The sequence below is a fragment of the Notolepis coatsorum genome (genome assembly GCF_963971535.1).
Source record: "Notolepis coatsorum genome assembly, chromosome: 5".
Taxonomy (NCBI): Eukaryota; Metazoa; Chordata; class Actinopteri; order Aulopiformes; family Paralepididae; genus Notolepis; species Notolepis coatsorum.
Window position 1 is genome coordinate 122,488,357 of NC_140169.1, and position 72,089 is coordinate 122,560,445.

General features: G+C 43.7%; 1 protein-coding gene across 2 annotated transcripts; it reads right to left on the minus strand.

Moving 5' to 3' along the window:
• Positions 1–13,660: 13,660 nt before the first annotated feature.
• On the minus strand, positions 13,661–58,679 carry map3k7 (mitogen-activated protein kinase kinase kinase 7). 2 transcript variants are annotated; one of them, XM_084315003.1, is made up of 18 exons: positions 58,459–58,679; positions 57,849–57,967; positions 56,801–56,911; positions 56,522–56,587; positions 56,139–56,184; positions 54,679–54,817; positions 48,017–48,145; positions 39,200–39,324; positions 34,437–34,567; positions 33,352–33,433; positions 33,111–33,241; positions 32,807–32,954; positions 31,611–31,691; positions 28,042–28,109; positions 22,366–22,462; positions 21,051–21,112; positions 17,263–17,378; positions 13,661–15,938 (listed from the first exon to the last, which is right to left on the minus strand). In XM_084315003.1, the coding sequence occupies exons 2-18, from the start codon at positions 57,942–57,944 to the stop codon at positions 15,758–15,760; spliced, it is 1,809 nt and encodes a 602-aa protein (XP_084171129.1). In that variant the 5' UTR covers positions 57,945–57,967; positions 58,459–58,679; the 3' UTR covers positions 13,661–15,757. The 2 variants fall into 2 exon arrangements, with proteins under 2 accessions (XP_084171129.1, XP_084171130.1); XM_084315004.1 differs by lacking the exon at positions 31,611–31,691.
• Between the last annotated feature and the right edge of the window lie 13,410 nt (positions 58,680–72,089).

Here is a 72,089-nt window from a genome sequence, read left to right on the forward strand (position 1 = left end):
GATCGCCCGCTTACATCACTACAAGATTAAGGAGGCTATTATCCTGGAAGCTCGCAAAAGGAGAGGGAATCTGACATACAGAGGGAAACCAGTCTCGATCTTCGAAGACTACTGCCCCGAGGTGGTCGAGCAATGATCATAATATCGAGATGTCATGGGGCCCCTGTACAAACGTGGATTTAAACCGTCGCTCCAATTCCCTGCAAAGCTGATCATCCGAGCCAAGGATGGCACGAGGATGCATCTACCGTCGCCCAAGGACGCCGTGGACTTCCTGAGGACCCGGCCCAGAGAGACCCCGACACCGGCTTGACCAGAGCCGGACGTGGACCCGATGCCGGCTCCACCGAGGCCGGACACGGACCCGACACCGGCTTCACCAGGGCCGGACGCGGACCCAATACCGGCCTCATCAGATCCAGATGCGGTAGTAGCTCTGGGCCGTTAGCATCCTGCTACGGCTATCACACAGAGAGGGGTTGCATTTAATATTTTATTACATATGTGATTATGGATGAATACTTGATGTTAGGCTTCGCCTGGAAGTTTAACTTTTTCTTTTCTCTCGCTATCTGACATAAGGGGAGGAGGGGGACAATTCTGTTGTATATGACTCTTGTACTGTTGCACGACTATAGCCACGGCTGGGATGCTAGGATGCTAAGTGCTAACGTTCCGTTTCGGAAGGAGCGGGACCTATTTTATTTTTTTGTTTCGGATATTTCTGCCATGCTTATAACTTTTACGCGCTATACCAGCGCCCAGCCGTGTTTTGGTTCATAGCCACTGGGATGCGTTTACTGTTGCTTGCACATTGAACGAACTGGGGTCTCGTGGCTGCGCCAACCGGGCCGCGGCTATTCGAATCCCAACCAGTTCATGCGACCCGCATGGCTCCCATCAATATTTGCTGCTGACAATGTGCTCGCTGGAGCGGCAGATGACCCCCTGCACAGCGCCCTCCTCTGGCGGGGAGGCCTAATTGTATAGGGTCAAACCAGCGTCAGGGGAGATAACAGACCCACGGACAAGGTATCGCCCCCTCCAGGCCTGGTGGATGTACTGCACGCCTGTTCTATCGCAACATGCCTGGAAGATACACCCCCCCCCCTTTTACCAATAGTTCTGGGCTCCAGCCGTTGACCTTACTAATGGCTTATGGTTCAATTTGCATTTTCTTGTTTACTTTACACTTTGAGGCACTTTTATATACAGGGGAATGTGGCAGTTAGCCACTGAGATGGTTCTACGAATGGTAGGTTTGAAGTCTCTGGGAATGTTGGTGAGTCCCTGTGATGTTGGGGAAAGACCCACTGGTTCCACACCTTTATATGTTTTTAATAGTGCTGTCAGGCGATTAAAAAAATGTATCTAATTAATTACAGGATTTGTAATTAATTAATCTAATTAATCGCATTTTAATCGCATAACCATTTTATGCCTGATATTCTATATTATATAATCATATTTCAAATTGCATGTGTCCGGATGGCAGAATTCAGTACTGTATCTACAAAACCTTCTGTTTAATCATCTTCCATCTATTAATTTGCTTAAGATTTTTCAGGTCTGGTCAATTTGAGCATGGTGTTATTCACAGTCAAAGATACAAAAAAATGTATTGATATTCTCATTTGGTTCATTACAATTTACTCAAAATAAAATTTTCATTCATCAATCAATCACCGCGCAGATTGATTGATTGAATGAAAATGTTATTAACAGATTGCAGAATGGGTACAATACAGTACGGCACACAATTGTTAAGGGGATGCAGACCAGGGTGCAACTTGCACCGTGCAATCCATTCTTTGTGGATCTAGCCCACAGTATTTCTGACACTGGGAATACATTCCCTGAGATTCATAGATGTCCCTAGAATCAGATACCAAGAACATGCAAATGGACCATATTAAAAAATTAAAAGTCTGTAAATGTGTATTCTACATTCTTATGGAATGAATGAGATACAAAAAAAATATTATATAAAAAAGAAAAAAAAAGAAAAAACTTTTTTTTTGTAATAATTTTGAGTTAATTTTCATAACGCGATAATTTGCTGTGTAATTAATTAATCTAATTAACGCGATAAACTGACAGCTCTAGTTTTTAATGTCATTTATATTTGTTTTATGTATGGCTCAAAGTACGTGTGCATAGTATTTAAGATAAGTGAATTCTGCATGCCCACAGGCTTGTCCAGGTCTGCCCCGCCTACACACCCCTCAATATTCTATGGCTACGGCTAACTCTGAGAGCTTTAAGCTCTGCTCCTGGAATGTTCGAGGTCTTCAGAAATTAGCTAAGAGGAAGGCGATTCTGACCCTTTTAAAGAGGGAGAATGTCTCTATTGCTTTTTTTTTACAAGAAACCCATATGGGGCCCAACGACACTGCTAAACTCCAAAAGAGTTGGGTGGGACAGGTCTTCGCCACAAACTATTCTACATTCAGTAGGGGAGTGGCCATATTGATCAATAAAAATCTCCCCTTTAGACCAAGGTCGCTATGTGATTATCAAAGGGGTTCTTAAGGGTAAAGAAATGACATTTATGAATGTATACTGTCCCCCAGGCTACTCCCCTGACTTTCTATCCAAAATATTTACTGAATTTAATGGCCTGGCCTCTGAGAATGCTTTTGTGGGCGGAGACTTTAACTGTCACCTTATACCGTCTCTTGACAAACTCCCACCCAGTCTGGCTCCCCCCTCTAGGCAAGCAAAGATGCTCACCTCCCTATGCAAAGACACTGGATTCTCAGATGTCTGGAGAACCCTTTGCCCATCCGAACTGAAGTTCACCTTTTTTAGCGGCCCACACAAGAGCAACAGTAGAATAGACTATTTCTTCATCCCTTCCTCTAAGCTCTTTCTAGTATCGTCCTGCACAATCGGAAGTATCGTTTTATCGGATCACGCGCCTATATATCTGGTCTACTCCCTGTCAGAAGAGAGGGCGCTGTCGAGGCGTTGGCGCCTCAACCCATACCTCCTCAAAGATGATATGTTTGTCTCCTATTTCGAATCGGAATAAAAAAATTTCTACTCAATTAACTCGCATTCTATGGATAACCCGTCTCTGCTCTGGGAAACATCTAAGGTCTTTTCTCGCGGACTGATTATGTCTTACGTATCATCCAAGAAACGCAAGAAAAATGAACAATGCAAACTTCTTGAATCCAAACTAAGCGACCTTGAAAATCAACATGTTTCAAACCCAGCCCCGGCTGTGCTTATAGAGCTTACGGCCACCAGAACTGCGTTAAACACTCTTCTGATCCAGGACGCCGAATACTCTCTTAAATTTGCCAGACAGAGAATGTACGAACACGGTGACAAGCCTGGTAGGTGCCTGGCTAACTTGGCAAAAAAAAGGGCTGACACCCAAGTAATAGCCTCAATCTAGGACTCCAACGGGCCCGGGTCAGGTCCTTTGACACCAAAACTATTAATAAAGAGTTTGCCTCTTTCTATAGGACCCAACTCTACTCTATAGGACCGAACGACCCGACGGTGCTCTCTCTGACATGCAAGCTTTTTTCGCTGACTTGCACCTCCCTAAGGTATCGAAAGATCAGAACTTGCTCCTTAACGCCCCAATTATGAAGGAAGAAGCTCTGGGCGCCCTTAAGGCTATGCCATCTGGTTAGGCTCCGGGCCTGGACGGTTTCGGATGCGAGTTCTATAAGGAATTCGGTCATATTATTTTGGATCCCCTGCTGGCAATGCTTAATCACTCCTCTGAGGTGGGGATATTACCCCAGTCCCTACGGGAGGCTAATATTTGCCTTCTCCTTAAGAAGGGTAAATGCCCTGAAAAGTGCGCCTCCTATAGGCCTATAGCCCTACTTAATTTGGACCAAAAGTTGCTCTCCAAGATCCTGTCCATGCGCCTGGAAAAAGTACTCCCTTTTATTATTAACGAAGATCAGACTGGTTTTATTAAGGGTAGGAACTCTACCGACAACATGAGACGGCTCCTTAATATCATCCAAATGACTCGTGAGACAGACCACCCCGTGGTGGTTCTGTCTCTCGACGCGGAGAAGGCATTCGACCATGTAGAATGGCCGTATTTGTTTCTAACCCTAGCTGAATTTGGCTTAGGAGACACTTTTATTGACTGGGTCAAGGTTCTTTACAACTCGCGGATGTCGGCGGTCCTGACTAACGGACTTAGGTCTAACAACTTTCCTCTACAACGGGGGAACCCCCAGGGGGATCCTCTTAGCCCTTTACTATTTTACATGGCCATAGAACCACTCGCGCAGGCCATAAGGCAGTCGGCCGAGATCTCAGGTATTAGAGTGGGCGAGAGGGAACACAAAATCACTCTTTACACGGACGACATACTGATCTTTATATCTAAACCTGACTCTTCAATTCCATGTCTAACCCGCATGATTTCCACATTTGGAACCTTCTCGGGGTACATAATTAACTTTTCCAAATCAGAAGCAATGCCACTTGGGACACTTAAATCCATCCCGATCCTGCCCGAGCCCTTCCCATTTCGCTGGTCGCCCTCCGGCTTTGTTTACCTAGGAGTATTTGTGACACCCACCTATGATACATTGTTTAAGGCCAACTTTCCCCCCCTTTTAGAAACCATAAGGGCAGACTTAGTTAGATGGGCCCCTTTACCGATCTCCTGGCTGGGTAGGATAGCCCTTGTCAAAATGAACGTACTCCCCAGACTAGTATACCCTCTCCAAATGATCCCAGTGCTGCTGACAAACAAGGTTATCAAGGTGCTAGAAGGCTGGCTAAGCTCATTCATTTGGAATGGGAAGAAACCACGCCTGAAAATGGCCTAATTACAGATGGATAGTGAAGATGGGGGTCTAGACCTACCTAATATTAGACATTACCAACTAGCAGCACACCTTAGGGTACTGGTCGGCTGGTTCAGATCAGACCCACTGTCAATCTGGCTGGACATTGAATCCTCGCAATCTAAGTCCCCCCTATGGAACCTACTATTTATCAAAGACTTTAAGTCTGCTCTAGGTATCTAAAAAATTCCGCTTTCAATAGGCCATACCGCTGCTGCAGCTGTGTAAAGGACATTAGGGTCTGGCCATCCAACCCCATCACACTATGTTCCGTCAAGGCCTGGAAGACTGTCCGTAAGGTGGAGTGTAGCTAAGGGGCTACACAACCCTGACTGTATTTAGATTGTTTAGATTAAACCACTACGAAAGAATATTAATTTAGCCAGACAGTACAGTTACTCAAAATGGCGGACACTCCATTAACTGCGCGGGGACAGGGATACAAGTTGAACAAGCATCAGTTTAATGTTAATAGTAAACATACATATTATTTAACACAGCTCTCCTTTAATACTTTAATATCAGTGTCACAATGTCCGCGGTAACGATAGTTCCTATGCTACGGGTACCCGAACCGGTGGAGCTCTGAATGGAGTGGATTGAGACGAAGCACGCAGAACAGGGAAAGCAAGATGGTGGCTGGAAACTGAGGAACCACACGTTGATGCAGTAGGTGAGGATGCTTTCCACGGAGCAGCGGTAAAAGGACACAAGCAGGTCTTGTCTGAGGTGGTAATTCCTGAGTATTCTCAGGAAGTAGAGTCTCTGTTGTGCCTTCTTCACGATTGCCTTGGTGTTGGTTCTCCAGGTCAGGTCATCCTCCAGGTGGACGCCCAGGAATTTGATGACCGAGACTCTCTCCACGCATCCCCCATCGATGTACAGGGGCTGTATGTCGGTCTTCTTCCTCCTGTAGTCCACGATCATCTCCTGGGTTTTTAGCTTATTCAACTGCAGGTTGTTGATTTTGCACAGGGCTGACAGCTGCTCTACCTCATCGCGGTACGCGGTCTCGTCACCTTTTGAGATACAGCCCACCACGTGGTGTCGTCAGCGAACTTGATGATGGTGTTGCTGGGGTGGACTGCGGTGAAGTCGTGGGTGTAAATAGAGTAAAATAGGGGACTCAGTACGCAGCCCTGGGGTGATCCGGTGCTGAGGCTGATGGCTGTGGAGGTGTAGGGGCCTATCCTGACCCTCTGGGGGCGGTCAGACAGGAAGTCCTTGGACCACCGGCAGAGGGGATGGTTTAGTCCAAGATCCATGAGTTTGGGCACTAGTCTGTCAAGCAGGATGGTATTGAATGCAGAGCTAAAGTCCATGAAGAGCAGCCGTGCGTAGCCCCCCCTCTCTCCAGATGGGACAGGGTAGAGTATACAACAAGATACAAGATATACAAGAGTTTTATTTGTCACGGCATACAGGTATATAGTGAAATGCGGGGGGTCTCGCCCGCAACGATGTGCATAATACAAGTAATAATAATAAGTAATAATAATAAGAGTCCAACCAATAGAGCGACATAGTGCAATAATCAGTAAACAAGTAGGCATATCGGTATCTGAGCTACGGATGAGGCCTTGGGTCTTTATGTACACTGCTATACAATGCAATATTATACAATCTCAAGCTATACTATTCTTAAAGTGACCTTTCCTTCTGTAAAGTGTCCATAGTGTGAGCGTGTGCAGCATGAGTGTGTGTGTGCTCATGTTAAAGTGGCTGCTAGTGTGTGAGCGTGTACATGTACAGTGTGTGTGTTGTGTGTGTGCTCATGTGTGCTTGTGCGTGGAGAGTTCAGTGTTCAAGGCTCTGATGGCCTGGGGGAAGAAGCTGAGCCTAAGTCTCTCTGTCCTCGTTACTGGTGCTCGCAGGCGTTTGCGTGACCGCAGCAGCATGAACAGGCTGTTGTTGGGGTGGTGAGGGTCTTTCATTATCCTGCAGGCTCTGGATTTGCACCTCTTGTTGTATAGGACCTGCAGGGTTGGTAGTGCAATACCCGTGATACGCTCGGCTGAGCGCACCACTCTCTGTAGGGCCTTCTTGTCCTGTGCCGTGCTGTTGCCATACCAGGCAGTGATGTTTCCAGTCAAGATGCTCTCTACAGCTCCAGAGTAGAAGGACTGGAGTATCTTCCCAGATACTCTGAACTTCCTTAACTGTCTCAGGTGGTAGAGGTGCTGCTTCACCTTTTTTAAGACTGAGTCTATGTGTGTTGTCCATGTCAGGTCCTCTGAGATGTGGACCCCCAGGTACTTGAAGCTGCTCACCCTGTCCACGGTAGCCCTGTTTATCCTCAGTGGTGTGTTTGTCTCCTGCTGTCTCCTCCTAAAATCCACGATCAGCTCCTTGGTTTTACCAATGTTCAGGAGCAGGCTGTTGTCCTGGCACCAGCGTTCCAGGAGAGTTGTGGCGATGGCGAGTTGTGGCGATGGCATCCTCCGTGGACCTGTTGGCTCTGTAGGCGAACTGGTGGGGGTCTAGTCCGGGTGGGAGGCTAGAGATGATGTGGGGCTTGAGTGTCTTTTCAAAGACCTTCATGGGTAGGGAGGTGAGTGCGACTGGACGGCAACTGATGGAGTTCTTCTTTGGGACCGGATGATTATAGAGGTTTTCAGGCAGGGTGGGACGATGGCTTGGGACAGGGACTGGTTGAAGATCTTAGTGAAGACCCCTGTCAGCTGGTCAGCGCAGTCTTTCAGCACCCGTCCCACGACACCGTCCGGCCCCGCCGCTTTCCTTGGGTTCACTCCCTTCAGTGTGCGTCTCACCTCGTGCTCCGTGAGGATGATGCTGCTGAGGGCTGGTGAGTGTGGTGAGGCTGCTTCTGTCGGCACCGCCTCAGGGGTGGCGTTGATGTGCAGTGTGGCTGTTTCCGTCGGCCTTGCTTCAAATCGTGCGAAGAAGGAGTTCAGCTCCTCTGCCAGCTGAGGGTCACCCTCGTTGGCTGAGGAGTGGCTGGGTTTGTAGTTGGTCATCTGTTGGACCCCCTGCCATACCTGTCTGGTGTTGTTGCTCTGGAAGCAGTCCTCAATCTTCCCCATGTAGTCGGCCTTGGACCTCTTGATACCTCGCTTCAGGTTGGATCTGGCAGTGCTGTATAGCTCCTTATCACCAGACCTGAAGGCGGTGTCCCTCTCTCTGAGCAGACGCTGCACCTCTCCCGTCATCCACGGCTTCGTATTGGGATGGACCCGGATACGTTTGTCCACAGTGACAGAGTCTATGCAGTGCTTGATGTATCCCAGCACTGATGTGACAAATAAACCTCTTGATTCTTGAAAAGATCCCCCCTTGAATGGCCCTTCTAAGGTTTCTCTCCTCCACATTGCCTGTGGTGCATTTTTTCCTATTGCTAGGTTTTAGTGAGTTTTTCCTTACCTTCGCGTGGGGGATGTCTGGGAGTGTTGCATTTATTTTATTTATTAAAAACAAATTGGACTTTCTGGTGTTTATGTTTTGTTCTTGATTTATTGTGATGTTTCTTCTTGACTTGTTTAACACATCTGGCGCCAAAAACGTTGTACAACGTGTTTCAAGGTCATGCTAATTCTGCCATTCCACAGCGTACAACGTTATTGAGATCATATTTCATTTTTTCGCCATGGTATTCAGAATTCCCTCACCCAGCCTCGGCTGATACAGTGGGAGTCTGCACAACTCTGCAACGCTTCAATACTGCCGCCTGGTGGATGATCGGCGAGTTACAACCGGAAATGGATCTCTGGTGATCTCGGTGCGTCTGGGAAATACGTCCGGCACTCACATATTGTTGCGGGACTCTAGACACACATCAGTGTATATCGATCGCTGCCATAACTCAATAATCAATATGATTTGGGCGTTTATTATTATTATACAAACCGGAAATGGATCTAGTAGATCGCCGTCAAATAAGTGGGATCTTTTTCCTCCAGTCTCATCGGCGAACGGTAAGAGGACGCTGACGTCATTTTCAGCGTGTTTGTTTATTATTAATATCTAGGGACATCTATGGACGTCAGGGAATGTATTCACAGTGTCATAAATATTGTGTCCGTTACTACCGTAATTCCTCTAATAGTAACCCCGGCTTGTATTTGTTTCAACTGTAGCGGGTACCAGGCTTGTATTAGGAGGAGGCCTGTATAAGAGGGAGGCCTATATTTCAAATTTTCAAACGGATCATAATGAATAAATCAACATTTTGTCAGTTTGAACCCAGTAAAATGTACTGGGTTCATTTATTGAAACCAAGTACTGTATGAAATAGTAAACAGTGCAATTACAGGTGGTCACTGGTCATTTCAACGTTTTCAAAGTGAAATCAAGTAACTAGCTCAGTATATTAGTAACCCGGCTTGTATTAGGAGGCCGGCTTATAATTGCTTAGCTCAAGAGCGCACCCGGCCATTAATAGAGACCCGGCTTGTATTTGAGACCCGGTTACTATTAGAGGAATTACGGTATGCTTGAGTAAATTGTAATAAACCAACAGAGAATATAAATTCAAATTTGTCTTTTCATCTTTGATGGTGAATAACACCATGCTAACATTGACCACGAAAGAAACTCGTTCACTGAGCTCATTCAGCACCTTCTTGAGATCAAGTGTACAAATGTAAGCAAATGAATAAAGGGGAGATGATTTACAGGTTTTTTTGTAGATACAGTACTGAATTTTGCCATCCGAACAGATGCAATTTGAAATATAATACAATTTGAATATAGAATAACAGGCCTATAAATTACCTTATTATGGCCAAGTCATACATCTATCGGGCCAAATCTCCTCTTTCCAATGGCAGAGTTCAATCTGGATTTAGTAATTTCGTGACTAGTCGCCTTTTTCCGATGCAATGCACAGAGAATTCACAGAATTTTACATTAAAATTTAAAAAATTAAGAACTTAAATAAAATCATTGGTAAACAAATGTAGTGCTGAAAATATACACGTTGACTGCTGTTTTGATAGGGTTAGGGTCTTTACTCTTGGCTACATTTGAAAAAGAAACACAACATTAATTAATACGGTCTGTATTGATCAATTTCTGACGAGCAACAGCAGGATCCCCCAAATGAAGACATCTCCCTCAAATTTGATACCTGTCTCTCAGAGCTCCACCATAAAAAACCCTGGAGTAATTTTTTATTCATCCCTCTCATTTAATGCACATAAAAAATATCACCAAAAGGGTCTTCTTCCATCTAAAAAAAATTTGCCCTATTTTTACTTTGGCCAACACTGAAACCCTAATTCATGTATTTGTATCATCACGTTTAGATTACTGTAATGAGTTTTTTCAGGCTTACCTACTATAACTCTAGTGTAAAAAATCTTCAACTTGTGCAAAATGCGGCTGCACGGATACTAACTAAAACTAGAAAATGTTATCATATCACACCAATTCTGTCCTCCCTACACTGGCTTCCCATCCAGGCCAGATCTGACTTTAAAGTGGTACTCCTCACTTACAAAATTCTAAATGGGCTCGCACCACTCTATCTATCCGATCTCCTTATACGCTCGCCCGCTCATGCTCTTCGTTCACAAAATGCGGGGCTCCTATCGATTCCTAGGGTAAAAAAGAAATCCGCTGGCCACAGAGCCTTTGCCTACCACGCTCCCTGTGGAATAAATTACCCGCCGTCGTCAGGGGCGCCTGCTCTGTCAAAGTTTTCAAATCTTCGCTTAAGACCCATCTTTTCTCTCTCTCTTTCAGCCTATACCCTGATCTCACCTGGTTGGGGATAGACCCTTAGTTTAATCTGGTTAGTTAAGTTAGGATGTCTGTTTATTTGCTCCCATGTCTGCTTATTGCATATTCTAACCCCTGTCCCTGTCTCTCCGAGTGTGCCGTCATAGATTGCAGCGACTGCTCTACCTCAAACTGTTTCTGACCACTGGCACTTGGTTCTGCTTCATGCCGTCTTCAGTCTGACAGGCAAATGGCCGAGCCAGCTTTTCTTTTTTTCCCCCACTTTTTCTCCTCCTGTTTTTCTGCGTTTTTCTCCCATCCCAATTTAGTCATGCCAATTCCCCCCTCCCCTTCCTGGCCGTTGCTCGCATGTGCCCCCCACTGGTCGGTCTAGGGAGGGTTGATAGATACTATCATATGTCCCCTCCAATACATGCGGAGTCAGCCAGCCACTTCTTTTCACCTGCCAGCGCGGACTCTCATTGGTGAGGTGTAACGTGTGGGAGGCTCACACTACCCTCACCATCTCCCTTCCTCGCTGTGCAGATGCCCTGACCGACCTGTAGGAGTCACTGTTTACAACGACCAGATTACCACCCACCGGCTTCCCTCCCGCTGACTCTGCCAATTGAGCCAGTATGACGGCTGGCCAAGCCGGAGGCAACGCTGACAAACCTTCCGTTTAATTATCTTCCCTTTATTAATTTGCTTAGATTTTTCAGGTCTGGTCAATTTTAGCACAGTGTTATTCAGTCCAAAAAAAAGAAAAAAAAATTGAATTAATACTCATTTGGTTCATTACAATTTACTCAAGCCTAGTAACAGACACAGTATTTCTGACACTGGGAATACGTTCCCTGAGAACCATAGATGTCCCTAGAATCAGATACCAAGAACATGCAAATGGACCATTTAAAAAAAGGTTGTAAATGTTTATTCTACTTTCTTATGGTGGTGCGATCTTCCTTGCGCCGTCCTTGATGTGGCTAACAGCGTCAACAGCAGTGGCTATTCTTCCTCAAGCCGGTTCTGACTCTACATCGCCCTCAGTTTTCCTATGCCTTTTTTGTTGTTCTTAGCTCTATTTATGTAAATGTTCTTATGTACCTTAGATATTACTACTACCATGCAGTGGCGTCATTTCAGTAAAAGGCAAGGTATGGCGAGGGGGGGGGGGGGGGGGGGCGAAGGGGGGATTTTTTTTGTCAAATCAGTTGTGCAATAGTCACTTTTGGTGAGTTGTTTCTATACAATTCAGTTATATGACATTTAGGTATGACACAGGACTACACAAGCATTTTTAGTATAGAAATGTGTCAACAGACTAAAGCAGGGAACCACAATATTTTGCATACGAATTATGCAGAATGTAATATCATAACTGTCTATTACTTTAAATTTCTTGCAATTGAGCCAATTTTCCTTAGGTACGGTTTTGAGGTGTGTGTTCAACAGAATGTAGTATCAAAAACACATTCACAAAAAGTATGGGTTACTGAATGCTGAACTGCACTGTTATAATCACTAAGCCAGACCTTACCTGTGTCCCTGTATCACTTGTCTCTGCTGCCCTTTGATAAAAAAAACTTCCCTATGTCCATTTTCCTTTTTTTTGGGCATATTTCAGTTAGTCACAGTAAAAGTCACCTAGTAAAAGTGAGATAATTGACAATATCAAAACATGCTAGGGCTGTACCGAATAGTTCGAAGCTTCATTCATAATGTTGACATTCGAATTCTAAATCAACATAAAAAATTGTAAATAATTGGATGGATTATCCAAGGGGGGGGCCCGGGGGGGGGGAGCGAGCGAGAGCATATATGTATAGGGTATTAGATAGCAAGTATTAGGTGTATACCTTGTATATTACATTTATTTAAATGGTCATTTCATTGGATGTGCACTGTTAATTAATGCTCGTATATCTAATTTTATGTTGTCATGTTTATGTTTATGTGTTTGTTTAAAAAATAATAAAAAAAATATATATATAAAAAAAATTAAATTTTTTTTTTTTTTTTTTTACATTTTTATTTGCCAAGGTATGGCGAGTGCCATACCTTGCCATACCAAATTGACGCCCCTGCTACCATGTATGTATATGTTTCATTACATGGATATATACATTCATACCAATTATTCGCCCGTTCTATTCTCCATCCATCCGTCATCTATTGCAACACTATATTATATTATCACCGACATCCAGTTGGGGGATCCCCTTTGAACAGCCCATCTGAGGTTACTCTCCTCCACGCTACCTGTGGTGCTTTTCGTTTCCTATTTCTAGGTTTTTAGTGAGTCGTTCCTTATCTACATTGGAGAAAGTCTGGGAGTGTCTCATATTTGGATTTTGATCTGTGACGTTTCTTCTTGACTTGTACAGCCCATGGGGGCTATTACATGTGATCTCGGGCTATACAAATAAATGTGATTTGATACTGGCTGCTGACCAGCTAATGATAGCACAATTAGCTTAGCTTAGTCTTAGTACGGACAATGACTGGAGAGCTACGTCAGTATGCTACAAAAGACAGTTGCTCATGCTAAGCGTACGTTACCAAATTGAAATTACGTAACTAAGTGTAAGTAATTATCTTCTCTTGACAACCAAGGAGTGGTAATGTGTTATGGTTGACAATAACAATCAATAAATAGATACAAAATAACTTTTTTTCTGAGTGCACTTCGTTTGGTGGATGAATCCCAACGAATCAGTTAGACGTTTTTTTGCTATAAAACATCTAAAGAAAGGGTTTTTCATATGGCAGTGGTACTGCACGACCCATTCAACGTTGAAGAACCAAATGCTATTGTGTTGTAGTAGTACATAGTAATTTACAATACTACAATGTGTGTGTTGTAGTAGTACATACTCATTTACAATCCTACAATGTGTGTGGGTACACTCCTACATATCAACACAATTGGTAACCAAAGAACAGCTAGGCTAATTGTGAATATATATAACTATGTAGTCATCTTATAGGATCATTATTATGACCTGCTCTTGATCACTATACTGAACAATGGCAATTCATTTTGAATAAGTTGTGTGAATTTACACTGTGCACATGCAGGTGTAAATTCACACACAGACACATACATTCATGCTGAAAAGAAAGTCCAACTTTTCACCCTTCAATTTATTTTTATAATGCCTACCTCACTGTCACATTTTCCCAATAACTTAGGAAACTTAGGACAAGTTTATGGTAATCAAATTCTTAGTGAACGTAAAACTCAAAAGGGGAAAGATGGATACATTTTGCTGCAACAAATTATAATTTATCTTGTCTGTCAAAATGCATCCTAAAGTAAGAATCATCAAGGTCTTGATCTTTTAAAAGTAATATGTGGCCAGAGAACCATAATGATTGTGCAAAATTATTTAAGGGACGACTTTCAAAAAAAGGTTAAGATCACATCCAATCCTCGCTTTGAGCAATCCTTTTTCTTTCCTTTATATGGATGTAAAGCTACCGGGAGAGGTTTTCTTCATGATTACATCTGCAGCATAATGATAACAATCAGACACTGGAACATTGATATTATCTCTAATGTCCACCCACCCCCAACCAACGCAGAAAATTCATCCTGACAAAGTGTCTGTTACATTAAATGAGGCGTACATTTTTTTCTTCTAAATATAGCAGAACACAAGTCAAGCACTTAAAATGCAAGCAAATTCTAAGGCAACATGTGAACTAAGAACAAATAATATATATATGGAGGCGTAATCCTCTCTCTGTCTTGTACATAACTGCATTCCCATAACAATTAAAAGAATAAGTTCTAATCCAAAAAAAAAAAAAAAAACAATATCATAACTATCATACAAAGTGAACTACTAAATAAAAAAAAAAAGACAAAAAAACAACACAAAAGAATACTGGAGTCGTAATAAAAACCTTAGCTTTGAATAATCCAACCGTTCCCTTTACGTACTCTGGTGGAGAATGAAAGGAAACCAGTTGTCATTTTAAAACATTTAAGAGCCGATTATAAACATTACATCCCTGTTTTGTCAGGCCTAACCCAGGTTATATAAACACACAACCCCCAAGTCATTCCTTTTGCACTGATGTGCAAGGCATATCTAGAATACATCCCTCAACAAAATGAACACAGCATACATCAAATTACGTTCAGACAGGTTTGACGGAAAAGGTGAACTTTGAAGGGACTCATGCTCACAGCAGAAAAAGGAGAGTATAGATATATCTACATACATGGATTTAAGTTTGGGATGTTTTTGCATAAAAGGGGGTTAAAACACACGGTGAATCCATTAAAACAAAAGTTTTCCTCGCAATTCTTAAAAACACCAGATTCTGCGCGTAATTCACACTTTTGTCTAAGTCATCTTGGTTTTCACATTCTCGAGGATGTGTGGCCACTGACCACTGTCTGCAGGAGAAGGCCTAGTCGAAGGTCAAACTACCTCAGTGGACAGACGGCAAGGAGAGAACAAACACACACTGACCAGACTGCCCGGCGGTCCTGAGAGCAAAAGGGACACACGCATTCGACCACACGCACACACGACCACAAACACACACACTCAACAGCCTGCCATCAGACTCAGTGGACACAAGGCCATAGCAGGTCCTCACACACACACTATAGAGGCATTTTGACCCAGCGGGCCCATCTAGGGCTAAAACCCACATCCCACGGCCATATGAGAACACATAGCACGCCAGCTTGGCTTGGGGCTAAAGGGATGGGATGTAGTGATTGTTTGGTCTGCTATATATCACAGAATAGTCTGTGCGGAGATGTGCAAACTTATGGACAGAGACGGAGAAGTGGGTAGGGTGGGGTGGAGTGGGTCGACTTGCTATCATTGCCTGATTGAATGCATACCCCACAAACCCCCCACCCACCCATATTTCCCCCCTTGATCAACAGAGTACCGGTAGGTCTTCCGACGCCACATGCAGGAACACAGTAAGATGCAGGTCTCTTTACAGTACAGGGCAGAACGGAGTTGATTGGAACCAACAGGGCTTGGGGTAGGGGGGCAGGGTAGTGCCATATGGGGCAGATAGATGGTGACAGAAGATGCTAGCGGGTAGTGTGGTATGTTGTGAGTGTCTGTGGGGAGTTTAAAGTCACAATACAGGTATCCCGGGACAGCATGGAGAAGGGGGGGCAGGAGATATGACTTAGGGTCAGTTCATATGTCTCTGGACAGTGGAGTCGGAAGGGGCACGAGGGACGGCAGACCGGTGTCCCATCACGAGGTGCCCTGCCTCTTCGGTTGCTGGACTCGGACCAGCTCCAGTTGTTTTTTGCACTTGTGGTAGTATGTGGACAGACTCTTGTTCTCCTCCAGCAGCTTCTTGTGCTCCTGCACCAGCCGGGAGGTGTTCTGCTGGTCTTTCTCGTCTTGGTCCAGTTCAGCGATCAGCTCTTTCCTAAAAAACAAAAAACAAAACACAGAGGAGCGGAGTGAGATATTGTCCTCTCTTTTCTTGATCCTCCAATCACAACAGTTGCTTCCAAAAACAACCGTTGTGATTGGAGGATCAAGAAAAGAGGGCGGGATTTGAGATGGGTCAATATTCACCTTGTGTTTCTAGGCAACAAGGACGCTGCCAGCTTGCCGATTTTGCCTTTCAACTTCATTATGTGCTTGCGAGACTGTATCTATAAAAGGGATATATTAGCCTTCAAACTCTAAGGATAAGGAGATATCTAAACAACAGTTTTGTGCTGAAAGATTTTGTATTATTTATTTGGTTAGGGAATATCTACATTAGCTAGCATATTTTATCACAAAGTTCAGACAGGGTTTATACACATTTCTCTTAATCAAATTCCATTACCTTTTCATGATATACAGCACAACCTCCGTGACCCAAGATCTGTCCGTGTTAATGTTCAAATGTAAACCTTTTTGTTGGATAGCTGATTTGAATGTTCCAGGTTCCTAGTTCTGACAAGCTAACTATCAGTATAGACTTATGTAATCAGAAAATCTGGTATTTGGCTTATTATACTATCTGCAACCAAACATGACACAAAATACTTGGCTGGAGGAGGGTGTAAGATACATCTCCAGAACGTTTTGGACATGTATCATTTTCCATAACTTTTCCACAGCTTTAAAAAAAAATGCCATGACTTTTCCAGTTTTTCCATGAGCGTATGAACCAGAGGAGGAGCAGACTAAAGCGGTCAACGATCAAAGAGATGTTGCGATGGCAAATACCACTTGCATGCTCAGGAGCCTACAGCAGTGTGACAGCTTGGGAGAAAATGTTGATTCTACAGGGTATATTCCCCACTCAAGCCCATGGTCTATAAATATGTGATGAGGTCTTTAGTCAAACACAGACAGTTGTTCCAGCATGCTTTACTTCCACAGCCGAGGATGGCTGTTGCCTTGGATTTATCTTCTAAATTCAGTAATTGCCTTTGGGGTGGCTTTCTGCATACACAACATGCCCACATTTAAATACAGTTCTCATCTGATGGTGTTTCAGCAATGGCACCGTTTTATTCTATTGGGCCTTATGTACTTTAATAAGGTAAGACATTTCAATCTCCTTGGCTTGCAGGAGCCATGTGAGTAATATTCATCTCGTCCTCATAGCTAGCTGCACAGTCAATGTGATGCAAATTAATTTTCTAAGCAGAGATGTCCTCGGCTCTTCTTAAAAATAGTAACTAAAGTAGTAATCGTCATTCTGTCTGCCACAGTGGCTGCACCAGAGATAGACGTTCAGTTCCACTTACTTTCTCTGGATCAGCAAGGCGATTTCTGTTTGCACTTTCAGGTACTCCTGGGCCATTTTGCAGTGTTGCTCGAACACAGCCATGGACTCTTTGGAGTTGGGACAAGGAGCGAGGGGCTGGAAATAACCATGCATGTTGCCATTAATTGATTTAGAAGCTTATACCCAGTTGGACCTTATTGCAAAAGTGTATTTATAATCGGGCCGTAAGAATCGTCTGAGGTGATAAAAATACACTGAATGTCTCATTGCTGTTGGCCGTTGGTATTTATACTATGGTGACCAGGCGTCCTGATTTGTGTGGGACAGTCCCGCATTTTAGCCATTTGTCCCACGAAGAGAATGTCCTGCATTACAATAAACTCATGTTGAATCAATTATTGTTTTGTCTAGTTATTAATCGCCAGCCATGCATCAAGGCCCTGCAAGTAGCCTAGCCTATACACCAGCGCCTCCCTACCTGCCAGTGCCTTGTCTCGCTGGGACAGAGAGATGCACTGGTGGCTAATGAAAGTTGTATTGTCCGAGTAGACTGGAGCCTGGTTTAACACCGGTGTACGGATGGACCAGAGAAATGTATACAGTGTGGAAAACGAATTTCTCAAGTTTTATAAACAACATCAGACGGCTCTAAGTTCCAGCAAGAAATATTAATTCAGGCCTAGACGGCGTTACCGTGCACGGCACTCTCCATGGTGCTGAAACCTTAGTCTTGGATTTACCAATTGTGTTTTGGGAGAGGTAGGCTAATATTATTTTTTTTATATCCACTTTTTCTCCTCCTATTTTTCTGTATTTTTCTCCCATCCCAATTTAGTCGTTATGCCAATTCCCCCCTCCCCTTCCTGGTTGTTGTGTGCATTTGCCCCCTACTTGCGGTCTAGGGAGCCCTGAAGTCTATCAGATGCTTCCTCCGATACATAGGAGACAGCCAGCTGCCTCTTTTCACCCGACAGCGCGGACTCTCATTGGTGAAGTGTAATGCGTGGGAGGATCACACTACCTTCACCAGTTCCTTCCCTTGCTGTGCAGGCGCCCTGACTGACCTGTAGGAGTCGCTGTTTACAACGATCAGGATACCACCCGCTGACACTGCCAATTGTGTCAGTATGACGACCGGCCAAGCCGGAGGCACCGCTGACAGCCGGATTCGATACCAGTGTCTCTGCGGTGGTAGACAGAGTCCGCTGGGCTACCCGGCCGCCCAGAGGTAGGCTAATATTAAGGTGGCCAGCCTGCAATGTATGTTGTTGTACAGTGTTTCTGTTGCTTAGCCATTTTTCTACTTTAATTAACCATTAAACTGGGCAAATGTTCGACTTGCATCAAGGAACCCGGACCATCAACAAATCAATCTTAACTATATCCATAGGACATACTTGACTCCTATAAGACTGAACAGAATGGGTCTTAAACAAGACTCCAAATGCTCCTTTTTTTTTTGATCCACTTTTTCTCCCATTTTCTATATTTTCTCCCATCCCAATTTCGTATCATCCAATTCAACCCTCCCCTGTCACGGACGCTGTTTCTTGCCTCCCACAAGCCGGCTGCAATGTGGACTAAGTCATACATAGCACAAGTCCCCTCCGGTACTTGAGGTAACAGCAGTCGCATCTTTTCACCTGCGCAGCTCGATCTCTCAGTGGCGAGGAGTAACGCGTGGGAGGCTCACGCTGCCCCCGACACTTCCTGATTCTACTGCGCAGGCGCGCCAATCGACCTGTAGGAGTCGCTGTCCACAACGCCCGATCCCCACCCATCAGTTTCCCACCCCCTAATACGGCCAATGTGTATTAGTACGGACGACCAGCTAAACTGAAAGCAAATGTGGAGCGCTGGGCTCGAACTGACGAGCCCAGCGTCTCCAGCATTTCGTGGCGAGTGCCTTGCCCACTACGCCACGTAGCCGCCACTCCAAATTCTCCTTATGTACAAATGGGGACGAGGGGACATTTATGCACATGTACTGGGACTGCCCACCAGTTAAGATATTCTGGAAATAAGTGACCCAGCAATTATCAAATCTCTTAATTCTGAATATACCTGTACACCCCTCTGTATTACTGCTGAATGATGTTTTTGAGTATGCAGTACAGCCACAGCTAAAGAGATTGGTTTTATCTGGTATTACAGTGGCTAAAAAACTGATAGCATCACGATGGAGTCAACCGGAAAAAATGTGCCGAAAGGTCTGGATTCTTACATATCTCGATGTGATTTATCTAGAAATATCTACAGCAAGAATTTTGGGTCTCAATGAATCCAAATTGACAATGTGGTTAGAAGTGGTGGTGGAGAGAGGGGCGGTTAGGTGGCCGAGCGGAGATTGCGTTCGTCACCAGCCCCGGAGCTGTGAGCTCGATTCGCCTGTTCGAATCCAGCTCACAGCTCCGGGGTTGTCACCAGCTTGGCTGGCCGTCTGCACTGATACAATTGGCTGTATCAGAGGGTGGGAGAAGCTGGCGGGGTGGGTCCGGGTCGTTGTAAACAGCGACTCCTACAGTTCGGTCGGGGCGCCTGCTAAGCGCGGATTGGACGTGAAGGGGATAGTGTGGTCCTCCCACACGCTACGCCCTCTCAATGAGAATCCGCGCTGCCAGGTGAAAAAAAGCGGTGATTGGCTGGACGTGTGTCGGAGGAAGCACGTGGTAGCCTCCACTCTCCCAGATGATCTGACTGTGGGGGGGTAAGTGCGCAGCGATCAGGAAGGGACTGGGAATTGGCATACGACTAACATTGGGATGGGAGAAAATCGGAGGAAAATGGAGGGGGAAAAAGACCAAAAAAAAAAAAAAAATGAAGTGGTGGAGAGAATAAAAGCTAGCATATAATGGTAGTGTCTGGTTAAGAGCGAATGATAATGGATGGATTATCCATTGGGGGGTCCAGGGTGGGGGGTGCGAGCAAGAGCATATGTGTGTAGGGGAATAGATAGCAGGTATTAGGGGCATATCTTGTATAAGACATTTATTTAAACGGTGATTTAATTTGATGTGCACTGTTAACAATGCTTGTATATCTAATCGTGTGTTGTCATGTTTGTTTGTTTAAAAAAAAATACAAAAAAAAAATACAAACAAAAAAAATTAACCATTAAAAATATAAAAACCCACAAACATAGAATAATTAAATCGGCTCTAGCCGAACGTAGTAGGTCTTTCATCACTGTATTGGGCAGAATTATAAATAAGCTAAGCAATTTACAGCCCTGTTGACGGAGCAGAGAAGAATGGTTGGATCTCGCCTGTCAGGCACCTCCAGTGTTGCACTGAAACACCAGAGCTACTGAGCCCTGTCGGTTGCTGGCATTTCTATTGCGGCCTGCGGTCGCCTTTAGCCTACTATGCTTTAAGAAATGAGCTAATCTAAATGGTTCTATTTAGATCAAATGCTTTATACATTATGTAAACACTATATAAGTATTCAGTATTCCTTTACCGTCCCTCAGAATCTCCATGGTGTCCTCTGTTTGGATGATATGGATTTGGTCACCATAAATTATACTGACGTTCCACTTTTTAGATAGTGTCCATTCTTCACTTTGAGAAGATATATAATCCCTGCATCGATGAGTTATTACTAGCAATTTACAACATCCTTCAATTCATCTTTACGGCAATATGATTAGTGAGTTAGTAAACAGTGATGCAATTTTGCCTATATCTGAATGTTATTAACAAATACAAACATGCTAGGATTTGGGGCGTATTATGTGGGGTAGTGTATGAGCACGAGTATGAGCGGGACGGAGACAGCGGCCACTTGGGAATGTAATGGATCCCATACCTGCAGCTGGTGATCCAGGGTGAGATATGCCATGGGAATGGAGTTGTCTGAGCCGTTGGTATCTGGGCAGAAGAGGGAGCAATGGTTGTGTTTGTTTTCACACTGACAGCAGAGACCTAGAGCAAGCTTAGTCTACAAGCCACAGTTATCAATAGCCACAACCACCAAGTGCTTCAACAGAAATAACCCTGTCTCCCTCCTTTCCTCATCTCCCTGTCTCTCTCCATCTCTCCCATCTCCCCCCTTCCTCTCCCGATCTTTGTCTCACCCCTTCCTCTCCATCTTTGTCATCTTTCTCTTAAACAGTACTGTATATTTGTATATATCTTGTATGTCATAAATGTCAGGATGAAACAGTACTGTATATCTGTATGTCATAAATGTCTTGATGAATTGAAAATGGGGGACCCTGATGTAAACAAGACGAAAGTATTTTTCTGGTCTGCATCCCCTTAACAATTGTTTGTATTGAGCCGTACTGTATTGTACCCATTCTGCAATCTTTAATGTTTTCAATCAATCTCCATCTCTCCCAATCTCCTCCCTTCTACTCCCCCATCTCCTCTCTTTCTCTCCCCATCTACCCCCTTCTCTCCTCATCTCCCCCTTCCACTGCCCGTCTCCTTTCCACTCCCCGTCTACCTCCGTTCACTCCCATCTCCCCCTTCCACTCCCCGTCTCCCCCCTTCCTCTCCACATCTCCCCCGTCTCCCCCCTTCCGCTACCAATCTCCTCCCTTCCTCTGCCCGTCTCCTCCCTTCATCTCCCCCTTCCTCTCCCGGCCTATGGGACCAGGGTCTTAAATCATTGATGAGGATAAGGTAATGTCTGCAGAACCACTCAAGATATTTACCCTCCACAGTGACACTGAGGCCGTAACAGAAACACTGACTGGAGAGGCTGGTTCACTCCATCAATCTGTCTGCACAGAGTGAGTCAGCAAGAGGCTGCAGGCAGCATGGGCTTGATGGAGACTTCGCAATCATAGCCAATCAGGTATATGTCGATAACCTGCTAATTAATTGTACATTTAAGGCTCATCTATCAACTTGTCAGATATGTTGTTACAGAGGTGATGCTGAACTAAAGACAGTGATAAAAGAAAATCAACTGTAAATCCACAACTAGGTTGATGCCCTGGACACAGCAACACCCTCATCTCTGATGACCACAGGAGACGGATGACCACGTTTTATCTTGCACTTTGTAAAATAAAATGGATTATTAAAAAGAGGACGCATTTCAACCTTCTTGTGTGTGGTAGATTGTTTGCTTATTTATTCATTAAAGCCAAGAGTGTGTGCTGACCGGTTACCTGTGGGGTCGTCAGAAGAGAAGTAGCCTCTGCTGCTCTTGTCAGGAGGCATCATCCTCACACTGGGACTGGACGACCTGCTGCTGCTCCTGCTCCCCTGCAATAGGACAGCAACACTGTCAATCACCCAGGTAGGTGGGCAGATGCCAATTATTGGGTTTCCTATAGACCTAGGGAGTCACATGACCGCTTAAAACCAGATTATATGGTCTTTTATCATAGACATTTGACAGGAGCAGAGTTGAGCATAATTAATTGAGATATAGAAATAGAAATACCGTCTCCATCAACGAGTAACCAGTGAGGGCTTAAAAGTAGGAGGTGGGGCAAACATAGACCAATAAAAGTGGATCTCTCTGCTGACCTCAACGGCGCCACCCACGAGTCTCTGCGACAAATGGTTCTTGAAATATGAAAGGGGGTGTGGCTTAAGTGTAGGGGGCGAGGCAAACATAGGCCAATGAAATAGGATGTCCCCACTGAGTCTCTATGACAAACTGTTCACAAGGAAGCAGGGCTTAAATGTAGGGGGTGGGGCAAACACAGATCAATGTAAGTGGATGTCTGTGCTGAGTCCAATCACGCCACCGGCAAGTCTGTACACCAAACTGTTCATGGGATACAAAGGGGGTGGGGCTTAAGCATGGGGCATTGTTAACCTAGTCCAATGAAATAAGTAGTCTGTACTGAGTGAACTTCAGGGATGTCACGATATGAGATTTTGATGGTATGATTAATGTCTGAGGAAATCACTTTCACGGTTGTCACGATTATTGTACTTTTTTATTTAAAGATTAGAACATATTTAATTTTATATGTAAAATCTATATCTTCCTTTTGAATAAAATAGTCACAGGCTGCAGGACCTCCCTTGAGGTGTTTCCGAGATATCGCATTTACAAGGAAATGGGACAGACGAAAATGGGAGGTCACAGTGACTTTGACCTTTGGGGGTGGGGCTTAAGTGTAGGGGCAAGGACTGTGGTTAACCTAGACCCCACACTTAACACATTGGGTGCCAACGACAAGAAATCTTGTTGTTGGCCGCCATGCGTTGAGTGCCAATGACGAGAAATCGTTATTTAATCGTTATTTCTTTTATTAGCGCTATCCATTCATTTTTCATCCATCCAGCCTCACGTTATCATTGGGACTGGCTCTGAGCTCGAAAAGGGCAAATACCGCCCCCTATCTTCTCCCGGATGGTATTGCACCCATTGGAATGGAGTCGATTGGAATGCATCAGGAAAAAAAACTCCGGGCTCCACATTTTACTTCTGAGGCATGTAACCTGAGACTATTGCAATCACTGAGGGCACTGGAAGACGCGTCGATTATGTGTTTCGAGGTATAACGTTGGATCAATAAACGCGATCGATATTTGGAATGGCGATCAGGAATTGGATTCATCTTTTTGCAGAACATCTGATGCGAGGTAAGGACTTTATTTTACCAGTATTGGGTTAATCAGAGTTTTTTTTCACAGCGTTCACAACGTGTCTCCTATGTGTGTATGTGTGTGTGCGTAACGTTAGCGCCAGGCAGGACATAGATAATCGATTTTTCAGCCCGCTTCTCTAGCGTGCATAAGTACACATATAGTATCGATAATTTAGAGTTTATTTGAAAATGATTCATAAATCAGCCGGAAAATGACAACGTGTTGTGTGTATTCCACTAAAGAGCTATTATCGCGGAATCTTTATCTCCAAAACTATACTCGTATTCAAAACGGTATAAAACGGAAATGTACTGATGAAAAAACAATCCGTTTTGTACATGTTGACTGCAAGCAAGTCATTGATAAGCGACAGGCGTATTAGACACATAGCCATAATTTAAGATATAGCTTATGCGTTCGCAAATGTGTTTGTCCTCTCATTGATTAGAGTGGTGGCACTCAAGCGATAAATCGTGCACCCCCTGCTGGCAACCAATGTGTTAATGTATCGCGTAATTTCAACGTGGAATTAAGGAATATCAAAATAAAAGCACACGTTGAACTTGATCATGCAATTTATTAGAAAATTTTATTACAGCACTATGTTATCAATACACATTTATAAAACGAGGCATATTTAGCCAAAATATGTTGCCAGAACATAATTTCTTTCTTTTTTTGCTGACCTAGACCAATGCAAGTAATAGTCTGTACCGAGTTCATCGACACCTCGCATAGGTCTCTATGACAAACGGTTCATGAGTTAGGTTACCTAGACCAGGGGTGTCAAACTCAATTACCAAGTTAAAGTTAAAATACAGATGATTTGACCAGACATAATAATATCTAAAAAAGGTGCATTTTCCTGAGGTCACTTGCTTAATTGGTCATTTTGTTTATCTATAAAATGTGTGTATATCAGCTCAATGTGTTGAATTTAAGAGATGGGTAAGAAGGCATCATTTATCGATAATTGGCTTATTATAGATTTATTTTGAACAGATTTAAATGACATATTAGAATTCTATTCATTATTCAGCCTACCCTTGTAAGCTAAACTAGTCCTCACACAGAAAACATCGCTCACCTTGCTTTCACCGGTCTAGTGCAAAACAATTATTTCCAGGTATATGGAATTAATTAAAACAATGATGAATTTGCACCCACAAAAGGTTTGTAAGATTAGCAATTATATGTTAAACTGGTCCTGGAGATGTGGAGTTACATGCCGTACACAGGTGGAGGAGGTAGGCTTTCTGCATCATAAGCTCGCTCTACCTAAGTGCCACCTGTCACCTAAACCAAGCGTTTTCACGGATTTGATTTCAGAGTAGGTATAATAATAATAATAATTCATTGTATTTATAAAGCGCTTCTCAGGAACCCGAAGTCGCTGACATTAGGTGGGGAAAACTGAGAAAATAAATAAACAAAAGGAACTGGAAAAGGAAAGGAAGACCACAGGGAAACAGGGAAAACAGCATGATACACAGAAAACATAAGGCCACAGTAACAAAGATCAAAACAGGTTGGAGGGGGGCGGGTTAAGGTTGGGGAAGCGTGTAGCTTATTGCCAGCGGAAGAGTGCAAGAATACTTCCGCATTCGTCACCGACGCCCATGTGACCGCGGCAGCGTGAGAGAGCGGCAGTGCGGAAATAGGCTGTCTATTGCCATTCTCTAAGACAAACTCTAACCTTAACCAGCTCCTTAACAGCGCCTAAACTTAACCCTTCTAACCGTAACCAACTCCGAAACAATGCCTAACCTTAACCTTAACCATGCCTAACCTTAACCTTAACCATAGAAAGAATATTGCCATTCTCTAAGACAAACTCTAACCTTAACCAGCTCCTTAACAGCGCCTAAACTTAACCCTTCTAACCTTAACCAACTCCGAAACAATGCCTAACCTTAACCTTAACCATGCCTAACCTTAACCGGCGAAAGAATACATGTGTAAAAAAAAAAAAAAAAAAAAAAAAATTGAAGGGATTCGAACTTGTCACCAACGGACCGCAGGACCGCAGCGCTGCCAGGTGAGCTAAGCTTCGAATGAAAATCATCGGTGATTACGGCTACATAATGCCGCAAGCTCTGCCGCAAGCTCTGCCACGGAGCGCTCTGCGGCTGCCGCGGGGCGTGTCGCAGCCAATCAGGGAAAACGCGGAAGCACTCGGGCGTACTCTTCCGCTGGCAATAAGCAATAAGCGTTGGGGAAGGTTGAAGGCTAGGGCGAACAGGTGGGTTTTGAGGCGGGATTTGAAGGTGGAGAGTGTGGGGGAGTCTCTGATGGTCTGGGGGAGGGAGTTCCAGAGTCGAAATGCAGTGCGTGAGAAGGCCCGATCACCAAAGTTTTTGAGCTTGGATGACGGGACAGTGAGGGAGGCAGTGGAGGAGGTCCGGAGGGAACGGGTGGGGCGGTAAGGAAGAAGGAGATCAGTCAGGTAGGGGGGGGGGGGGGCAGGCTATGGAGGGCTTTGAAGGTGAGGAGTAGTGTTTTGAAGTATGATATAATTCACTTGATAAAGTAAAATTGGATGCAACTGAATAATACCACGTCTTGAGTAGAGTTAAAACAGCTGACTGATGAGCTATTAAAAGCGAAAGCAATTTGCATTGCTCTACAGGGAGACCGAGGTGCGCTTGATTTCCATTACAGGTCAATTGAATAGGGGGTAAAATGAATTTGACACATGTGATTTCACACCGTTTGCTCCGCCCCCCCCCCCCCCCCCCCCCCCACCGTCCTGTCATGTGACTTATTGTACATTTTCAACGGCTTGAGAATCACACTGGTAGCCTCTTCTTCAAAATAACACCCTTCACTCCCTCACTCTCTCATCTGTTGCTCTACCACACAACCTATACAAGACCTACCTTTACAGTCACCTCCTATTTTTAAAGAGACAGACCTACTTCTGGAAAATATTTTCTTCATTGTTGATTAATGTGCGCAATTAGCTCATGGTGGAAAATCATTCATTTGATCAAATAAAGTATTACGGTTAATTAAAAACAATAATGAAATATGCAAATAAATGAAATGTGGAAATTGGACCCGAATTTACTGGGAGCCAAAACTAGGACAGTAAGTGTATTGCAATAATATTATATTGTATCACATAACATTGCATCATGTTAAGTCAGATATATATACTTTTATTATCAATAGAGATATCCTTTTAGTATGTCAGATCATCATCAACCCTATCGTCATAGCAACGGGAATACTAAATGCAATATGTACAACATTTCTTCTTGTACAAAAAAATACTGTTTTTTCCTGTGAACTCAAACTGAACTTTTGAGCGCACGGCACTGAGGAGGTGTTTCTTTCAACGAACGGAGAGAGAGACACACCCGTTTGGGAGCACGGAAGAGAACGTGGCGTGACGAGGGCCGCGTATGAAAGCTGGCGGCGGGAGGAGCGGGGCTGTCCGCGTGCATACGCTCCTTTCATCTTTCTTCTGAGCAGCCGTATCAAAGGCAGACCTGCCATCGTACGTCCCGCTACATTGCTGCTGTTCATCTCCGACTTGAAAAAGCAACCGTGGATTCCTCCGAGAGGATGTCCTACTTGAGATGCCATCAGCTAAAACATGCACAACACTTCACAGGAGGCAGGGAGATGGCGATACTGGCAAACCAAAAAGGATACCGGTATATACAAAGTAAAGAGCCTGCATATAACCCATATAACTGTATGATAGCATGTACAATAATGCTGTATATACCTTATATACATTTCCCAATATATATATATATATATATATATATATATATATATATATATATATATCCACATCATATAATCCTATCTACATGCCTGTAGATATTATATCTGTACATATTATTTACCTACTCTTACTATACTGCTGGCCAGTATGACCATACCATAGGGTCTTTATACCAGTATCACTGTACTAATACTATAACATTGTACATATATCTGATTATTATGATCTGGCATTATTATCTCAGTAGTACTCATTGATATACACTCCAGTTTAATCTCCTGTACACTGTACTTTATTGTTACATTTGCACTGGTTGGTTGCCAAACTTCTTTTCGTTGTACTGTACTTGTGCTGTATGATAACAACACATTTGAATCTAATGAAGGGGAAATCCTTCTTGGTGGAAAGTAAAAAAAAAAAAAAAAAAAAGACAAATCCATATCCTAGCCCCAAACGCAAGGCGGACACATTATAGTGGGTCAAACTCGCAGCTTACCGGACTGGACTCGCTGCCGATGCCTGGGAGGTCCTGCACAGATCTGCGTCTCTGAGGCTCACAGGTGGCTGTGGAGGGGATGGATGGAGAGAGAAAGACAGAAAGAAACATGAGGCCCAGCGATCCAGTGATGTCCGCGTCGGCTTGTGGGACGAGGGGAGATCCAGACCCACAGATCCACACAGGGACAGCTGCACAGACTTAACCCCTTACTCCCTGGCCTGGCCCATCAGCATGTGCTCTGGCATGGTTGTAACGTGACTATAGCAGACATCCCCCCCACCAAGGGGGGGGGGGGGGAACTACACAACACAAAGGGAGGGACTACACAACACAAACACACCACCGCAGACCACACCTACCACATGAATAGCTGAGCACTGCTCTGCCCTACGAAGGCTAACCACAGTAACTACTTTAACTGAGAAAAAAAATAAGCTGTTTGATTATCCAGCAAAGTGCATTATAGGTAGAAAAGTGGTAATGCACTTGTTACGTAGATATTGATGAAGTAATGTTTATGCCCCAAAAAACATGACCAATGATTTGACCTATGACCCGAAAAATACAGATACTGCACTCGTAATGTTTGCATGTTTTAAAAGTGAACATAGATTAGTAATTGAGAACGATGAAAGCAACCCTAAAGTAGTCTTTTGTTTCAAAATCTACTTAATCAGGTGTGTTCCGCAATTCAAATAGATTAATTTCTTAATTATTATTATTTTATGTTTTTTTTATATTTCTTATTTTATTTATTTGCATTATATGACTTACAGACATATATATATATATATGTTTATATATATATTAAGCTAGTTCTTGGAATTAGAGATATTTATTGAATTTTATGGCGGCAGTGGCTCAGGTGGTAGAGCGGTTGTGGGGTAATCTGAAGGTTCCCGGTTAGATTCTGGCTCCTCCTAGAAGTGTGTCGAAGTATCCTTGAGCAAGACACCCCCAACTGCTCCCGATGAGCAAGTTGGCACCTTGCATGGTTGCCTCAGTGTGTGAATGGGTGAGTGAATGGGTGAATGTGAGGCATATAGTAAGTTGTAAAGCGCTTTGGATAAAAGCACCATATAAATGCAGTCCATTTACCATTCTTATAATAGCAATGAATATATCAATAAAATATACCCAATTTCTAAATTGTTGTAATACTGGTTTAGCTATATCATGTTGAGGTTACTGTATATACTGTAAATGATGACTTGGCTACACAGTGTGCTATGTAATATTATTAAGTCGGTCGGTCGGTCGGTCAGTCAGTCAGTCAGTCAGTCAGTCAACAAATATTTCCCCACCCTCTAGCGGCCACAGGTTTCGCCCAAGGAGGCTGAAATTTGCCATTTGGTCAAGTGTGTGTGTGTTCCTGCCAATTGGCTAAAAGGGGGGTGTGGACGACCGCAACAAGCAAGGCTGCAGCTATTGTGAATCTGCTAGTGTTACACCCCATTTTCTTTTTTGGGCATTTTGTAGGGCAGTGCTCGTCTCACATGCATTTGGCTAGTTGGGGATTGGAGGCTGATGCTGCTAATGGGAACTATTTCAGGGTTGCCATAGTGCAGGGCTGGGCTTCAGACCATGACAATGAGCAGGGGGGGTAGGGGGGGGTCGGAGCAGCACTAACTGGCCCTGCTGGCTGCCTAGCTGACAATCCATTCAGCCATTGCCAAGGTGAACCTGAGATTGGAGCCGAGCTTCCTGGCATCTTCAGAATAACTGCAGAAATACCAGCCATGTTGGAGTCGAGAGGTATTATTAGACATTAGGTAGGTGTCATTACTTCCAGTGCGACTGAAGAACTTCAACAATGTCTTCAGAGTCAAGTCTTTAATGTCTTAAATATCAACTAATGACACCCGTTGTGAATTATCAGGTTGAACTTGTGACTGTTGTTGTCTTTATACCATCCGCACACCATCGCCACAACAACATGTGAGCAATGTTGCCAGCAATGTGAGGACTGTGAGAGGGTGGACGCCATTGAAAACTCATCCAGTAATTTCTATCAAGAGTTTGGAACGATTACAGCCCTTTGTCTTTAAGCAGGGCCACAGTCCCGTTATGTTGTAGACCTCTATTCATGGTAGAATATACAATGGAGGTAAAACACACGGCACACAGACAGACACACACACACACACACAAACAAGCAAACAACAACAAACCAAATAATTCAATGTATTGAACTATGACTTTCACTGTTATAATAGGGTAGTCCTAGTGCACTTATTTCTCATGCACCACTGACTTAAATGTGAAAAACATGTTGCGCCAGTAGACATGCTGAAGGAAGGCTTCAACTGGAACATTTCCAAGCGGGGGCTTGTTGTGGGGGAAGATGGCCGACAGACAGGGGCACACATGTGGTGATGATAACACTGTCCTACCTTTAATAACCACGTTACACACGACAGCCGTCTCCCTTAGTCACTCTGTTTAATTAGCCACTCATTCACCGCGTCCCATGCAGCTCCGAACACAGAGGGGCTCCTCTGACATCCAGCGTGCGGCTGTCCCCGTTTCTTTCATCCCTACCTCTGGTTAGTAGTAATAATAACTCTGACCCTCACTGTGAGTGGAATTAATCAAAATGTCTTTTTCAAAGTTAATGGATGTAAAGAGAGTGCGAGGAGGGGGGGGGGGGGTAAAAAAAAAAAAAGAAAGAAAATGAAGAAATTGAACCAATCTTTTCATGATGTCCTCTATGGATGAAAAGGCAAGGACGAGCGCCGGGGCACTGATTTACTCCCTATGGCCCGAGGCAGGGGGGGGGGGGGGGGGGGGGGCAGACTGAGAAAACAGGTCCATGAGCTATGAATCTTTTCTGTTTCACCCTGTCTGGTGCCATATACCGATTTGTTCACCTTAAGAGCACAAAAAATATAAGAAAAACACAGCCGTTTGTTGTTTCAGAACGTGGGTGATAAGATAAATATCTGTAAGGTGTACGATTTAAATAGTTGGATCAGCATCTTAAGGCTACAGGGTGACTACAGATAAGAGGATTCTCATGTTAACTCATGTTCCTCTTAACCATCCATCACAACCACAAGAGAGAGAGAGAGAGAGAAAGACATATAGGATAACAACACAACTCTGATGTGTTTTTACTCCAGAATGAACACGATTGTCACAATCAGTGCTCCAGAATTGCTATTCACATTTTTTTCTCCAATTGTAATCTTTAAGATTTGTGATTTTCAGTGATTATTTGGAAATTAAGTCCTTATGTGAAAGTGGAGTGACCTGAAAAGTGCTTAACACTTTCACTGCCAAACGGTTAACCCTTTCACTGCGACAATACACATACGGTTAACCCTTTCACTGCCACACGACAGCCGGTTGGCGACCGTCGGTTGTGTGATAGTAAAGGGTTAACCTTCTGTCGTGTGGCAGTGAAAGGGTTAAGAGAGGGAGGGAGCATTGGTGCATCCTGTGTGAAGCACTGGATCCTCTGGAGTAACAGACACAAGAGAGCACAGTCAGAGAAGAGAACAAGCCGCTGGTCCCGCCAGCTACACCCAGGCACCAGGAAGCCCCCCGGTGGTCCGCACTGGTACCTGTGACGACGATCTTGGGGACATCCAGAATGGTGCCATACGATGCCGTTTTACGGTGGCCTCGTTTATACTGGGGGCGTGCTGTGAAAATACACACACATACTCACACACACATATAGCTGTGTACAAAAGCATGCAGACTACAAAGACAAAGACAGGGTGCAGAGCTGGATGGAACATGTGAGACCCGACATTCACTTCCTTGTTCCACTTGAGGCACAAAACGCGCATGCGGGAGCATACCGGTGTGTTACATGCAAGGGGCAGACATGCACCCTGTCCCGTTCCAGACATGAAGGGGCACCCTGCGGCCCGGGGGCGACATGCACCCTGTGCCGTTCCAGACATGAAGGGGCACCCTGCGGCCCGGACATGCACCCTGTCCTGGTCCAGACGTGAAGGGGCACCCTGCGGCCCGGGGAGACTGGCTTGAGGAGAAGTGCATTCGATATCTCGACAAAAAACTAAAACTAAAACTAAAAACATGGCAGCCATTCAGCTCGGGAGCTATTTGGGTTTAGGATAGGACTGAGGATGGAAGAGCCTTGCGACTATTATGCCCTCGGTGAAATAATACTATTGAAGAATGCATTGATACAATATTAAATACATTACAAATAAAAATCAACTATAATAAGAGCTCTTATAGTCAAACAAAAGAAAAAGGATAGCCTAAAAAAAAAGATAAATCATTCCTGCCTTATTCAAGTCAAAATATGAATGTGGAAGATTCAGCCGCTTAATTTAGACATGACAGGGCCGATGATGAGAGCACTTCATTCCCTTTGAGCCTTAGATCTGGCGGCGGGGGAGGGGGATGACGGCTGACAGCCCGGTTTGAATGGGTCTCAGTGCTGAGGGGCGCACGGAGGCGTTCTGAATGAGAAGTGAGGCATCATCTCGTAGTGATGAAAGCAGATGAAATGGGACTTGACTGGGAGGGATAGAGAGAGAGACGGGATTGCAGCTCTCGCCTTGTGGACCAGGGGAAAAAAAGAAAAGAAAACGAGGACTCCTTCTAATAGTGAAACGCACCTCAGTAGCTGACGCAACATTAGAATCACAATTATGCATTTTCAAAGTCACGGCATAACGGGAATTCAATAAAAATTTTTTTTTTAAGATCTCACAGTTTCTTCCTGGTACTTTTTTTTGTCCCTCTCCAATTGGCTTCATCGCATGGTTTCTGACGTTACCTGCAGGAGCGAAGGGCATCTTGTGCTCCAGCTCTGACAGGTCGGTGCTCATTCTTTTGCCGTCGGAGGAGGCCAGGCACTGCGTCCGCCCGGAGAGGCTCTCAACGCTGCTCCCTCTGGACAGAGACAGAGTCCTCAAGGGATCTCCCTAAGAGAGAGGACAACAAGGACAAAAGTGTCACAGATGCCAAGCAGGAGGGGCAGTCTCGGAACATGAGTCAAAGTGCCGTGCCTCCTTATGAGGTGCTCCACGTCTAAAAGCAAACACATGCACACACTGGGAAAGGTAGGAAAGTTCTTTTGCCTTTGGTCTGAACTGATGTGCAAACTGAGGTGTGATTTTGATGGTGTCGTTGCTCCCCGTCGAGTCTCCGTGCTCCATGTTTGCATCACTTCTGTTGCTAGTGCTGGTGCAGGTGTAATCCACATAGGAACCTGTATCGCCCAGAGGGAGACAGCAGAACACGTTACACATTATCTCATATTTTGACAAAACCACTGACAACGACTGAAGTTTTTATGTAGACGGATGTTAGCTATGGCACCTGTGCTAGTTGCAGAGTTACTTTGTCCTTCGTCTGAATACTGGTATGGGTATTGCAAGGGTTCTTCAGATCCTGGGAAGTACTGTGAAGGGAGATCGAAAGACAGGATGAGATGTAGGGACGTATATGAATAATTAAATATGCAACCGGGAGCTTAGTAATCAACATCCAAAATGGGAAGTTGATTTGCCTATTTTCAGATTTTCAAGCTCCAAACATTTAGCTTGGATGGCAAAAAATTGTGTGAAAGAAATCAAAGGCTATTCCCATGTTTCACAATATTAAATGCAAACCGATTATCCTACAAATCAAACCAAGTAGCCTATCACGTGTTCAATCTAAACAATAATAATGAATGTTGTGCGCATGCCTAATAATCCAATCAGCTATTCTATAAATCGTGATTACAGAAAAATTGAATACGAAAAAAATCTAAATCTGGAAATCTAGTTGGATGATATTATCCATGATCTATTTTAACCCTTTGTAGTAGACAGACAATGGGTCCAATTCAATAATCAAAACACAAACCTTTGTATGGAGAGCTTTACATATATAAACTATCATCAGGGTTCCTACATGTTTGTGGATTAAATTCCATTACTTTTTCATGAGAAATAGCATGGTTTTCATGACCTATATTTGTCAGTGTCTAATGTTCAATTGAAACATTTTAATGTTTTTTAGCCGATTTGAAAGTCCCAGGCTTTATTTTGGCCAACTACATCAATCATTTGGGACTTATGTGATCAGGAAATAACGTTATTTCAGTTTTCATCACTTCAAAAGATAACTACAACAACTAGGTTTGAAATGTATTATTTGACTGAAAACAGGATTATGAAGACATTTCCATGACAATGTATCCTTTGCCATTACTTTCCCAGGCCTGGAAAACACAAGTTTAAAATTCCATGACTTTTCCATGATCATAGGAATCCTATATCAAACTCATTCAATTAGATTATAATGAGTCGTTTGTGTGGATATTTTGTAAATTGTAATTGTGTTTTTAATAAATGTTCAAACTGTTACACAAACAGAAATATTGACAAATGAGGCCCAAGCGTGTGAGGAAGGATTACCGTCTTTAGGTGGGTCATGATCTTCACAATCTCCTCCATGGAAGGCCGTTGAGAGGGGTCTTTGGACCAGCAGCGAGTCATCAGACTTTCAATTGGCTTGGGCAGGTTCTTGATTAGAGGGGGGCGTGTGCCTGAACAGAGAAAACAAAACAACACCCACATCAGACAGTGTCAAGGAAAGTAGGCTGTGTGCGTCACGACATGCAAACGCCCGGATAAAACCCTGTTCATTCATGCTAATCCCAGGTCTTATCTGTGCTAGGTAATATGTCAAGAGGAACATACACAGCATATTAAATCCCTTGTCCTCACGTGTGTCGAGTATCTCATTAGCTTTCTGCTCCATCAGTGTCTGTGTTGGGGGAGGGAACCGCTAGCAGGCCACATAGGTGACTACGGTTTGTAATTTCCTCTCCCCGACAGCCTCTCATTTGCTCTCTCAGCAGGTCTTGCTGGGCAGCCAAACTCTTATGGGGTGCATGGTGATTGACTTATAAGCACTCTGTTGACATCCCACGCAGGGTTTCCGGTAATTACTTTTTTTTTTACCGGGAAAATCCGTGGAAGTCCGATGTATTTTAAATCTCACCGGGTCACAATGTCCGGTGAAAGTAATTCCCTCTTATTTTTATTTGGTTAGCAAGTAACGTACGTCCACTAAAAGTGCTTGTTTTTGCCACTGAAACAGAAATCTCTGTCAAACGGAAGTCTCACTCTGAAATTCCCTGAGGCGTGAGGCAGAGCTAGCCCAGTCCACACGATCACGGGTATTTTTGACAACGAGGTTTAAAAAAATAAATAAACCCCCGTACACACGGGTGGTTTAAAAAAGTTACCGCGTACTCGCGGCAACTGTAAAACTGATGTAATATACATGTAGCCAAAGCAATAGGTGGCGATGTAGTTCAAACATGAAGGCCATTATATGGCGGCTGGGTGGCGCAGCAGACTAAGCGCTCGTCACCAACGCGAGAGACACTGGTATCGAATCCGGCTGTCAGCGTTGCCTCCGGCTTGGCCGGCCGTTATACTGGCTCAATTGGCAGAGTCAGCGGGAGGGAAGTCGGTGGGGTGGTATTCTGGTCGTTGTAAACAGCGACTCCTATAGGTCGGTCAGGGCGCCTGTACAGCGAGGGAGGGAGGGATATGGGTAGTGTGACCTCCCACACGTTACACCTCACCAATGAGAGTCCGCACTGGCAGATGAAAAGATGCTGCTGGCTGTCTCCTATGTCTCGGAGGAAGCATCTGATAGACTTCAGGGCTCCCTAGACCGACCAGTGGGGGGCACATGCGAGCAACGACCAGGAAGGGGAGGGGGGAATTGGCATAACGACTAAAATTGGGATGGGAGAAAAAAAAACACAGAAAAACAGGAGGAGAAAACGTGGATAAAAAAAAACATGAAGGCCATTTCAACCAATCAGAAGGGTTGAACGTGTCACTACATTATCATTGCGCTACACGGGGGAACGTCCAGTAACAAAACAGAAACCCGCCATCTTTAAATTACCTTGCTTGAACATGCACATTAGCATTCATTATTTGTTTGCAGCAAGAACAAAGTGCAATAAACAAAAAAGGATACATTCACTGTGTGTTCTGCCTCATTTGTTGATGAAACAAAACCAACATCAACACAATTTACCACCAAGAGCGGAGAGTTTAGTCTCACAAAAAGATCGCTGATTTTGTTAGCTTACGTGCTAATGTGATTGGGATTTGCCATTATAATAGTTAGCATTGTGGCTAGCGTACATAGTGTACAAAGATCGCTGGTTTTGTTGACTTACGTGTGGTTAGCTGGTGAGGCACTGGCATCGTGGAATAGAGTGGAAATACTTTAACACTTTGATTGCCTAAGGTTAAATTCATGATATACCATCCGTTGCCAGCTCTATTTAACATGGAGAAGTTCCCCTTCTTTGCAGGGCTATAACTTTTTAAATTATATTGCTAGATTGCCATTATTAGGGCCCATTCAAGGTCCTATATGTATTGTTCATGGTGTAGCAACGTTAAACTTTTTCATTCACATATTCATACTAAAATATGGTCTAAAGTATAAGTATGTTTTCATCTCTTTCTGCAGCTTTCTCCAGAACGTGATTTATAGCCCCAAATGCATTATATTGATGATGAAATACAGTTTGGTAGGAATCTGTGCGAGATCAAAAATTTCAATTGGACGTACTTCTAGAATTTACTACACGTCATCTGATGTTGACCGGATGGGCGAGGGGGCGTTTATAATTCCGTGGGCAACGTTATACCATTCATCTAATGTGGGTCATATGTTCATCATAGCAGTTAGTAAAGAACACGTTAGAATATAACGCTAAAATTCACCCCAGTCTCCTCGGGCCGTTGGGCGATTAGCATGGAGTAGACAGTTTTCAATTATGGGATGTCGAAATACCGGATCTATTTCCAGGTTGTATAATAGTATATACGTCCAAATCATGTTGTTTTTTCGAGTTATTTCCACCGATCGATGTTCACTGTGTGAAGACTGAGTCTCTCTAACATTAGCGAGTGCCCGGACCACATATGGAGTGAGTCCTGCCGGGTTAAAGGTTGACATCCGGTTTTTCGATCTGCCACCAGATGGCGCTCTTGAACCGCTAGAGGATTGAGAGGAGATCAGAACTGTGTGTCAAGGCTGCAGAGGGGAAATATGATTCCGATCACAGATTTTTGAAATATTGATATCAAAGACGAGTTCCGCCGTCCTCGGCAACTTGAGCATGGCGGGGAATGACGAGTTCCGGCGTTTTCGGCAGTTAAAGTGTTAATCATTACGTCATTAATTAATAGATAATTGTCATTTCCAACATAAGTTAATGCTTAATAACGTTACACATGGGGAGCTTGATGGACACAAACATTGTTGATATAGCAGTCTGGTTAATGTTGTTATATCGCTCGCTATTGATTGTACTAGTAATGTTAACACTAGTAGAATGAATGGATGAAAACTTTATTTAACAGATTGCAAAATGGGTACAATACAATATGGCTCAATACAAACAATTGTTAAGGGGATGCAGACCAGAAAAATACTTTCATCTTGTTTACATCAGGGACCCCCGATATAGTTTGTTACAATCATTTTCATATAACGCTACTTGCGACAGCTCTTCCATAAACACTGGAAATAATCTTGGTTACTATGTCCACACGCAACCACTGAAACCGGGATGCGCCAAAAACTTCACCCTGGACTCCGGTTTTAAATTAGCGCGGTTGCAGTGTTCCAAAAACCCGGATGCGTGTGGACGAACAGTGCAACTGTGCACATTAAATCACGGTTACATAAAACCCTGCATTCGTGTGGACAGGACGCGTCTACCTTAATGATAAGCAAGCAGTGCAAAAATGCGGAAGCATTCGTCACCGCACGCCACTACGGTAAAGCGCCTTTCTTTTCAGGCCCGCTTTGGGAGCTGTCGCGCGGAAATAGGCTGTCTATTGCCATTCTCTTTGACAAACTCTAACCTTAACCAGCTCCTTAACAGCGCCTAAACTTAACCGTTCTAACCTTAACCAACTCCGAAACAATGCCTAACCTTAACCTTAACCTTAACCATGCCTAACCTTAACCATAGAAAGAATATTGCCATTCTCTTTGACAAACTCTAACCTTAACCAGCTCCTTAACAGCGCCTAAACTTAACCGTTCTAACCTTAACCAACTCCGAAACAATGCCTAACCTTAACCTTAACCTTAACCTTAACCATGCCTAACCTTAACCGGCGAAAGAATACACGTTAAAAAAAAAATCACGTTAAAAAAAATATATTTTATGGGATTCGAACTCACCAGCAAACGAGCTGTAGGATCCACAGCCATGCAGTGTTGCCAATTGAGCTATTTCTCGATACTGAATAAGGGGCGGTGACTTATATATATTGAGCTCCGCTCGTGTCGAACCAAGGCGGGATCTCATGCGCATGCGCGGGCACCTCGCGCGAGCACGCCGGCGCACGCACGCACCTGAGCGAGCACGCCGCCGCCGGTGCACGCACCTGGGCGCTGGGCGGCGGAAAATGAAAGGCGCATTACCGCACGCCACTACGGTAGAATGCTTCCGCATTCTTGCACTGCTTGCTTATCATTAAGGAACAGGCGGACAGGACAGGGCCTCAGTGGCCACAACATGGCATCCATACTCCAACCGGGCCAAACCGTAGTAATAAATGGCTCTGGGTGCAGGAGGACAACAGTGGAAGCGTGAAGAGAGAGTTGGAGAGGACTAATGTGCGCTGGAATACAGCTAGCTTAGTGTTATCTAAAAGATTGAAACAGCGATTTGTGTTTGTGCATTTCCAAATTCCACAGCGTTCATAGACTATTGATACGGACACGCTGAAGTTGTGGCTAGCTGCAGTTGTGGCTGCCTGTTAGTTGTGCTACATGGAGCCAAAGACTCAAGACATCCTATACAAAAACACTTTTTTCACATGAAATTTGCCATTCTATGAGTGAAGAGAGCTGCTGCAGTGCAGACAGAGTGGAGGTAATGTAATGTTAATTATTACAAATGGTAACCGTGACTGTTTTGATTGAAGTATTAAACATTGGGTATAACTTCATTGCAATAAGCTCAATAAACAGATAATATTTGATTTGTCCATTTGTCCAAGACATTGAAAACTTCCAGGACACATGGACCGGCACCAATGAAAACCCTGGCCCCTACGCCAATCACCCTCTGGCTCTTTGACCATCTCTCCCATCATTTCCACGGCCACCGACTCACCGTTGTGCACCGCCCACATGATGCGAAACGCTGGCCCTCCGATCTCATCGAAGGGCTTCCTGCGGGTGATCACCTCCCAGAGAATAATCCCCCAGCTGAACACGTCACACTTCTCACTGTAGTTGCTGCCTGGAACACAGGGATCAACAGTGACAATAAGGGATGCAGCCGGTCAACTTTCTTCACTGCCAACGCTGCTACAGAGTACCGATCCAATGCATTGCTTTTGCTGAAGAAAACATAAACTTGGACCATTACATTTTGATATGGGGTCACCGGACTAAAATGATCCACTTTTCTCCATTTGAGAACTCCCAACATCATGTGTGGAAGAAAGGCAGCAAATCAAGTCTCTTCAAGTTTCAAGTTCAAGTTTGTTTATTATTTGTCACAATAAAATACAGAATACTTTACGATGAAATGCTTGTTTCTGTATGAGCCCCTGGGAGTGTGCTTCATACAGTAAAAAAAAGTAAGTAAAAAAGTTATAAAGAAGTAGGTAAAAAGTGTAAGTAAAGGAACGTTCAATATACAGCTTAGCTTAGCTTTGATGTTTTACATGTTACAAGTAGATCCGCACATCAAATGGCTCCCGTTGAAGGAATTGTATTATACAGTGAGTGACATTTCGAACAGCAAGGCTCTTCCTCAAGACTTCTGAAATTCATATACCTCCATTTGAGCTGGTGGTATCGACCCCGGTATCCAATACATCCATTACTGAGCCTTTCGAAAAGGAACAGAAACTCAGCTGGACATTAGCTCACTGACTGATGGAAGTCATTCTCTGTGGCATGTCTGAGAAGAGAGGAGGGGTATGTCTTGATGGAGCATTTCTCTCACCTGCACGAGAGAGGCGAGGTGATGGAAAAACTATTTCACCATGGAATAGCTCCTAGGCTGCTCGGTTACTAAGCCTATTAGCAGAATCATAGCCTGCCTCACACATGCCTATATTAATACCGCTGTGTGCAGGAGCACTTCCATGATATTTCATAGCCGTGTAAATGAACTGTTAGGAGTTCATTACAGGGGCAAATGTGAGTTTTGTTTTAATTGCACAGGAGTCATGCAAGTCCCTCCCAAAAAGAAGAGATAATGACTACCTCTTCATAATCCCCGTTTTCCCATGACCCTCTCGCCAAGAGCACATTAACGGTGCAAAGTAACACATTAGGCGATTGGCTGCATTAGAACACAACAACACTACAACACTGTAATCACTCAAGGGAAATAAACCTGAATCGGTGTGCTTAGGCGAGTAGGCTACCCCCCCCCCCCCCTCAAATAAGCTGGAGACTAGGAGTGAATAGATGTGTGTCTCTGTGTTGGGGAGAGCTAGTCTACGACTGAAGTGGCTGGCAGCCCGATCTCGCTTAAAATATGTAAATAAAGTACTAATCGATCACAGGAAAAAAGGTACATATTGTACGTTATGTTATAGCCATAAGTAGTATATGTACGGTATGTATTTTATCAAAAATGTGCAATGTGTACATATTGCAAATAAGTACACAAATTACATAAAATAAATGTAACGTTTATGTTTTCAGAAAACTTTTGAGTTCCCCTGCTAGAACAAACCCAGGGCACACACATGGGAGGCAAGTGCCTTTACCTCAAGACTACCAAGACACACTTTTCCAATAGCCTTGCCCAAACCCTAACCCTATTGTAACCTTAACCACACTGTTACCTTAAACTAACCATAACCGTCTAACCCTAACCCTAGCTTTATATCATAACAAAATATCAGGGTGGGTGGAGCCTTTAGTCTAGTGGTGAGAGCACTCACCCACGACTACAATCATTGTTGGTTCATCTCCTGGTTGCTGTGTTTCTTTTGTACTTTTGCAGATACAAAACGTAATTGTACAACACATACATATGTGACGCAGCACGATCTAGGTCGGATTGTGCCGGAGCTCACAATTCTTCAGAAAATCCCAAAATGTCGCAAAATTCTGAAATAAGTTGAAATTGAGATATTGGCAATTTCGAGTGCTTTGAAATGTTCTCTATCCATTTCCTTATTTGCAAAACTTATAAATTACAATAAAATACTTGTAAATGTGTTAATTATCGGAGAGGAGACACGCAGAAATTACAGCTGGCACCAAAATCCATTCCGAGACAACGGGCCCAGTACTTTGTTGGCGGTGTGAAAATATGCAGAGAAACATTAATATCTTTGGAACAGTTTGTGTTCAATTGTATCTGAATCGGGAGATTATCTTCTCTCCGTCAAAATTGAAAGTGTATCTCTCCGTCGCATAAAGGCTGGTTGGCAGTGTGCATAGAATAAGGCATAATACTCCAGTGCTCGCTCCGCAAGTCAGACTCGCACTGCTTGCACATAACGGAGTATCGAGAGAGGGTTCTATAGCAGAGGTCGCCAACCATGAGGTCGCGGACCGGTACCTGGCCGTGGATCATTTGGTACCGGGCCACAAAGAAAGAATAAAGTTGTTTAAAATTCTTCCGGGTATTTTATTTTGAAAAATTGCCACTCCCGCCCTCGCCTCAGTCCTGCGAATGTGATATCGGAAATGATCGGTATCGGTTTTCCAATTTTTTTTTTTTTACATTTATTTAACCTTTATTTACCCAGGCAAGCAAGTAAGAACAAATTCTGATTTTATTTATTGTCAAAAGTATGCATAATGTAGTGTTAATTCCACGACAAGAGATATGTAATGTTAATTACCTGAAATTATTCCATTTTATGGAGGGGGAAACCCTGCATATATCGGTATCGGTTGATATCGGTATCGGAAATTAAGAGTTGGACAATATCAGGAACAGGGATAAAATTGAACTTCAGTATAAACAGGCTGACTCTAGAGGTATGTGGCAGGGCCTCAGAACGATGACAGATTACAAAGGCACCTCCCTCAAGCTGAACAGTGACATCCAACTGGCAAATGATCTCAATACCTTCTATGCGAGGTTTGAGGCTGTGAATAACAACACCAGCCTACAAACCACTGCAATGGAGGGGGGGGGGGGGGGGCACTGCCGATGGAGACTCAGTGTTCAGGTTAACAGAACATGAGGTGAGGAGGACCTTTAAGAAAGTGAATATCAGGAAGGCAGCAGGACCGGACGGTATCCCCGGCCGCGTCCTAAAAGTCTGTGCCAACCAACTGGCCCTGGTATTCACAGACATATTTAACCTGTCCTTAGAACAGGCTGTCATCCCCACCTGTCTGAAGAAGTCCACCATTATCCCTGTACCCAACAAATCCAAGCCTGCTTGCCTCAACGACTACCGCCCTGTAGCTCCCACCTCCAAAATCAATTTTTTTTGGTCGATCCCGATCTTCGGAAAATCACGTGATCGGATCGGGACATCCCTAGTTTTAAGTACCTCGGAGTCCACATATCTGAGGACTTGACATGGACCACACACATTGACAGTGTTATCAAGAAGGCACGAAAACGCCTCTACTTCCTTAGGCGCTTAACACTTTCTTTGCCACGCTTATGTACATCATTATACCATCCTCTGCCAGCTCTATTTGTCTATGGAGAAGTTCCCCTTCTTTGCAGGGCTATAACTTTTTAAATTGTATTGCTAAATTGACATTACTATGGCCCATTCAACGTCAATTATCTATCGTTCAGGATGCAGGAACGTTATACTTTTTGATTCACATATTCATACTAAAATACGGTCTAAAGTATAAATATGTTTTTATCGTTTTCTGCAGAACGTGATTTATAGCCCTAAATGCATTATATTGATGATCAAATACAGTTTGATAGCGATCGGTGCCAGATAAAAAAATTCAAATGGACGTGCTTCTGGAACAGGGGTGGGCAATTATTTTTCCCGGGGGGCCGAATGAGCAACTGAAAATATGTTGGAGGGCCGGGCCAAAATTCCAAACTCAATTATGCATAATATACATTTTATTTCTATATAAAAAGCAGTAAATGGCATTGTTTTGACCCCTGGTAAGAGTGTATGTTATTATTTGGCAATTAAAAGGTGAGGTTAGCTTTCAAAAATATCATTTATTCAAATAGAATTTATTTCCAAAATGATAAACAAAATGTGAAACATTAATAACAAAGGGCATGTATGAAAAAGTGCTATACAAATAGTTATTATTTTGAGTTTCATATACTATTGAAACAAGGATTTTCTTAGCTTTCTAAAGACATCACATCATCTTATAGCCAAAATAAACAAGACATGAAAAGTGTCCCAGTAGCCTTTTTTACTCTACATGCCTATATTAAACATTTAATGTTTTCAGAACTGTGCAAAGAAAAGAAAAAGATCAAGTGTCCCATTTCACTTGTTATATTTCCACATTTTAGTGTTCTTCAGCTTTTTTTTTTTCTTTCATTCAGTGTGATAAATCCAGTCTCTGTTGAGCTTTAACAAGTCCATCAAAGTCAGGTTGCATGTCTGAGGTGGAGATGCGAAGCACAGCTGCCAGATGTTCATCAGTGAGAGAGGATCTGTACCTGGACTTGGTAAACGTCATGACTGAGAATGTCTGTTCACATATAGGTGGATCCAAAGAGAACCAACATCTTCTGAGCATGTCTCCTCATGTTTGGAAAGTTCTCCTCCTTGAGAGCAGAGTAGAACTCTAGCAGTGATGCTGACTTAAAGTGCTCTTTCAGTAGTGAATCAGACTGCAGGTCAATGAGTTCAAGCTGAACATCAGTGGGTGCACTATCAACACTGCAGGTAAAGGGAGAGGAAACCAGCTGCATTTCATCCTCAACCTTTTTGAAATCTTGAAAACGCCTTGAAAATTCATCATGCAGTGCTCCCAACATGGATGAGTACCTGTGCCGGTGATCAGCTGATGGTTTGACTTCTTTCAGGGTTTTCATGTGTTTGAGATTGTTGCTGCCTAGTTGCCTTGAAATTAATTGCAACTTTGTCATGAAGGCTTTCACATGGCTATGCATTTCATGAGCAAAAATGCCCTTGCCCTGCAGTTGTGTGTTCAGTAGGGATGGGTACCGTTCACATTTGAACCGATACAGTACCGGTACCTGTGAATCGATACCGGTACCCAGCGGTACCTTTTTTCTGTACTTTAGTCTCTAAAAATGTAATCTACCTACCTCAGTTGTGAAAAAAAAATCCAAACTTCAAATAACCACACCTTCGACCGTTTTCGGCTTGCCACGACTGCTTTGTTGTTGAATCAAGTCAAAGCCTAGGTAAGCGTATATTGTACGTGTGATCGTTGACATGAAAAGAAAAAAGTATAAAAAAAAAAAAAAAAAAAAAATCTTTATTTTTTTATTTTTTATTTTTTTTATTATTATCATGTAATCTTTCGCGGGCCGGTCAGAATCATCCCGCCGTACAATGCCCAGGTCTGTTCTAGAAGTTACTACTTATCATCTGATGTTGACCGGATGGGGGGGGGGGGGTCGTTTATAATTCCGTGGCCAACGTTAGATGATTCATGTAATGTGGGTGATATGATCATTAGAGCAGTTTGTATCGAACACGGTAAAAATAAACGCTGAAACTTACCCCAGTCTCCTCGGGCCATTGGGCGATGAGCAAAAATATTCCTATTATGGGATGTTGAAATATGCGATCCATCTCCAGGTTGTATAATAGTATATAAGTCCAAATCATGTTGTTTATCGAGTTATTGGTAACGGATTGCTATCCATTGTGTCGAGCTCGAGTCCCGGGACCTATAGCGAGTGATCGGACCGAATTTGGATGAGCACCAGTTTCCGTTTCCGGTTTCCGGTTTGGGCGATCCGCCGATCGGCCACCAGATGGCGCTCTTGAACCGTTGGAGAGTTGAGAGGGGATCAACAGTAGATCTCAAGTCTCCGCGGGAGAAATATGATTGCGATCACAGATTTTTGAAATATTGATCTCAATGACGTGTTACGGCGTCATTGGCAGAATTAGCATGGCGGGGAATGACGAGTTAAGGCGTCCTTGGCGATTAAAGTGTTAAGGAAGTTCAACGTGAGTCAGAAGATCCTCAAGAACTTCTACTCATGCACAACAGAGAGCATACTGACTGGCAATATCACCTCCTGGTTTGGGAATAGCACTGCACAAGACCGTAGCAGACTACAGAGTGGCCCCTTCAGCCGAACGCACAATTGGAGGTGGGCTTCCCACTCTCCAAGACATTTACAACAAGCGGTGCATGGGCAAGGCTAAGAGAATAATCAAAGACTCCAGCCACCCAAACAACTGCCTCTTTGAACTGCTGCGGTCAGGCAAGCACAGAGAGACTCAGAAGGAGCTTCTATCCCCAGGCCATCAGGATGCTCAATGAACAATAACAAACCATCAACACACCCACAGCACACACACTAGGGCCGTCTTAAATACTTCGAAGCTTCGTTCGATGGGCATGGGATTCGAATATGAAAAAAAAATCGATTATTTAATAAATAAAAATAAAATAAATAAAATAATTTTTTTTGTTTGCAAAATCAACTCTGCCTCTCTTTGTTAACTACAACAAGCAATGCTGTTTGTTATTTAAGATGAGATCGGACTCTGCACTGACAGATTTGTGTTCATTGTGCTGCTTTTATAAAGCCTCAAATGACGGCTTACAATTAGTGCTGTCATTGATTATTTTTTTTTACTAATTAATCTCACAATTTGCTGTAATTAATCTAGATTAAAAATAGCATTTTTCTACTTAAGACCGAAGCTTGTAACAGATATTTACTTGAGTAAAATCATGGAATTAATGTAAAATCAACACAAAGAAAGTATATTTAGATTCAAAGACTAATAGCTTTCTTTGAATAGTTTCTCTCGCAAAAAAAAGAACAAGCAAATATACTGCTGAAAGTTCAGAACATTGAAGATTTTTCACTCCATAGATTAATCTAGATTAATTTATTTTAATGCTTTAAATAATTTAAATTAATCTCCAAAATCAAAGCAATAATTTTGACAGCGCTACTTTTTTTTTTTTTTTTTTTTTTTTTTAATCCTCTCTTTCTCCAATTTTTTCTCTTTTTCTCCCCATCCCAATTTAGACGTTATGCCAATTCCACCCCTCCCCTACCTGGTCGTTGTGCGCATGTTCCCCCTACTGGTCAGTACAAGGGAACCCTGAAATCAACCGCATGCTTCCTCCGACACATGCAGAGACAGCCAGTGGCTCTCTTTTCACCTGGCAGCGAGGACTCTCATTGGTGAAGTGTAACGCTGCCTTCATCACTTCCTGCCTTCCGCTGAGCAGGCGCCCAGACCTGACCTGTAGGTGTCGCTGTCCACAACGCCAGATTACCACACACGACTTCCCTCCCCCTAACTCAGCCAAACGAGTTAGTATGACGGCCGGCCCAAGCCAGAGGCAATGCTGACTCCGGGAGTCGAGACCGCTCGGCTTACAATATTTCATGAAAGCAAAGTGTTTTGTTTGTCTAAGATTTCAAAAAGTTTAAACTTTACAGCACTGACAAAGTTGAACAAAGTGTTGTACAAGTCCCACAACATAAACAAATTAAAAATTATAATTCCTTTTTTTTTTTTAATCTCGAAGCTTCGAATTCAAATCGAATCTCGGCCCGAAGCTTCGAATTCCAAAAAAAGATTCGAAGGTCAGCCCTAACACACACACTCACTTTAAATAAACAACACACTGTAGCACCCACTTTAGACACTAACACACTTTATATTATTGGTAAGGAAATTGCACAGCATTCTCATTCCTTATTCCACCTCACCACCACAAGGTGGCACCACAAGCTAAGCTATACCTCACCATTGTTGTACCAGCTGCACATACTGTATATATAGGTATACTGAACAATTTTGTTGTTTACGTACTTGACTTCTTGACTTTCTATTTTATACTTATATTATACTTATTTTATACTATCTTGTTATTATCTAGCACACTCTCAGGAGCAAAACAGAAAGAAGCATTTCTTGCAAAGTATTCTGTATATCTGTATGACAACTAATAAAGAAACTTGAAACTTGGTCGGTAAAAAAGCCAATATCTAACATCCCTATTAATAAGACAGATTGAAAAGTATCTACCCGATTTGTACAAGTGATGGCTTATTTTGAAGGTATGAACCTGAACTTTCATATCATATAAAAAAGTATTGAAGATTGCTCAATAAGACCTAAAGTCTGTGCCTGGTCACATATTACTTATGGCTATAATATAACGTACATTATGTACCTTTTTACTGTGGTCGATTAGTACTATATTTACGTTTTCTAATGAGACCTTGTTGTGGCTGGAGATGAAGGGGGAGTGGGGTGTTAAGAAGACTATGGTTTTGATAATGGAGACCTGGTTAAAAAAAAATACAATCACTTTCTCCACAGTAAAGGCTTTGAAGCAGCAACGCACCAATACCACTTTGTCACCTTTGGTACCGAGTCGGATTCCTACACTCTCCAGCATTAACCATATTCACGCTACGGCCGTTTTGTGCTTATGTCGTGCTCCGGTTGGGATTCCCTTCCCCACTCGAGGGGGAACAGGGTGGAAAGGAATCCCAACCTGAGCAGGACATAAGAGCAAAGTGGACAAACACACAAGAAAAAAGCAAGTCACATTGCTTTGATTTCTGACATCTTACACATGGCTCTTCTTGGCATTGCCTGCTGTGGCTGTTTTGCTTTACTCTGTTTGTCTTACCATGTTTTAAACTTGTTGTATTTCTTTTACCCCCTGCCCACTATCCCTCAAAAGGCTGTGCCTTTTGCCAGGTCGCCATTGTAAATAAGAATGAGTTCTTAATGACTTACCTGGTTAAATAAAAAAGGTAAAAAAAAAGTTACTGCCAAAGCATTTGAAACACTTGTGACGCCACTCATACTTGCCTTCAAACACTTCTGGGGCCATCCATGCTGCACTTCCTTTGTTGTTGGTCATGTGTGTCTGAATGTCACACGCTGTCCCAAAGTCGCATATCTTCAGCACCGTACCACCGGCCACCAGCAATAGGCTGAAACAAAAGCAACAACAAACATTCCACGATAGGCAGACGAGTCGACGGTCTTAAAAGCTCAATGATCAATGAAGCCTCTGACTTGTACAATGACATTATGTACAAACATTATGCTCTTGTGTGATTATTACTAGTGGTAGACCGGTATGTGTTTTTAAAAGCCAATGCTGATAATGCAGGAGGCAGATATTCAATACCTTTCATTAAAACAGAATGTATGGCAAAAAAAGAAATCTGAAGGATGAATATAACTCAAATAAGCATACATTTAGAACTCTATGTGAAACTATGTAACCACTAGGCTTGGGGCAAAATTCCCCTACTGATGCTATTGCTTTAAAGGGGAACTCCAACATTTTGGGAAATTAGCTTATTTAACATCTTCCCTGGAGTTAGACAAGAAGATACATACTTTTTTGTCTCTGTGCGTGCATTGAGCTTTGGGAATAGACGCTCCGTTAGCATAGCTTAGCTTCATCACTGGAAGTGAGGCAGATCCGTAGCCTTACAGTGTATTGCAAGGTCTGACATTGACCAAACTTGATATGCATGACCTTGGTGGGCTCTAGGTCAACTCCTGAAAAGGGGGTCAATGTCAGACTTTGCAATCAAAAGTTAGGGGGCACACTGAAATTATGGCAAGGGTTATTAGCCCCCTAACTTTTGATTGCAAAGTCTGACATTGACCCCCTTTTCAGGAGTTGACCTAGAGCCCACCAAGGTCATGCATATCAAGTTTGGTCAATGTCAGACCTTGCAATACACTGTAAGGCACTGTAAGGCTACGGATCTGCCTCACTTCCAGTGATGAAGCTAAGCTATGCTAACGGAGCATCTATTCCCAAAGCTCAATGCACGCACAGAGACAAAAAAGTATGTATCTTCTTGTCTAACTCCAGGGAAGATGTTAAATAAGCTAATTTCCCAAAATGTTGGAGTTCCCCTTTAAGAAAAACTTGGACTTAGTGCTTGCTGTAAATTAAGACTTGACCACATCAGTGATCATCAGTGCATACAACTATCCCTGACTGCCTTTTTCACATCGGAAATGGTGTAGCGTTATCTGCGGCTTGATATTGTTGATATTATAATGCATTTTGTTTGCTTAAACCTTGACTAAACCTTCTCAGTTGGTGTTTATTCTGTTAGAATATATAGTATATTCGGGCGCCCTCGTGGCGCACCGCATAGTGCCTCGCACACCTACACGGCCGTCCCGGGTTTGCCTCCCGCTCCCGGCGATATTTGTCGCATGTCTTCCCCACATCTCCTTCCATTCTCCCTCTCCTCTATCGGTCATGCGTGACCAAAAAAGCTGTAAAAATGCTAAATAATAATAATAAAAAAATAAAAGAATATAGTATATTCAGTAGTTTGCGCCTTATGGAGTAGTTTGTTCCTATGGGTTACCGTATTTTATGCTGTGCAATTTGGAGAGCTAGGACGCTACCGTAGGAGGCTAGTCAGGCTACAGTAGGAGGGACAAGAGTTCAGCGTAAAAGTAAAAAGAAAAAAAAAGAAAAATATGAAACTGTCTTTTTCAACTGTATGGACATTATGTACTCAAAAGGTAACTGCCCTCATACAGTCTCGCCACTGTTGACTATCACGTTAGGATTATTATTATTTGTTAATGAGAGATGACATCTTTCCAAAGTCTTTTCCACTAAGTCAGACTACAGGCGGTAACGTCATATGGGTCAGAGTGTAGGCTCACATAATGTTACCTTGTTTTGATAGGCTTTTGATACAACAAGCAAGAGACTGACTATAGCACAAGATTCATAACAGGTGTTGAATATCGCTCTGTTATCAGGGACACATGTGGACCATTATCGTGGCCACATGCACGATACATAAACGATAATATCGCCCAAGCCTATTGACCACGTGGTGGTGGTCATAGTGCGTGCATGCATGCCCCAGTTCTTCCTAGGAACTCCAGGACAGATCACTAGGAAATGGAGCAGCTGGTCCAACTGACTGTTCTCACAGTCTAGGAGTCTTGCCTGGGGGGCGTCTCTCCCCCCGGAGTCTGCAGAGCAGCAGTACACATCCATCAGTAGGACCACTATGTAAAACACAACTCCTCACTTCAACACACAGAAACAGAATGGAAAAGTACAGAAGACAAGTAGCCAAGCATGACAGGAGTGTGACTAAAAGGGGAATAGTGTATTATGCCATATTGGGTCATAGCTAGTGATAAGACGGATTCATCATTCCGGCAGACCACACGCCCACATGGCCGATAGATGAAAATGATAACGCTCCGCCTTGTGTCAACAAATAAATCAATATTTTGGTTTTTATTTTCAATCAAATGTATTTTGTCCTATAAATTTGTTGGCAAAAAAAAAAAAAGGGGGTCTATTAAAAAAAGGAAGAGACATTATTGTGTAGCATTTGTTATTATCAGGCTAACTTGTTGTTTTTTATCAGATACAAAAAAAGAATCATATTGGTCATCGGCCAATTGAAAATCCCATATCGGTCAATCAGAGCACTGCTAGATAGCTTAACTAATAAAGTATATCACTGCAGTACAAGATGAGTTACACCAGGCAATAAATATCACAATATTTGGAAGGACTTTATATAAAACACTGTCATGAGCTTAGGTATGGAAAATCATGTTCAATACTCCAACCGATGTTCATCTATTTTATAGGTCGCTGTGCAGCAGAGTCACAGTACAGAGTAGCTTAACACTTTGAGTGCCAACGACGCTATATGTTGTTAGTTCATGCCGACCGTTGAGTGCCAGCGACGACAAAGCGTTTTTTTTTTTTTAGCTATTTGAATTCATATTTCATCAATCTAGTCTCACGTTAGTGCTGCAAACTCTTTCTGAGCTCCATTGGGAAAATACCGCCCCCTATCGTCTCTCCCTGTTGTACTGCACCCCATTGGATTAGACTGAATGAAATACATGGGAGGGGGGGGGGGAAATCCAGTTTCCTCATTTTACTTCTCCGGCAAGCCATCCGAAGAGATCCAAGTCATTGCCGAGCCGCAAAACAGCGTGGAATACATATTTCCAGTACCCAGCGCTGAATCAATAAACGCGATCGATATTTGGAATGGCGATCAGGAATTGGAATAATCTTTTTGGAGATATCAGCGTGTGCCATATGTGTGTGTGTGTGTGTGTGCGCTGATCAGGAAATGAGAGAATCGGTTTTTCAGCTCGCTTCTCTAGCGTGCATACGTACACATATACTATCGATAATCTAGCGTTTATTTTAAAACAATTGATAAATAGGCCGAAAAATGACAACGGTTTTTTGTGTATTCCAGAATATTCCAGTAAAGGACGTTTATCACAGAATCTTTATATTTTCCTGAAATTTTCAAGAAAACGAGGGTTTTTAAAAATGGTATAAAACGGAAATGAACTGATTAAAAAACAATACGTTTCGACAATTTTGACTGCAAACAAGTCATTGATAAGCGACAGCCAGATTAGACACATAGTTTATGCGTTCACAACACTATCATTGAAGTGGGTGGTGGCATTCAACGGGGGTAAGGCGCACTGCATGGCTGGTCATCAAAGTGTTAAGTTTCACTTTCACTGAGGGTAGATTTAACTTTCCGTGAAGGAGAGAAAGGAGGCTCTAGGACGCGTGAACACTTAAGGTAACCTACTTGCGTTCAGCGTTTCGTTCCGTGTTTCTCTGATTGGCCACGACGCCCACGTGACCACGCCTAGCACGCCCCCGCGGCAGAGCGCTCTCCTTCGCGAATACGCTCGTTCAGAACGCAAGCCGCCATCTTTAATGTGTGAATGAATGAATGAATGAAAACTTTATTTAACAGATTGCAGAATGGGTACAATACAGTACGGCTCAATACACACAATTGTTAAGGGGATGCAGACCTGAGAAAGACGTTGGTCTTGTTTACATCAGGGTCCCCCATTTCACATGTCACATACTGTAGGTCGCATAGGTAATATTAATAGGTTGCCGCGGCATTATGCATTCGTAATCCCCCTACATAATAACCACGCAGGTTAATCAAGCAACGCTCGCGCAATACCTAGCTTAATAATAAGTAGGCAATTGGCACAAGTGTAAATTATACATTCGTCACTCAGTTTTAATATCGACGGATAGCTCAACTCGTTCGTCAGCTTGTTGTAGAGCCTATGGTCAGTCGGTGACAAGTTCGAATCACTTCAATTATTATTTTTTATTTTTTTACATTTAATTAATTTATCATCTCTCTATATAAATGTAACTAGCTATTCATATCAATCGAAATAACGTTCATCTCCGATATTTAAACATGGTCCCCAAAATGTTGTTTAAAAAATATAATTTAATATATAATATAATATAATAATTTGTGCTTCACCTCCACTGATGTACAGTGTTGTTACGCGAAATAACGTTATGAATAAAAACGCGAAATAACATTATATAACGTTGCGTTACAATGTACAGTTTCTAGTTAATCAGTAAGAGTGTACTGTACATACAGAGTTAAGAGTGTACTGTACATACAGAGTTAAGAGTGTACTGTACATACAGAGTTAAAAGTGTACTGTACATACAGAGTTAAGAGTGTACTGTACATACAGAGTTAAGTGTGTACTGTACATACAGAGTGCACTGTACAATACATATAGTTAAGTGTACTGTACATACATAATTAAGTGTGTACTGTACATACAGAGTTAAGTGTACTGTACTGTACAATACAGAGTTAAGTGTGTACTGTACATACAGAGTTAAGTGTACTGTACAATACAGAGTTAAGTGTGTACTGTACATCCCCAACGCTGCAACACCCCCATTCCTCCCAGGTGTCAGGCTCCTCATTCGCTTCCATTCATTTTGGGGACCATGTTTAAATATCGGAGATGAACGTTCTTTCGATTGATATGAATAGCTAGTTACGTTTATATAGAGATGATAAATTAATTAAACGTAAAAAGAAAAAAAATTGAAGTGATTCGAACCATAGGCTCTATAGCAAGCTGACGAACGAGTTGAGCTATCCGTCGATATTAAAACTGAGTGACGAATGTATAATTTACACTTGTGCCAATTGCCTACTTATTATTAAGATAGGTATTGCGCGAGCGTTGCTTGATTAACCTGCATGGTTATTATGTAGGGGGGATTACGAATGCATAATGCCGCAGCAACCTATTAATATTACCTATGCGACCTACAGTATGGCACACATTACATTTCCGCGAGGGACCTCTGCCGCTCGTACCGCGCTGCAACACACAGGAGCGGCAGGCGGCAATAAGGGGGCGGGCTAGCGCGCGGTCACGTCGGCGTCGTGGCCAATCAGAGAAACGCTGAACGCACGTAGGTTACCTTAAGTGTTCACGCCTCTAGGACAGGCAGAACATTTTGAAATATTTCTGATTAAATCCTGCAGAAGCTCGACTGGAGAGGAGCTGAAGACCAGTCCAGACCAGCAACAGTATGTTTGCGTGATGCGCTAAATAAGGCTGCAGCTACATTGATCTGTCATTGATCCGTCAATGAAAGGATATAAAATATATGTAAGGCATTACTGTCCTTTGGTTTATTTTTCAATTAGAACATAATGTCAACCCTGTCCAACAAATGGATACTAATTATTGAAAATGAATTAAAAACAGACTTAGATGTAACAGATCAATGTAGCCGAATAACGTTAAAGATCAAAGTAAGCATTCTACAGATATTGAGCGTAATTTTGTATGGCATGCCCGGAGTCACCATTAATACCAGTGTTCTCATGAGTTTATTAGTCATGAGAAATTTCACATCACCGCGGCAACCCTAGTGCATGGTAGTCTTGCATAGCCAGACCTCTTTCCACATTACGTTAGTGCTTTGCCAGTGCAAGAGACATGTCACTGCGAACTAGGGGTAAGACTAGGGGAAAGACTAGGGGTTGTTTGTATTTCTCAAAACACACTCAAATCACAATTGCCTGGGGCGGTGCTAAGCACAAAATGCAACTTATTACAAAATAGCATCAGGAGAGAACGTGATTTTTGTTAAAGTTTCCCATCATGAGTAGCTTGCTAGCTCAAAGACTTGTTGTTGTTCATCCTGGAGATGGGTCTTTTGGTAAACAAAGAACCAGTGATCGGATAATGGAAATTGCTGTTTTGTTGGTGGAAGTAGCCTGTGCCAATGAGGACAGCGGTGGCCTAAAGGTTTGAGAATCAGGCTTGTGACCGGAAAGTCACCGGTTCGACAGGAAGTGAATGAGAAACGCTCTCCCATCACTCAATACAAACCACTGGAGTGCCCTTGAGCAAGGCTGTGGTTGTACTGGGCAGCTCCCGGGTGTGAATGTGTGTAACTGTCTTAGTGTAAAGCGGGGCATTGCTGAAAAAGAGCATTTGTGCTCAGCGAACCTATCCTGGCTAAATAAAAGTTAAAAATAAATTAATAAATAGAAAAGGAGGGAGGTTTATATGGGCTGTCAATATCCTGAAATTCAGGCTATCTGCGTGGTGAAGACAAAGACAGAAGACAGGAGCCAGTGTGAGGAGAGGAGGAGCATACTTGGGGGGCTTGAGGTCCCTGTGAATGAGAGCCTTTGGTTTCATGCCATGGAGATAGGCCACGCCCTGGGAACACTGTAGGCACCAGCTCATGGCATGGGAGGCGGTGTAAAAGGGGAGGGGCTCAGCACCATGCAGCACTGTGGACAGAGAACATACACACACACACACACACACACAGTCACTCGCTACCACAGAACACTACAGAGATGAAAACAGAAGCACTGACAATAAACTGACACAGTGACTACTAGGGATGCACCCATGCCACTCTTTAGGTGTAAGACGGTACCGACGCAAGAGTGCTGAGCTTTTAAAAAGGAAGGGAGCACCTCAATATAACAAACATCTCATTTAATGGAGCCTTAGGTGAATATATACACATGTCAGCTCTCCCTATTGGAAATAGCAACACTGTGTGTGGATATTTCCACTTTCCACTATGTCAAAATGACACCGTGAATCTTGGGAGCGGTTATTTAGAAAACAACAACTGTAAGAGGGTGGGTTGCAGTGTGCCTCTCCCCTCAGGGGCGATGGTTGCTTCCTAATGGGGATAGGTACAAAACTAAGAACTGTGGTTGTCGTTGAAGCCTAGCCTATCAGCCAGTTAGCTAGCTCTTGGGGATGTTTTGAGTGGGGAGAGGATAAAAGCCCTGAACTAAGACCGAGCACCCGTCGGGATGCTTTTAACGTATGCGTACTACAGTCATATACCCACTTTGTGACTGTAACGTTACTAGAGCTAGCCACAATAGACCCATTTGACTGTAATTGGGAAAGACAAGATACATAGCATGCTAGTCGCTAACGTTACCACTCGGTTCCAATGCTGTGTTGTATCAAATGGAACATAAAATAAAATCACCATAGCATCAGCAGGTCAGAAGCCAAGCTATCTACCTAGCCACTAGCATGCTAATGAAATAGACCTATTTGATTGCAGTTAGCGATGTTTATGGGTTTATGTTCCAATTGATACAACACAGCATCGGATACCCCCAAGTTAGGAACCCTTACAGTAACATTCAGAAATCTACACACACACACACACACCTAGATTCTCACACCTAGATTCTCTTCACTGATTTCATCATAAGATCAAATCCAACCAGACAGTGAATAATTTTCATAATTCACAAATTAACTGAATCACTTCAAAGTTATGATGTCATAGCTCCAGTGTGTAACTTTGACAGAGATTCAGTAACAATGAAGGAAGCAATAATGCAGGACACAGTCCAATATTTTGGGACAATATGCAGGTAGGTCACTATGCATTGACATTACAAGAACTGGACAAAAGGCTAAACATGCGAGCACTGGGAAACCCAAATGAAGGGAGCTTATTCTTGTGTCTTCCCAGGATCATTCCATTTGTTTTACAAATAGTTGCATGGACCCATGTACTACCATTTGTAGTAGTCGTGTCTTATTAAGTACAACATCCTGAAGACTCACCATTGTACAAAGACCCGCCTTCTGCATATTCCATGACCAGGCAGACCTATGCAGAGAATAAGACATGAATAAGGAATCAGACTCAGAGGCTCACCGAAGACACAAACGAAGTGGTAGCAGGAGTATATAAAATGGAGGACCCTTATGTAAATAAGACGAAAGTCTTTTTCTGGTCTTCATCCTCTTAGCAGTTGTTAGTATTGAGCTGTACTGTACCCATTCTGCAATCTGTTAATACAGTTTTCAATCAAATCAATCAATCAATGAGATCTAGGCTACATCAAGATAGGTATAATATATAGCCTTGCTGAGGAGAGCAACTCGTTACCAGAATTCATTAGGCAAAACAGCCACAATAAACACAGACGGCGCAGTCGACTTACTGGATTATTGCAAGAGCCATACAATTTAACTATGTTGGGATGATTCACTCGTGAAAGCTGCCGTAGCTGAGGAACAAAGAACAATCGATCAGCACCACCGGTACCCAAATTCTAAGTCATGTGACACATCTAGGAGGTAATCTGCCCTTATAATGTGGAGAAGTAACCTTGAATAAAACAAACATTAGAAAAGGTCTTGTCTGTGTAACTCGTAAACATTAGGTGTAAGTGATGACATCATAGTAGTAAGTAGCTGATTAAAGAGGAAAAGAGAAATACCTCAACAATAAAGGCTTTCCTTTCAGATTCACTCTCGATAGTCTTGATGGCCACGTCTTTGCCTTTCCATTTGGCCTTGCAAACAACACCAAAGGCGCCTCTTCCCACCACCTGAAAACGAGAAGGATGTCACTAGCTAATAGAGGGCTTGCACAGAATGTTCATGTAGCTCTCCATCTTCCAACATGGCTGCCTGTAACATAGCAACCATAGTTTTGTACAATGGAAGAGACAACAGTTCATGTGCAAAACAATGATTGGATACCCATGTACATGTCAAAATACTTCCTAAAGGTCAGTGAAGTCCATGACCACAACACCAGAGGGAGTTCCACAAATCATGTTCAACCCAGATCCGGCTCAAACAAGGGACTAAACACGTTTTGCAATTATGCCACAATAATGTGGAATGCCCTACCCACAGCCGTAAAGGAATGTGAATCCCTACCCTCCTTCAATACCGCTCTCAAAGAGCACCTATGGTTGGTTGCAATTAGAAACTGGCCCCGGTAAATGCCAAAATCTCTTTTTCTTACACAGTACAGTACTGTATATTTGTATGTCTTGTATGTCATAAATGTCTTGATGAATTGAAAATGGAGGACCCTTATGTAAACAAGACAAAAGTCTTTTTCTGGTCTGCATCCTCTTAGCCGTACTGTATTGTACCCATTCTGCAATCTGTTTTCAATCAATCAAAGCCATGTGTTGATATATGGGAAATATGTCATATTACTGGATCTTGTAAACAAGTCACAGTAGATCACTAATATCATGCTTTTCCAGTGTCACAGAAATTAGGCATTTTCTTTTGAAAGTGGTTATCAAGCAGCCATACTGGAAGAAAGAGAACTACACTAATATTCTGTTTAAGGCCTCTATTGTTGGTAAATACGGATGACTTAAGTTGTATTCCATAATATTACCAAAATAGCAATGTTGACTTTATTTGAAAAGCAGTGTTGAACTGTACAACTGACTGACACCTGACAATAATGGCTCATATAAGATAGGGATATATATTATCATTTGAGGCATAACAACCTACCTCTTCGACATCAATGTCCACATAATCGATTTCCTCAAAGGGATATCCAGGAGGTGTTTCCAGCATGTCGGCGGATGGCAATGTTGCAAGAGACATTACTAGCTATAGCTAGTAACTCACTAAAGAAGTGAAGTCAAAACAAAGAATACGACTTACGTTAGACTTGATGGCACGTCATGGCAAAAGATGCTTGGGGGAAAAACAAGCTTTCCTAACGCACTGCAGTTGCACTTCATTAATGTTCAGTAGTTGAGCGACATTAACGGTAAGCCTCTACATCTCAGACAGGCTAGTTACGTTGAAAACTTAGTGTGATCACGAGCTGTCAAGTTATAGCGTAACTTAGCCATACAGCTGGTGTAACGTTAGCTAGTCGTCATTAGCTACTGTGCTAACGCGCAAACAAGAGGTGGATTGCTTGTCTGTCAATTAGAAGTGTTTGCCATGTTACCAATATGGACAAGCATTGACCAACATTCAAAACAATCAGCTGTCTTTTGCTAACTAGCAACAGACTTTACTCAAGGCCTCTGCTGTGTTCGCTAACGTTAGCTAAACATCTTCATGCTATTCGACTGGCCTCCTAGCCAGTTAGCTTCTTCAAACCAACCCGTCGTAGTAGACTGTCCACCAGCGCAGGGTCTCTCTGGACATGGGGCTATTTTCCACTTTTCATGTACAAAATATTGAAAAAAGTGTCCAATTTCCAACAGTGCCTTTTTCTAACCATATGACAGACAGACATAACTTTTCGACAAGCGATCTCACTGCTCTTCCATTAAACTAGTCTTGCTAGTTTGCTGTGTATTTTGATTCTCCGCAGGACTAGGAGCAGCTCCATCAGGAAGTGTGTGCTCACTGCATCCTGTCCCTCCAGCGGTGTGGACCCAAACAACACCACATCAACTGGGGAGGGGGGGGGGGGGGTACTCATTGGGTATTAGTATTAGGAATTAAGAATAATTTCATGAATTATCTCTTTTTTGTTAGTTTTTTTTTAAGTTATGGCCGAATATTGTGCAATAAATGCATTATGTTGAAAAAATGCACAATGATGAAATTGGCACATGCACGCACGTATGCACGCACACACACACACACACACACACACACACACACACACACACACACACACACACACACACACACACACACACACACACACACACACACACACACACACATTTTAGGCCACTTTTGGGGACATCATTGACTTACATGCATGCCTTTTTAAGCTAGACCCACCACACACGCACGCACACACGCACACGCACGCACCCAAATTAGGGCTTGGGGGTATACCATATTTTAAGGTATAGCCTACCATCATGCAAATGTATGCATTTGTACAACCCTGTAGTCACCAATATATTATGCAATTCCATACATGCACATGGCAACAGTATGGACATTGAATAAGAAAATACTATTTTAATACTGATTGATTGATTGATTGAAAAGTTTATTAACAGATTGCAGAATGGGTACAGTACAGTACAGCTCAATACATACAATTGTTAAGAGGATGCAGACCTGAGAAAGACTTTCGTCTTGTTTCCATCAGGGTCCCCCATTTTCAATTCATCATATGACACACATACAGATAGGCGGTGCTGCTGCATCTATACATTTATGACATACCAGATTTTCAAATACAGTACTATTTGTGATACTAAAAAAAATCCAGAAAAAGAGTGTATATACATTTGACATAGAAACTGTGCATTGGAGGAGGTTGGGTAGGTGGGGTGGGGCTGTACATTGGAGGTGGGGGGGGGGGGGGGGGGGGGGGCGGGTTGGGTAGGGGGGGACGACACTGTACATTGGAATACTGACATACATTTGACATAGAAACTGTACATTGGAGGAGGTTGGGTAGGTGGGGTGGGGTTGGGTGGGGCTGTACATTGGAGGTGGGGGGTGGGGGGGGGGGGGGGTAGGGGGGGGCACTGTACATTGGAATACTGACAAAGCCATGCTTGGTCTTTATTGTACAACTGGGTTAGGACATTTGTAGCTGCCAGTTTCAAATTGCAGTCTCCCGTAGGTGTTCTTTGAGAGTGTTTTTGAAGGTGGGTAGTGATTCACATTCCTTTACAGCTTTGGGTAGGGCGTTCCACATTGATGTGGCATAATTTGCTAAACGTGTTTAGTCCCTTGTTTGAGCCGAATCTGGGTTTTACATGATTTGTGGAGCTCCCTCTGGTACTGTGGTACCAATAAAACAATGGTATTCGATTAGATTCAGATTAGATTAGATTAAGTCAAGTCAAATCAAGTCAGTTTTATTTGTATAGCACGTTTACAAATGACTAACAGCCAAACCAAAGTGCTTCACAACATGATAAAAAACACATACAATGCAATAAAAATACACTAGAAAAGAGGTAGAGTACAGTACATATAGGAAAGCAAGGGCAAAGTGCAATAAAAGAGACAAGAAAATTTGATAAAAAATGCAGAGTGACAGCTGACGTCATGTATAGATGCTGGGCTAGCTCTGGTCAAAGGCCAGGGAGAAGAGATGTGTTTTGAGCAAGGATTTAAAAACCTCCAGGCTCTGGGCAGATCTTATGTGGAGGGGGAGGTTGTTCCAGAGTCTGGGGGCAGCAGCAGCAAAGGCTCTATCTCCCCTGGTTTTTAGCCTGGTCGCGTGTGGCTTTTTCCCAATCCAACAGTGCAAAAATGCGGAAGCATTCGTCACCGCACGCCACTACGGTAAAGCGCCTTTCTTTTCAGGCCCGCTTTGGGAGCTGTCGCGCGGAAATAGGCTGTCTATTGCCATTCTCTTTGACAAACTCTAACCTTAACCAGCTCCTTAACAGCGCCTAAACTTAACCGTTCTAACCTTAACCAACTCCGAAACAATGCCTAACCTTAACCTTAACCTTAACCATGCCTAACCTTAACCATAGAAAGAATATTGCCATTCTCTTTGACAAACTCTAACCTTAACCAGCTCCTTAACAGCGCCTAAACTTAACCGTTCTAACCTTAACCAACTCCGAAACAATGCCTAACCTTAACCTTAACCATGCCTAACCTTAACCGGCGAAAGAATACACGTTAAAAAAAAATCACGTTAAAAAAAATATATTTGACGGGATTCGAACTCACCAGCAACTAGCTGTAGGATCCACAGCCATGGCGTCTTGCCAATTGAGCTATTTCTGGATACTGAATTTGGGGCGGTGACTTATATATATTGTTAAGGCGGGATCTCATGCGCATGCGCGAGCACCTCGCGAGCACCTCGCGAGCACGCCGGCGCACGCACGCACCTGAGCGAGCACGCCGCCGCTGGGCGCTGCATGAAGGAAAATGAAAGGCACATTACCGCACGCCACTACGGTACCTCCGGTGACGAATGCGGAAGCATTTTTGCACTGTTGGATTGGGAAGAAGCAACAGGCAGCCTGGTCCTAGGCACCTCCAGCAGCAGCTGGTCAGCAGACCTTAAGGCTCTGGATGGGGTGGGGTGATGTAGGAGCTCAGCTAGGTACGGTGGAGCCAGCCCGTGTAGTGCTTTAAAAACAGTCAGTAAAAGTTTAAAATCAATACGGAAACGGACGGGGAGCCAGTGGAGAGAAGCCAGAACTGGTGTAATGTGGTCACGTTTCCTGGTACCGGAAAGCAGGAGGGCAGCCGCATTTTGTACCAGTTGCAGGCGACGAAGCAGCAACTGGTCAATGCCGATATACAACGCATTGCAGTAATCCAGTCGGGTCGAGATAAAGGCATGGATCACCCTCTCCAGATCCTTCTGGGAGAGGTATGGTTTGGTCTTGGCTAGGAGTCTGAGGTGGAAAAACCTAGTTTTGACCACCGAACTAACCTGCTTATCAAATTTAAAATTTCTGTCGAAGATTACTCCGAGGTTTCTGACAGAGGAGCGGATATTTGAGCCCAGGGGGCCTAGGGCAATGGCTGTAGGGTCAGGTGAATCATTACTAAATAAAATTATCTCTGTTTTGCGCTCATTTAAGTTGAGAAAGTTTTAACTCATCCATAATTTAATATCAGCCAGGCAATCTAGCAGTGGTTGTAATGTGACCTTGCCTTTTGCTTGTAAGGGTAGATATATCTGCACATCGTCGGCAAAACAATGGAAGGACATGTTGTGCTTTGCAATGATTGAGCCTAAGGGCAACATAAAAAGAGGATGGGGCCCAGTATCGACCCCTGGGGCACCCCACAGGTAAGTGGGGCCGCTGAAGAGAAGAATTCTCCAAGCTGGACTGAGAAGCTCCGGTCAGTCAGGTAGGACTTGAACCAGCTTAGGGCGACGCCTGTGATGCCAACATGTTTTTCCAGGCGTGACAGTAGGACAGTGTGGTCTATAGTGTCACCTTGTTCTGGCGGAAACGTAGCAACACGCCTAGTAGAGAGGGGCCGAGTGTTGGGCCGGGCAAGAGCTCTTTATTCAGATTTTGTGATCCGATCTGGTAGCTGCAGTTAAACACAATACGATCCTTGCCGTTGTGGTGGACCTTGTGGTGCGGCACGTACCATGATTCGGTCGTCTGATCGGCCTCTTTAATGTCAATTCTCTTTATGTGTCCCGCTGTGATTAGCTTGTCAATCTCAGCGCGGTACACAGTAGCTTGAGCGGGGTCTCTGGCTAGGCGCCGCTCTGTGTTCAGTAGATACCGCTCCATCGCTTCTTTTGGGGCGTGGAAGGTAGGCATACCCTCTCGCCTCAGGAGTGGAGTTGCGTATCTCATCACTCCGTTGACTTTGACTCTCTTTGTCCCCTGCTCGAGGAGGGCTATGGCGTAGATGTCTTCCTTGGAACGAATGTGTTTCTTTTCGTTCTTAAAGGGCATTGTCTCTAGTGTCCATAGCCTCTCGACGTGCTGTAAGAGGGCGGTGTCTTCTTCTGTCACTCTGGAGTGGAGGCAGCGAGTGGCTGCTGTTCGGTTGGGAGACCTGGAGAGGGGGCCTTGTAGTGTCCATCCTAGGCGGGTCTCGACTGCTGCTGGACAGCCTCTGGGCCCAGTGTGGACCCGGTCCATCGGGACGATGAGGTGTGCGTGGTCGGATCCTATGAGCAGGGTCGGGGTGGCGCCGTCTATGAGCGGTATAGGTAGTTGACGCAGGTGCACGTATTTGTCCATCAGCTTGGCGATGGGGTAGGTGTACCGCGACAGGCCTATGTCTTGGCTGGTGAAAGCGTTAGTGATCCTATACCGTCTCTCTGGCTGCCCGCCTGCTGCGATAGTGAAGGAGACGTTCTCACCCTTGATCGTCTTCAGGTCTCTTCTTATAGTCCGAATCGTCATCGTTTCTTCGCTCCCCCGCAGCCCCAGCTGGGCCGCAGCGGATGCGAGGAGGAGGGTATTTTCTGACCCGTCGTCAAGGACGGCGTAGGTGTCCATGACCTTGTCCTCGTAGCTTAATGTTACGCGGACCACCTTCAAGAGCACCCGGGCGCCCCGCTGCTGGCGGGGTCAATGTACATGACGCTTGCTTTGGTGCTGCTTGAGGGTGCGGGCTTTCTTCTGTTACTGTCATGTAAGACGTCCAAGTGGGCTCCGTCACACCGACTACACCTCTTCTTTAAGCGGCACTCGGCTGCCATGTGACATGCGCGCACAGCGGTAACAGCGGCGGTTGGACTTTATCCATTGACTCACCTCGTCGGCGGTCATCTTCTTGAACGTGTCACAGTGTGACAGCCAGTGTTCCTTTTCGCAGTACTGGCATACAATCTTCCACTTCTCTTTTGTCGAGGGGGTGCTGTGGTTCTTGTTACGCGGTACTGATTCGGCTTGGTGCATGACGGTCACCAGCCTCCGGTTATCGTTTGATCTCCTAGGTCCCTCTCTGGGGCTTGGTCCACTCTGCACGAACGTATCCAGTCGTAGGCTGCTGACTTCTCTCGCCAGGAAGTCGGCCAGGTCTAGGAGGGATGGCTCGGGACCGCTGGGATCACGGTGGTCTCTTTGCCGCCTGAAGCGCTCTTGTCGGGCGGGCGGGAGCTTCTCTAATATCCTCTCAACATTAGAGTTCGCGTACAGTTCGTGCCTACCCTTTTCCTTTTGTGCCCCCAGCATCCCTACCAGGGATTGTACCTTGATAGAGAGGTCATCCAATGAGCAATTGTCTGTGGCTGGGGGTAGACGGTCAATATTCCTTATCTCTTGTATTACGTAGTCCCATATGCGTCCATAACGTTGGTCGAGGGCTACCAGAGCCGCGGTGTATGGGGTACTTGAGTTGGAATATGCCAGCGCTATATTATGCGCTCTGGGCACCTTCAGGTGCTTGAGTAGGATAGCATACTTGTACGTTTCATCGGGGACATCGGACATCATTGTCTCTAAGCACATTCGTAGTTCTGTGTACTGTGCTCTGTCCTCGTGTGTGAAATCCGGGAACGTCGGTGTGCCAAGGTACGATGCCATGGATGGCTGGCACATCGGTGAGCGCTGGGGGAGAGGCCTCCTAGGCGAGTCTCCCCTTACGTGTCGTTGTGGGCTGGTACCTGGTGGGTACCAAGGCCCGGGTACCCAGGTGCTGTTCCTCGGGGCTGGTCGTGCGTCAAACTCACCCTTGAGTTGAGTCGGGGGTCTGTAACGCAGGGCCTCGGGGGTAAAGTCTGGGCTGTACTGGACCTCCTGGTCCTGTGGAGTACGATGCTGCTGGTGGGCTTGACCTTCCTCCTCTTCCTCTTCTTCTTCCTCTGCTAGGTCTTCTAGATCCTGCAATCGTCTATTTAGTCTCTCGGCGGCGTAGGCCGGTTCTTCCCTGTTGCTAGGTCTCGCATGGACCGGTCGGGGAGGGGGTTCGGAGACGTGTATAGGCTCTTTCTGTTGGCCGGGCTCCGGGTCGCTTGATCGGGTAGGGGAGGGTGCCCTAGACCCTTGTCTTGACGAGGCCCTGGAGCTCCGTGCGGAGGGAGGGGGAGTCGCCCTGGCAATCAGTTGCTCCATTATCTGCGCTTGTAATCGGTCGCGCTCGGCTTCGCGCTTGATGTGAGCGAGGTCGCGCTCTGCTTCGCGCTGGGCTTGGGCTGCGTCGCGCTGTGCATTGGCGGCTTCGCGCTGTGCATCGGCGGCGGCGCGCTGGGCTTCGGCGCGGTCTCTTTCAATATTCTCTTCCGTCTGGAGGCGTCTGGTCTCCAGGCGTATGCGGTCGTCTTCACTCCTTTGCTGCGCCTGGAAGCGCTCTCGCTGGGTCGCAGAGTGTTCGCGTTCACTAAGGGCTTGCGCTTGGAGTTGCGCGTGGAAGCGTTCTCTTTGGTCTGCAGATTGTTCGCGCTCACTCAGTTGTTGAGCCTGCAGGCGGTCTCTTTCCATTGTAGAGTGTTCGCGCTCACTTTGGTGTTGCGCTCGGAGGCGCTCTTGTTCCATGGAAGAATGTTCACGCTCGCTAAGCGTCTGTGCTTGGAGTCGATCGCGTTCAGTGGAGGCTGCCAGGGTGGCGATAAATGCCTGCGCCAGCATCTTGTCCGCCTCGCTGGGGGAAGACACTGATGGAGGTGATCGGCTTCTGGCAGTGCTCGTTGGAGATCCGTTCTCCTGTCGCGCTCCGAGGAGGTCCATCTCCTGGGTGCGCGTCTCTTCTGGTGGTGGGTCGGGTTCCGTCCCTGGAGCGCTTTCTTTATCCTGGAGCTCTCCGGGGACTATCCCGTTGACGTTGTCGGGGGGTAAAGTCATGTCATGTCCCTCCTGGTCCCCCCCGTGAGCTTGGTCAGTTACGTTAGAACCCACTAGGGTCTCTACTGGCAGGGTCGCCTGGTCGGTAGGGTTTGACATACTTTTACTATCCGCTTTTTCCGCGTTTAACGTCTGTATAAAGCTAGGTAGTAGACTGGCAGCGTAGTCCTCTAGGTAAGGAGGTGGCTGCCGTCTGCGCTGCGGGCGATCTAGCTTAGGAGAACCGTTTGTGGAGTGTTCATCGCTGGCCATGTCAATATTAATATTATATTAATATTACGCTAATTACCATCCGGCTCGAAGGACCAATTGTAACTGAGGGGTACAATTCCCTGACTGTATTGAATAAGTATGGTATCATTAAACCACTACTAAGTTATGTACATTACTACTGGCCATACAGTACACATGTATATGAGATGAACACCCACACAATAACACGGCTTAACAAGGAAAGTACTGTTTGTAATATTTATTAGAAGAGCATCAAGATTATCTTACATTTATTGAGAATGAGAGTTGCGCTTGTAAGGCGAAGAATGTGCATGAATAGGTCAAGAGCGTAAGTCCATGAGCATATTACGAAGGGGATAATTAATACCACCTGTAGCATAAGAATTATATAAGGTACACTCGTAGGTCAGCTGGAGATACTAGGGGGGTTCCCTCCGGTTGTAAGCCAGCAGGGGAGAGGATTTGTCGGTAGCAAAAGTCTGGATCAACGAGGAATAAAGAGACTCCAGGTACAGGAGACAGTGCAATAATCCCTTGGTCCGTAGACAAAGCAACAGCTATTCTCCGGTATGCACTGCAGCATGGATGAAAGCTAGCCAGCCTCAGAGTCCTAGAGGCGGGCTCGACGGTGCTCCTCACAGGGTAAATCCCACACGGTAGTGGGGGTAGACGATTCTCTGCTCCAGCAGCCACAGGACCAAAGCAATATAATCCAGCCGAAAAGGGCTCTGCATTCGTCGGTGTAGGTTATCCAGTGTACATATCCACACGGTTCTCGTCTAGGGCTCCTCGGATGACGGCACAAGGTTAGGCCGCCTAGCCTGGATAAGCACACTAGCTCGGTACGATGAAACGTTGGTAATGCTGGTCACTGTAGAACGGTAGCCGCACGATACACTATACATAATAGACTATTACTTAATAATAGAATAGGTCGAACTCGACGATACAGCGTTAAACTCTGACACTTCAGCTATCAATTCGCACGCGGTCTTAAGGCTCTATTTCGGGGCAAAACGGGCCCACTTCACAGCACGTTGTATCGTGGTGAAGGCTTCTGCTTTTAGTTACTAACTGCATCTGTATCCACCTGCGCCGTATTTATACGTAAGGTGAATAATCTAGTACCAGCCTTATTTCTGTCTCGTATTACTGCGCAAACCTGGGCATGTTGAGACATGTCTTAGCGGTGACTTTGAACTAGACATTGGGGGGTATGGCCGTGGCGCCTAGGGGGTCGCTGTCCAATAGGAGAACGAATATTATGGTCTGGCCTGTACTAGGTAAAGGGATATTCCGTGTATATGTACAAAGAATATACAAGGGATATCAGACGATATACAAATACTATACAATATATCTCAAGTAATAAATATATATATTCGGTTTATTCTGACCCTTTGTAACAAGTACCACTGAGTAATAATGCTATTCAGATGTATGTACAGAGTTGTAGTATTAATATGTACAGTGATACAGGTATAAAGACACTATGGTAGTAAGTCGTACTGCCAGCAGCGTAACTAGTAAGAGTATGTAAGGGATAAGTACAGATATATCTACAGATATGTAAAAAGGATTATATGCAGGTATGTATATCCAAATGTGGATATATATATACAGTAAGAATAAATATATATATGCAGCATTATTGTAAATGCTATCATACAGAGTTATATGGGTTATATGCAGGTGTATAAGTAGAATGCTATAAGGTACTGTATAGAAGGATTGTATGCAGGTACAGTATATTCAGACAGATATGGATATACTGTATATATGCTGCAAATATAAATATATGAATGTATATATATAATATATACAGCACTATTGTACATGCTATCATACAGAGTTCTATGGGTAGACTATAGTAGACAGTGAAGAGCAATAGGTAGGTATAAATTGAGTATAGGCAACAGAGTTAAAAGTTTATACAGTATGGGTAACAGAGCCTAGGGTATAGGCAATGGAGTTCAGAGTTAAATGGTAAATGGTGCATTTATATAGCGCTTTTATCCAAAGCACTTTACAATTTGTTCCTCACATTTTTACCCATTCACTCACATATTCACACACCGCCGGCGGAGGCAACCATGCAATGTATCCCCTTGCCCCACTTTGCCTTTTATGTCTTTGTCTGTGTTTGTGTCTTGTATGTTTGTTTTTGTTTTGCTGCCATTTTGGCCAGGTCTTGCTCGAAAAAAGAAATCATTGATCTCAAGTGGTATACCTGCTAAAATAAAGGTTAAATAAAGGTGACACTTCGACACAGTGCAGGAGGAGCGGGAATCAAACCGGGAACCTCTGGATTACCAGACGACCGCTCTACCTCCCGAGCCAATGTCACCCCACAGAGTTCAGAGTTACATGTTTTTACACGTTACAAGATAACATGTCAAATCATATTGTTATTTGTACCAGAAAACTGCCATACAATTCTGTTATATAGGCTACCATCAAAACTAAGAAAAATATTGTGCTGTGATTTTCTGGTCATAATATCGCCTAGCCCTAGTCTAAATTTTGCTGACCATTATTGTAACAATTATGTAATGTTAGATTTATATTTGAATGTTATATCTAAACTCAGCATTTGATGAATGCTGATTACATGTCCTCCTCTCAGGGAGTAATAAAGCAGGCTCCCAGTGGATGCTTTGAACCAGCGTGCAGCACAACTCATACTAATGAGCATCAACTAATGTATTGTGATATTGAACAGAGAGTTGTTAATAGCAAGTGCCCTCCCCTTCCCCCTTACAATAATTATTCTAATCATTCAGCTCAAAGGTTGATTAAAATCCTCTCACCTGGATGTTTTCTGGGACTCCCTAAGCTTGTGGTCGGGAACCTTTTTTGTCCACAGACGGTTGCATGTTTTTAGTTTCTTTTACTGCTTCTACCTTTGAATAACTGATCCATTTAATTATTGCCGTAGGCGTAGGCTATAGTGAATTTCAATTATTTCAAACTGATGTCATTACAAGTACCCATAGTAATACGATCATGCAAGTGATCAAGTTTCAAGTTTCTTTAATAGTTGTCATACAGAAGTACAGAATACTTTTATACAAAATGCTTCTTACTGTTACGCTCCAGAGACTGTGCAAGACAAGATAAGTATGAAATAAAATAACATAGTATAGCATGTAAATTAGAAGTAAAAAAAAAAATTAGGTCACAGTGTTCAGTATAGACATATGTACAATGTTCGATGCAGAATATACGTAACTGAGTTACCATATAATATACAATACTATATAGTGCAAGGCAGATCATTTCTAAAAAGTTGAAAGCAAGAATTTATTTCAATTATTTCTGTATTTGATTATGGTGACATCCTGTACATGCATTTTTCTCCCTCCACCTTAAAACCCCTCAATGCTGTTCTTCACAGTGCGTTTTATCACTGGAGATAGGGCTGCTTGATTATATCAAAAACAATAATCACGATTATTTTGATTGATATTGAAATCATGATTATGAAACACAATTACTCATTGATTTAAGAACATCATATGGTGACGACTGAATTAGTTGTACCTTTTTTCTCTACCAAAGGCTGCCTTTCATTTAAAGACATTTAAAAAATAACTTGAGAAACGTGCTGTGGCTCCCGCTGTGAAGGAAGGATGCTCTGCATTTACGGCACAAGACAAAATGAGAGCAACATGGCATTCAGCACATTTTATCTCGATTATCTTGTTTTCATGATCATGGGAAGTGAAAATCATAATTGAAATTGAAACTCGATAAATTGCAAGGCGGCTGGGTGGCGTAGCGGAGATTGCGCTCGTCACCAATGCAAGAGACTCCGGTATCGAATCCCAGTCTCAGCATTGCCTTCGACTTGGGCCGGCCGTCGTACTGGCTCATTTGGCAGAGTCAGCGGGTGTAAAGTCGATGGGTGGGGATTGGACGTTGTGGACAGCGACTCCTACAGGTCGGTTGGGTGACGCCTGCACAGCAGAGACAGGAAGTATCGGGGGCAGCGTGAGCCTCCCACGCGTTACTCCTCGCCACTGAGAGTCTGCGCTGTCTGGTGAAAAGATGCGACAGGCTGCCTCCTCGTGTACCGGAGGGGACACGTGATGCAAGGCTTCTATCCTCACTACAACCGACCAGTGGGGGGCATAGTCTAGCAACATTCAAGACAGGGGAGAATTGGCAATACGAAATTGGGATGGGAGAAAAATTGAAAATGAAGAGAAAGAGTGGATAAAAAAAAAAAGAAACTCGATAAATTGCCCAGCCCTAACTGGAGATACATTTCTCACTCACCTTTGTATTTTATATGAAAAGGTGGGATGAAGAGAAGGGATACGCATTGTATTGCATTTATCTATAAGGCTCTGCTTATGAAACTTCCCTACTATCTCTGCTCTTTGTCTGCACATATGGTACTAGGTAGGTACATATGGTACTAGGTCACAGGATTACTTAGCTTTAGATCATACACCACATACAAACTGAGCTTGGTAAAAGTGGTTTTAAATATGATGCCCTGTACAAATGGAATGAACTACAGAAAACCTTGAAGTTAGAACATCAGTTCCTTCCATTAGAAGAATTTTGAACTCTGATATTTTAGATTCAATTGATATATACGTCAGTTGATGTTTGAACCTCTGTCAGAACTGTACTTGTTTGTATATGTTTCATGTGTTTTACCTGTAGAAATAAAGGACAAATAAGTACAAATAAAATGCAGTACTGAAGATGATCCTTTATTAATCCCCTTGGGGAAATTCAGGTGTCAAAGCAGCATGGGGGGGGGGGGGGGGATATAATATAAAAAGTACAAAATACAAGATAGTACAAGGTAAGTAGGTAGCAACAACAGTAGCAGCAGTGGCGGCACCACAAGTGGTAACAGCAGTAAAGTGGCGGCACCACAAGTAGCAACAGCAGTAAAGTGAGTGGTGCAGTATGTAGAGTCTGAACAATATGAAAACTATGAGCTGTGTGGACATATTGACAGTGTAGTATTATAGCAGGACAGAGACCTACTGTATATAAATAAATATGAGCAAATAAATAAATATATGAGTACTGAAGACACTATAGCGGTATGAACAGAATTAAGACTATGGACAGTATAAACAATATGCGTATATAAATATATATATAACAGACAATAAGACTAATGTGACTGATATGAGTGTAAAGGAGTATGCCAATGATATATGGGTGAATAGGTGGATGGATATGAGTGCACGTGGTGAGAATAGGGTGAATAGGAGTCACATCTCTCTAGTTGTTCTCGAGTTCTGACGCCATTAGTTCTCCTCGCAGCAGAGCCGGCCGTCCGAGCCCTTGGTTGAAGAGCCTGATGGCTGCCGGTATAAAGGACCGGCCCAGGTGGTTTGTGGTGTGTCGGGGGGGGATCATGGATGAGTCTTTGGCTGAACATGCTCTTTATTCTGGCTAGCTCCTCATAGATGCACCCACTGCATTGCATCTCTACCAAGGGTAAATGTGACCTTCAAGATGAACATCCCATCATTAGTCCACTTATCATATGGGGAATTCTAACATGGATAAACTAGCCTATATACAATTGGAGCCCCTCAGACAGCATTGCACTGTAAACCTCATGTAAAAGACATGTGTTGTTGTTTGCTTCAGTCGCCACATGATGTTGCTGTTGCACTTCGAACAGGATGCTTCCCTCCCTCACTCTACAGCCCCGTGGTGATCTGTGTTACAGTTACTTACACTTTTTATGTTGTCATAATGAGAGCGATACTCGGTTCGGGGTACCACTACAGGCAGAGATTTCTCACAATTAGAATGCGTTCATTAATATTCTTATGTCGGCATCAGCACTCTGTTACAGTGAAAATAATCCTGCTTCCTCCAGTAAGTCATGTGATTGATTGCAGACCACTTGCGCAGCTGATGAACATTTGTCTTGTGTTTATGGCCTTTAGGTGCCACAAGCTCTCTGGGTTGGCATTATGAATATCTATGTCCTCGATAAGACTTACATTGTTTAATTAGAGTGGGGGGAAAAAAAGGCCACTGTTTGCACATATATCCACTCGAATCATTTCCTGTAAGTGGAGCAACTCCCAGTGCTGCACCCTGACAAGTAAACACTGCGGACACCAGGGACTACAGCGCAGTCATTTTGCTAAATCATTTTAACTTCATCTAAATGCTCCATTCATTTATGCGGAATTTATTTGACAGACGACATATATCACCTAAAAAATAACCCTGTAGGCTAATTAGTATTAGTCTGGGGTACTGTGTCTGCAGTTTGCAGTGGCTGCAATACTCGCTAGATTCACACCACTGAGAATCAAAGAGGAATGAAAAAGGGTGCCTTTGAACTTCGAAG

What these genes read in the sequence shown, in the direction of transcription:
- map3k7 (XM_084315003.1), bottom strand. Translation starts at nt 57,944, where the DNA reads ATGTCTCTTGCAACATTGCCATCCGCCGACATGCTGGAAACACCTCCT. An exon ending in AGGGACCTCAAGCCCCCCAA is followed by an intron (nt 48,146 to 54,678) that starts GTATGCTCCTCC and finishes CTTTTGTTTCAG; the next exon opens with CCTATTGCTGGTGGCCGGTG. An exon ending in CATGTGGGCGGTGCACAACG is followed by an intron (nt 34,568 to 39,199) that starts GTGAGTCGGTGG and finishes TTCTCTGTTCAG; the next exon opens with GCACACGCCCCCCTCTAATC.